A 68,087-nucleotide genomic window follows, 5' to 3' on the forward strand; every position below is an offset into this window, starting at 1 on the left:
TCCCCCTACCCTACATAGACACCCTCCCTCCTCCCCCACAGCCTAGCTGCTACCCTGGGCAAATGCCCCTAACTCTTAACTTACCCCTCCGTGCAGATTCTGTCCACCGGAGTTCACAGGCGCCATCTTCAGCTGCTTCAGTAATCTTCAGAATGAGGCCGGCGCTTCGGAAATTTCCGTGAGTTTTGGCACATGTGCAATTGTCGCAAATCAGAAAAATGCTCCATTATTTCCAGATAATGGATCCTATAACTATAACAAAATGCCCTTTTTGCTAATCGCTTTCTTTAAACCACAGAATCACATGCTTCAATGTGTCATCTTCCCACGGTATTGGATTCCATCCTTATTCTTGGAGGACAGATGTAACAAGGTTTTATAATTAAGACTGTAATGAAATCCAAGATTATTTTGGGAACCGCAATGACATTAATACAATGACATTAATACAAAATGGATTAAATAATTTATGATTCACTACAGATTGGGTGCGGCAGACAGTGCTCATGGTTAAATGCTAAGGAATTAAAAGACTTGGCCTCCCATTTCTATGGCAGCATTAATGTTTCCTGAAGCCATTGCAGCCCCTGAGACTCTCAAATTTACTAAAGGGCGAATTTTCACCTCGGAAGGTTTCACTATACTTGGTGCAAATTCGTCAGACGTTAATTCGCAGTGAATATGCGAATGCGTTGGCGGAGTTTTGCCAGCAGAAATTCATGACTGCAGACATTTCTAAGCACATTTTCACTTGCATTACTTTCTTCCTAGCAAACTTGTGCTGACGTCAGTTTAAATATGGTGGGTACATAATAGTGTTTGTGAAAATTTTGGAAGTGGCCACTTATTATTAAAAATGTCAAAGGAAGCAAAATAAAGACAAAAGAGATCTTCTATTGTCCTAGACATGAGCCCACCCTAAAACAAATGTGGCATATATATATATATATATATTTAACAGCTACAACTTTTAAACATAATCCCACATTAAAATATGAAAAAATGCCAGTGTTTTGTCTTTTTTTATGACTTTTCGGCATACAGGAAATGATGTCACTGACATAAGATTGAGGATGCAGCTTCATCTTATCAATTTTGCAGGTATAACCTGGTGAAATAGACTCTGGCGTAAAGGGTACTGCATTGGAAAGTTCGCACTTTGATGTGTAGACTGGAGTGGTCCACTGGGTTTTTTGCCAGCCCAACACTGGAATGAAAAACTTCATTTTTTACTTCCATACATATTTCTCCTTTTTTCCCATTTCATGAGACTGCAGTGTCACTGCTACATATTTTTGACTGGATTGTGATATTTTGAGACAATTTGCAATTGGTTTTCATTTTTTTATTTTTTGCGGTTCATGAGTTATTTAGCTCTCCAGTTTGTAATTTCAGCAATCTGGTTGCTAGGGTCAAATGACCATAGCAACCATGCATTGATTTAAATAAGAGACTGGGATATGAATAGCAGAAGCCTGAATAGAAAGATGAGTAATAAAAAAGTAGCAATGACGTCAGTTGTATGTAGAAATTTCAATAAACACAAAGTTTGAAAGAAAAGTAGCAATGACAATAAATATGCCTATTACGTATACAAAAAAAAATATTGGCTCTGAGACCACTAGATTCCATTCAGTTTAAAAATAAAACAGCAGAAGCAATCTTACATGTGTCATCTATTATTCATAGTGAGCAGTACTAAAGGTCAGCAGCTCTGGCGTTAAACAAGTATATGTACAATGTGCGATATAGTTATAAGGTGGGATATCCTTGCAGCTGAATAGTATTTTGGCCTAAACATCTAGCTACAGAGAGACTGCATTTATGAACATGCAATGAACTAGATTCAGTTAAAACTGCAAAAGGTAACATTACAGATTGCTTTAATATGACATCTTACCTCGACTTGACATTCCAAAGATTCAATACAGGTATGGGCCCTGTTATCCAGAATGCTCAGGACCTGGGGTTTACCGGATAAGGGGTCTTTCCATAATTTAGATCTCTATACCTTAAAGGAGACCTTAAATATACTAATGCCTTAGTATATTATAGAATGGCTAATGCTAAGCAACTTTTCGATTGGTCTTCATTAATTATTTTTAATAAAATAAAAAATAAGCAGACTGCAGCGGTGGACTCGGGTGACGTCACGCTGCACACAGTCTTCTTGTATCCTGCTGCCAGAGGCAGCCTTGATGCGCATTGGGTGTAATATTTATCTCTGCGCAAGTCCTTCGTGCTGCCACTACTTATCTGCTGGCGCTGTAGTGATGCGCTCCAGGGGTCAAGTTTTTTTTTTTTTCGTGCATGTACAATACGGAGAAGGAGGTGAAGGAAGCGTCCTTTACTCTTCCAAGATGGCGCCTGTCTGATTAAATAAGCGCTGTGAACGAGGACAAGGATTACTGATGATTAGAGTGGACTATGTGACTCGCTACCTTAGCGATTTCAGAGGCCTTGGGGTGTACATTACTGGGAGATAAGTATTTATTTTTGCCTTTCCTTCTCCTTTAAGTCAACTTATACGTTAGGTTGAAAAAAAGACACACGCCCATCAAGTTCAACCGTTTAAGTCGATATATAACCTGCCTAACTGCCAGTTGATCCAGAGGAAGGCAAAAAAACCTCATCTGAAGCCTCTCCAATTTGCCCCAGAGGGGCTTCCTTACTCCAAAATGGCAATCGGACTAGTCCCTGGATCAACTTGTACTATGAGCTATCTTCCATAACCCTCTATTCCCTCACTTGCTAAAAAGCCATCCTACCCCTTCTTAAATTGGTTGTTCACTTTTAAATTAACTTTTAGTATGATGTAGAGTGATATTCTTAGAAGAATTGCAATTCGTTTTCATTTTTTATGGTTTTTGAGTTATTTAGCTTTTTATTCAGCAGTTTACCAATTTGCAATTTCAGAAATCTCGTTGCTAGGACCCAAATGACCCTAGCAACCATGCATCGATATCAATAAGAGACAGGAATATGAATAGGAGGGGGCCTGAAGAGACAGGTGAGTAATAAAAAGTAGCAATAACAATACATTTGTAGCCTTACAGAGCCTTTGTTTTTTAGATGGAGTCAGTGACCCCCATTTGAATGCTGGAAAGCGTTAGAGGAAGAAGTCAAATTATTAAGAAACTATTAAAAATAATTAATGAAGACCAATCGAAAAGTTGCTTAGCATTAACCATTCTATAATATACTAAGGCATTAGTATATTTATACTTATTTTCTAATAAACGGATGTTTTAAACTTGCTGGTGCTCCGTGGTTTTAAGACTTTGCTGATGGACATACGCTTCGGGAGCGCTTTCCACGTAGCAGCACAGCAGCTGCACATCGATGGGTTTGTGAGTGCTCCCTATTGTTTCTTCTTTATAATATACTAAGGGGCAGATTTATCAAGGGTCGAATTTCGAAGTAGAAAAAGCTTCGAAATTCGACCATCGAATTGGAATACTTCAACTTCGAATATCGAATATCTATCTCCTTTATAAAGGAGTCACTGTATGTGTTGTAGAACTCTAATAAAAGGGAGACATAGGAAGCGTTTCATTCAATCCATGAGGCACTAGCGTGTCCAATTTGTAAATCCACATGGCCTCTCTCTGTAGCAAAAGTAAGTCTCGGTTTCCACCGCTCCTTGGTGCAGGTATATGGTCAATTAGCATATGTCGGAACTGTGGTAGTGTGTGTTTATGAAGTAACCAGTGTTTAGAAATGGGTTGGTCCACCTTTCCAGAAGCTAGGGCCAGCCTGATGGCACTCCTATGGTTATTCATCCGTTCACGGTATGATGTAGAGGCTTTTTCTACGTAATGAAGTCCACACGGACACCATGCCATATAGACCACATGGTCTGTCGTGCATGTCACTCGATGGGTAATGTTAAACCTGTGTCCAGTTCTTGGATGAATAAATTGGGAACCCTGTAGCATCCCATTACACGTGAGGCAACTCCCACATTTAAAGCAACCATTTTTTAAAGGTCTGTTCAAACATGTTGTTCCAGTTTTAGAGGTGTCTGTTAGATTTTTTTTCACCAGTAGGTCGCTTAAGCTGCGGCCCCTCCAATATGCCACCAGGGGTACCTTCTTCCCAAAAAACGGTAAACTGGCATCAGACTGTAGAATGATCTGTGTATAGAGTTTAGCTCTTTGTAACTGTTCATTGATCAATTTTATTGGATAGCCTCTGGAAACAAATTGTGACACAAGTGTAGAGAGTTGTAGTTCAGCAGTCAGTCTATCAGAGTTGTTCCGAATAACTCTCAGAAATTGTGAGAACAGGACCCCTCGGGACATGTGTGGCAGGTGGTGTGAGTGTGCATGTACTAGACTATTGCGATCCATGGGTTTCTTGCACAACGAGGTGCCCACCTTATCACCCTGTTTGAAAATAGTAATGTCTAGAAAATGTATCTGTTTAGAATTATAATCAAGACTCAATTTATAGGCGAATCCAAATTGTTTAGTGTTTCATGGAACGTTCTGAGTGCCTCTTCCATGCCCTGCCAAATGATTAGCAAATCGTCAATGTAGCGTTTGTAAAAAAATATATTTCTTTTGCCAATGGGTAAAAGGAAGGTGGCTTCAAACTGTTCCATAAACAGATTGGCAAATGAGGGGGCGACATTTGAACCCATGGCGGTCCCAGCTGTTTGCAAAAAGTAGACACCTTTGAAGGTAAAATAATTGTGTGACAAAATTGAATCAAGTAAAGAAATCAGAAATTCTATAGGAGGTGTGTCATGATGCGTTCTAATTAAAGCCTCTCTACATGCCAAAATGCCACTATCGTGAGGAATCACCGTATACAGACTTGACACATCCATCGTGACAAATAAGCATTCATCTGGTATTGTCAAGTCATTTAGAAGCTTCAGCAAATGGGACGTGTCCCTGATGTATGATTCCATGGCTTGTACTGCAGGTTGTAAATAATAATCTAAAAATTTGGCCACAGGTTGAAATAAGGATCCCATTGCTGAAATGAAATGATTTATATATATATATATATATATATATATATATATATATATATATATATATATATATATATATATCTATATCTCTATATCTATATCTATATCTATATCTATATCTATATCTATATCTATATCTATATATATATATATATATATATATATATATATATATGTAGTAAAACATTTTAATCAGGTTAAGCTGCAGTAATACTTTCTGTTAAAAACCAGTTCTCGAGTGGAAAAAAAACCTGTTGGTAACTTAGCAACGGCAAATAGAAAACCACTTGTACGTTTTGTATATGACATTTACACCGTTCACTGTCTACTTTATACTCCAAATTTCTATTTATGGAATGGCTTGAAAGCTACTTGGCCATGATATCTACAAATCAGATGTATTAAGGCATTTTGTAGTATCTGGTTTAACAGATTGCCCAATTTTGAACTAAGCAGTGTTTCTGCATTAAGACAAATGGGGCACTGCTATTTATTACTCCCCCCTGCATTAGTTCTCATCTGGATTGAGACCTGAAACAGAATTTATCAGTTGAGATCAAGCAACACAGTTTGAGGCTGAGGTTTTCTACATGAATAATCCACTAAAAAGTAAGAAATTCAATGTACAAGACTAGGCTTGTTCCCATTCTATTCATTTACACTTTACAGTGGCCTTAGCTATATCTGGTTTTCCAATGGCAACGTTGGGATGTGTTCCCACTGCTGATATTCCTGTAGTAGCCCCTGTTGTAAAGTTTCCTGGGTAAAGAGCTGTGTGTTAGTTTTTCTCTAAGGCCTTACTTGCAAAATTACAATATTAATTATAGGTGTCTTCAAACATTTCTGTTGATATTTAGAATAAAAATGTGCAAACAGAACAGTTGTTATACAATGCAAACACCACAAGAAGCCTCCATTTGAACCGTCATGTTTCTATAGCAGAAACCACAAAACAGCATATTAACTACATCAACGATAAGCCAAAAAATGTTTTCAGATGTAGTAATTGTACTTTTTAAAAAAAAACTCAATAAGTTGACAAAGAGGAAAGTTTTGATGGCCTTTTCTGAAAGAAGTGTAGTAAACAAGGTCAATATTTCATCAAAACCAACCTTTCTTAATAGATAGGGGACAATTCCAGAAATTTCACTTTGTTATGTAGATCATGGACATATTTATCTAGAATGGTAATGAAAAAGGGGCTTTCATCATCAACACAAAGGGTACATTTATAGTAAGGTTATGGAATCTTCTACTAAAGGAAAGGCAATGTGAGTCAGTGACCTTTTAGCAAACAAGGTCAAATGTATTTATGGTTGTCAAAAACAAGGGTACTGTAGATAACTAATGAATTGTTTTGGCCAGAAAGAAATACACTTTTTAGTTGTGAATCCAAATTTAATGTATTTTTTATTATTAGTTTTCATCTGAAGCAACAGTTAGAGGCCCTGATTTGGCTGAACTTGCTGTAATGTTATTTTCCCTTATTTTAAACTGCACCATACCTTAAGTCAACCAATAAATATAGCCAAACGTATTGTGCTACCAATATAGGGGCAAATTAACTAACCTCCGGAAATTCGCCAGCGATGGCTTTGCTCACATCTCCACACTTCGTCAGGCGTAAAATTCGCCAGGACAACGATAATTCGCTAAAATGCAAAGTTGCGTCCAGGGCGCTGAACAATGGCGAAGTTTTGCTACAGTTAATTCGGCAAGCAAAGCGAAGTTGCACTAGTGTTGGCTAATTTCAATGCACGTTTATGTTGCAGCAAATACATTACACTACACAAGCCCAGGGAACCTTAATAAAAGAAAATAGAGTTGTTATATTGCCCTACACATGTGCCCAGTATACAGTTTATGTGCCATATGTTAGGAAATGTAGGGGGGAAACCGGGTACCCTAAAAAGAACTTACGATTTTTTGCAGCCTATCACCCTGAAAAACACAAAAGTCACCAGCGTTTTTTTTGGACTTTTCAAAAAAAATTTTTGAGGAAGTCCTATCTACTCTGTTGCACTTCGCCTGGTCTGAGGTGGCGAAGGCAAGTCTGGCGTTAGAGTGCGAAGTAGCACTAGAGTCTATCTCCTTCACTAGCAAAGTTACACCAGCACCCGTTAATAAATCAGCGAAGTCCCGAAATGACGTCATGCTGGCAAATTTTCGCCAGCATTAGTCACTTTGCCCTTAGTAAATTTGCCCCATAGATTCATGCAGCTTAGTTACCATCAAAGTTCTGTTTTATTATTACAGAGGTACCATACCAGATGAAAGAGAGTGAGAAAATCAGAAAAAAAGGCTGATCTAAAACTGAACTAACCTGGGGGTGTATTCCATCTGGCTCTTGCTCACATGAACCATATCCTGAGTCAGCCACTGACTAGATTTAGGTGAGCCAACAGTGTAGCTATGAGGTGAGCCTGGGAACTCTGACTCCTCTATTGTATACACTAAAGAAAATAACTGATTTAGCACATTTGCCTTTTCAGTATCTGTTACAACCATACTGGTACCATTATTTAATGGAGCAACACTCTCAACCTGTATCTTTTTACTAGTCATAAACTTTAAAAACTTTTTGGTACTTGACTTAGCCTCTGCTGCAACATGCTCCTCATTTTCTATCTTTGCCTTCAGGATTGCTGTTTTTACAACATTTATTATAATGTTTATATTCATGAATTAATAGTGTTTTTAAATGCTTTTTTCTTCTTTCTAGTAACTTCTTTACAACATAAAGCCACATAGGGTGGTTCTTGGTGCTTCTACATTTACTTCTTACGGAATAAATTGAGAACAGTAATGATTTAATATCATTTTAAAGGCAACCATTTCTGTTCTGTGTTTTCTGCCCCAATCTATGCTCAGAAAGGGAGCCCTTAAGGAGCTAAAATTAGCTTTTCTGAAATTTTTGTTACCCCAGTGTATAATTGTTTTTTTTGTGCCAAATACTAAATGAGATCCTGTACCTGTATATATTGCAAACACAATCACCCTTTTGTAGATATAATGTTATTGCCGTCTAACCACTTTTCATAGTTCTGTCCCTTTCCGTAGCACATTTTAACTCTCCCTTCTGCTCTGGCTCCCATAACCAGCATCCACCCCCACTCCTCATGTTTTCAATTTCTCTCTTTCATTCCCTCTCTCATTTCTGAATTCTCCCACTCCTCCGCTTCTTGTCCAAAAATGAATCTGTTCTTTCACCCTCCTCCTCACCACCTGTTCACTTTCTCCCCTTCTCTAATGCTTCTCATTTCCCTGCCTATGTTTGAGTTGAGTTGTTTGACACGCAGACATTTACTGGGGAGCAGAATAAGGTGCTGCTGTTAGATTTTTAGGCTGATCTCTGCTTACTCAGGGCAGACATTTAGCCTTTTGGGTGGCTCACATACAACTGTTGTTGTCAAATGTTTTGTTTTTTCAAAAGATAAGAATAATGCATCTATAGTGGTGTAACTGATCCGGGAGGTGTAGTTACATTTAAATACAATGGAGAACAAAGTTATTGTTATTTTTGTATTTTCCACAAACACCCACATCATCCGAGTGTAGCAATACCATTACACATTTATACCTCACCTCTGAGCCTAATACAAGCTATTAATCAATTGCTCTATACAAAACTCAACACAATTAGACTTAATACAAATCACAAAGGAGCTCAGCAGCGGTCACAGAATGGAAGAGAATTCCTGTGAATTAAATTTCAGCATAAAGTGAAAGAATTCAGGCATTATAAGGTATAATGAATATAGCAAGTCTGTTCCTGAGCTGGTTATTAATACAGCCCTGAACATACCCATCATTAAACAGTGTCCCTGCTCCTTTGTCTGATTTCCAAGGCTCACACTCTTTTATTTCGCTGCCTTCTTTCCTTTAGCCCACATTGTCATAAATTTCTTTCTCAGCCATGCATTGTATCCTAAATAAATGAGAAACAAAACTAAGGAAAAATTGTATCCAGCTGTATTAGTCTTATTTTACATAGCATTCTGCAAGAATTCCAGCCCTGAACATACCCATCATTAAACAGTGTCCCTGCTCCTTTGTCTGATTTCCAAGGCTCACACTCTTTTATCTCACTGCCTTCTATCCTAGCCCACATTGTCATAAATTTCTGTTTCAGCCATGCATTTTATCCTAAATAAATGAGAAACAAAACTAAGGAAAAATGTATCCAGCTGTATTAGTCTAATTTTACATAGCATTCTGCAAGAATATTTTATATTCAATTCCTCTGGCCCACGGGTAAGAATGAAAGCACTATAAAGCTTTTAATTGGGACATACTGTGGGATTCCTAGTCAGTGCAAATGCAGGAGGTTCAGGTTCCTGCCCCTTCTCTTTGCAAGCCCCACCCCACCAGTTGCAGTGTTTGCTCCTCCCTTGTTATGCCACTTGACTTTAAAGGAATTGTTCAGTATAAAAATAAAAACTGGGTAAATAGAGAGGCTGTGCAAAATAAAAATGTTTCTTATATAGTTAGTTAGACAAAAATGTAATATATAAATGCAGGAGTAACTGGATGTCTACCATAACAGAACACTACTTCCTGCTTTTCAGCTCTCTTGGTTTCTACTGATTGGTTACCAGGCAGACTGTAGAATAGTTTTATAGTATTAATTCTCTCCCAATAGACAGCACTCCAGTTTTCGTAAAACCGTCTTTATTGTGTATGGGACAGCAGCATAAAATTACAACGTTTCGAGTGGCACTCCACTCTTTGACAAAGAGTGGAGTGCCACTCGAAACGTTGTAATTTTATGCTGCTGTCCCATACACAATAAAGACGGTTTTACGAAAACTGGAGTGCTGTCTATTGGGAGAGAATTAATACGACAATGGAGCCTTGATGAACAGGCCATTTGACGTGCACCCGATGATACATTGGTCTATTCAGTAAGTGCGGTCTAATTGGAATTGTCTGGAATAGTTTTATAGTAGTAGGGAGAGATGGTGCCTATAGTAGCAGTGGGATAATAGTCTCTGGAAAGGGACTGTGGCTGTGGGATAGCAGGTATAGTAGGGAGAGATTGTGCCTATAGTAGCAGTGGGGATAATAGACTCTGGGAAGGGACTGTGGCTGTGGGATATCAGGTATAGTAGGGAGAGATTGTGCCTATAGTAGCAGTGGGGATAATAGATTCTGGGAAGGGACTGTGGCTGTGGGATAGCAGGTAAAGTAGGGAGAGATTGTGCTTATAGTAGCAGTGGGGATAATAGTCTCTGGGAAGAGACTGTGGCTGTGGGATAGCAGGTATAGTAGGGAGAGATGGTGCCTATAGTAGCAGTGGGATAATAGTCTCTGGGAAGGGACTGTGGCTGTGGGATAGCAGGTATAGTAGGGTGCCTATAGTAGAAGTGGGATAATAGTCTCTGGGAGGAAGCGTCGGACTGGGGGGCCTGGGCCCACCGGGACTACTGTCCAGGGCCCCCTCTGACCCCCCGCCCTCCTACTGTGATGCGTTCGGTACGACTGCTTGAGGGCATGCTCGGCAATCCTGCTTGAAAGGCATCACTCTGCACTCTGTATGAATGGCGATGTGCACATGCGCAGATGGTGCTGTGCGGTGCCTAAAGAAGTATTGGGGAGAGGGTCGGGAGAGGGGTCTGGCCCGGCGGGGGCCCATTAAGGGTCAGGGGGCCCACCGGGCCAGTCCGACACTGCTGGGAAGGGACTGTGACTGTGGGATAGCAGGTATAGTAAAAAGTGATGGTTTAAAAGTTAATTTAAAAGTGAGCAACCCCATTTACCTGTGGACCTCCAGTTGCTATTGAAACAAACAACATATACCCGTAACTAATTTAGGTGGTCTGGCGAGGGTGGGAAATAATGTTTAAAACGCAAGAGGCCAAAAGCTGAGCATTTTTAGTATATCTCTCATTCCAGAGGAGTTTTTCTTATGGAGGCAGAGGACGATTGCAAGGCAAGTGAGTCTTTTTCAGTTTACAAGATCATTTCCTGCAGTTTTCACCATAAAAAGGAATCACATGGTATATTGCATAGGCCCTGGGGAAAAGGGTCTTCCTATGAACTGATCTCCCATATCAATGCTGTCAGATGCAGCCTGCCATAAACTATTGATGACATGTAAGTTACAGCATACAGAGCCTCTGTGCACAATCTCACCATATAGATTACATAAGCGAATTACCACTTTTAGGGCACATATCACTAGTTATTAAAGGCCAGCCAAACCACATTTATAGATTTGTTTTGATCTATGAATAAAACATCATATATGTTAGTGTTTCTAGTGTGTTAACAAAATAATACAAAATGTAACAGATCTGCACCACAAATTTTGTAGCCCATATGCACATGATCTTTGCTTTAACTAATTAAGTTATATCATGTGACACCTTAAATAAATGATGAGTAATTGTGAAAAGTCTGTTCCTAAAGAACATGTACCCAGACATTTTTAATTAGTGATCCTAACAGGTGGACCGTGGTTAATTGAACAGCATGCCCTTTTTATAAGCAGGGCTTATGTCAACTTTTTGCCACAATTAATGCTTAGGGTAAAATATATTGGCCTTTATTGATATGATGGGAGCAGCCAGAATTGCTGTAATCATTTAACCTCATCCATAAAATTTAAATGAAATTTTTCTCCATTGATCAAGTAATAAGAATAATCGTTTGTGAACAAAGTATTTCTTAAACATATTGGTTTTTAATCCATATAAATATATATTTATATGGCCGCACACTGACCAAACTGTTTTACCTCTGGTGCAAGGTAAATGGTTTACACAATGCAAAAAAGACCAGCAACACCGAGATAATTTAGTGAAAAATTGTTCAAGTGTATTAAAATTGCATGAACAGCCAAATTATCTTATTTGCATTATATATATATATATATATATATATATATATATATATATATATATATATATATATACATACATATAGCAAAACACACTGTACAAAAGGTGACATAGCCTTGAGAAAGGTCTTTTTTAGAAACTATATGTAAGATCTAAGTAACCATGCAACTGGGTGATGTTGGGAAGAGGAGTGCCACCCATTACACTTTACTATATATATAGATTTCTTGTGATAAATCCAGATAAGTGTATTAATAAATTCATGTACTGCCAACATGACGTTTCGGTCCCATACATATACATTTATGTATACTTGGTTATTCCTTACCTTTTCTTTTCTGGCTCTCTTTCTTTACCAAAAACAAATAATGAATGTAAAAAAAAAGGTTTTTTTTTTAATTGCTAAAAAAACATGTCTTAATGTTTCATTGTCTCTCAATGCACCAATATTTATAAGGCAAACATTACTGCCCATGCTGCTGCTGTAACTGTATTGTGTGTGTAGGTATAATCTTTTACACAGTATTGGTCATTTCTGGTACAAAGACGTAATTACTCCATAAGCAGGGAATGGGTTAAGCCAAGCTGTGCTAAGTCACTAGAGGAATAAAAAAAATGGGGGTGGGAGCTCTGACGTCTAACACTCTCCTCCCTTCCAAGTCATAGACTAAGCAACGGCTGTGCACTACAGAGTGAGGCTTGAGCTGAGAGAGCTGCCTGTCAGGTTCCGTCCATCTGCCTGAACACTCTCTGCTGAGAAAGGGCTTGTCTTTTTTTTTAACAAAGGGGCTGCCTATCCCAGTGTAAGTGCCTTCTCTGCTAAGGTGTCCCCTTGAAGCTGTCACCCTGAAGTTTCTGGCAGTTCTATTGGTGGCAGGAATGCTTGCATTCCTGGGTGCCATCATATGCATTATAGCAAGTGTCCATCCAGCAGCCAAGGGACCTGTCCTTAGTGCTGACAATGAATCTGCTCCTACAGTTCCAATGGAGAAGAGCTTGGGAGCTCTCCATGGTGTTAAAACCCTGTATGGCTCCAAAGATTCCTTGCTGGAGCTATCAGGTTCAAAGAGCCAGGCCCCTCTGAGCTTCAGCAGGCTCCTGTGCACCCCCCTGGAGATGGAGTGCCCGTCTGATGTACAGAGAGATGTACAGAGAGATGCCCCGCAGCCACCAGGAGAAGAGGTGCTCTCTTTGCAGAACACAGCAGAGCAGCTGAGACAGACTGTGTTACAGCAGAAAAAGCAGATCCTCACTGACCAAGAGGCCATAAGGGAGTTGACCAGTAAGCTCAGTGGCTGTGAGAATGGCTTGGGCAAGACTTATCGGGAGGGAGCAGATGCCTGGGGACCCAAGAAAGGAGCTATGGGAGATCTGCCCCTCGACTCCCCCCAGGCGGTGCTGGAGTTGGAAGGGGCAGTCAGGACACTGAAAGATCGCATTGAGAAAATTGAGGTAAGGAAAGGAGGAGGGAATCTGAGTTAATGTTAAAGATTAATGGCATGGGCCGTGAGAAAATGCTGTTTCTCCAGCATTTGTGTAAGAAATGTATTACAGCAATGCACTTTATAGACACAAATGCTTGGAGAAAACCCTGACAAAATTGCAATAAATGATACAGACAGACGTAATATATATTCACTGATCTACAGCCAAGGATAAACAGCTTTATCAGGTAGGGGAATGGGGATGGGGAATGAAGAGAGGAATTTAACCCTTCAGAAACCCGCTGCACAGACATTTTATTGCTAATTGCAAAGAGGTAGCCGTTACCACGATATATTCATTGGATAAAATGTCAGCAATCATAGGGTTATTGGGTATAAAATATTGAAAAGGGTTGTGTACATTGAAACAGCAAATTCAGCACTGCATGCTGTTTAACTCTTTCATTGCTGAGTGGTTAAAATGTTACAGTTTTTACGTTTCCAGAGCAATATATGCCAATCTATATTAGTAAAATAGGGTGTATATATAAGGGATAGGCAATGGCAGCTTATATTATACATAGCATTTAATGAAGACAATTATATTCTCAAATAAACTAATTTAATATATTCAAATATATATTTTGCAGTGGAAAATACAGTATAACTTTAAAGTTTAACTTTAAATTTTGCTAAAAATCTGGAATAAAAGTACTTTCCACACATCTCTATCACATTTCAAAAAATGATCTGTCTCTGTTGGGGCAGACAAATAGAAAACTAAATATTCATCAGCACGCAAATAATCTTGTGGCTCAAAAGTGGTCATTCTGGAAGGATAGCTACCAAATTATATACCCATTTTTCTGTGTGGGTAGTTTGGGTGAAAATCAAGTGTGCCCAAATGAAGTTTTAACTTGGAAGAGGTTCGTTGGTTAAGCCTCTTCTTAGGAACACTGGCTATGGTTTTTGGAATCATGAGCTTGATGCTTATATCTGACCTGGGGCAATGAGTTTTGTTTTCCTGTGCCTCAGCCCCCTAAAATAATGATTGTAAGTACCTGAACAATCATATGTAACAATATAAAAAAGAGCAATTCAAGGCTTGGATATTATGATTATTATAGGGTATTATATTATTGGGGTACAATACAATTGGGGTATTATAGGGTACAGTAGCAGAATAAACACAGGCAGAGCAAGTCTTCATGGTTTTGTCTTGCAACCTCATCATCATAGGGGTCTCTCTGTGGGAAAAAAACATAAAAAATTAAAAAAGAATATTTTATTGGGTAACAAGTGTTATATACTGATATTTTTTCTATTTGCTGTCTATGGCCCTCCAACAGCAGTGGAACTGCAACTTTCAACATTGTTGCATCCGTCTGATATAACAGCTACAGTACTATAGTATGGGTATCCCGGATGTTTATATTAGTACACCTAGCTATGACAATATGTCAGGGTCTTTGTATTTTTTAACATACTATGGCCCAGTCTTCTTGCATTATTAGGAGTCCACTCTTCTCTAACTCCAACTGTGTGGCCAAGGGCAAATGCACCATAAAATATTTACTGGAAGCAAATAAAGACTCTTGTACCATCTATGCTGAAATGCTGTACGAAGCACACACTACTATTCCGGTAGCTACCTGTTGCAACTATTGAGTTTTCTGCTTTCCATTTCAGGCTCTGTCTCTTGATCCTTACAGGGGTTTAAATGAGCTTTGAGTATGATGTAGAGAGTGATATTCTGAGACAATCTGCAGTCAATTTTAAACTTATATTATTTGTGGTTTTTTGAGTTATTTAGCTTTTCATTCAGCAGCTCTCCCATTTGCAATTCAACAGTCTGGTTGCTAGGGTTCAAATCACCCTAGCAAACCATACCCTGATTTAATAAGAGACTGGAATATGGATAGGAAAGCATGAGTAATGTAAAAATAGCAATAAAAATTAGTTTGTAGCCTTCCAGCGCATATGTATTTTAGATGGGGTCAGTGAGCCCCATTTGAAAGCTGGAAAGAGTCAGAAGTAGAAGGTAAATAATTCATAAACTATAAAAAAAGAAAAAATTAAGGCCAAGCGAAAGTTGCTTAGAATCGGCCATTCTATGACATACTAAAAGTTAACTTAAAGGTGAACCTTTAATTATTCTGTCTACTGAGTCCACAGCTGTAACTTGTTGATCCCAATGAAATGTTGCCTTATTTGTCAGTTCTAAATACAAATTAGGAAAATGTCAGATAGCAGCCAGATTCAGCAGCAATCTAATTGAGCAGGTACTGGAAAAGAGTAAACAGATTTCCCATAGACACTAAGCATTAACTGTTGCTTATCCCTAGGTCAGTTCTATATGTTGTGCTGCAAGGATACCCTCTGGTTTAATACAACACAATATTTGGATGCCTAAGATGCCACAAATATACTAATTGTGGTAATAGTGGAGAAGTAGTTGTACTTGAACTCTCGTGGGCCAACCTCCAAAAACTCTTGAATTATTAACCTGCAAAAAATGTTCTGGAAGTATATTTTTAGGTCAGCTTCTTCTAACATTATAAGGCTATAGACATTGACGTTTCCACCTAATATTTAATGTTTTGGAACTGATCTGTTTTGATATTTTGGATTTTTAACTCAAATTAATTTCTTAGTTTTATATTGAATGATGTGAATTGTGAGCAAATTATGGTCAGAAATGCCAACGAATTTTAAGGCTCTCCTAATCTATTTATTCAATTATGTATTGATTCTTTATTGTTTTTATGAAGTAGTAGACTGGCCAGTCACTGATTAGTTATATGTGTGTATAAATGAAAGGATATTAACTTTTAATTCCACTCTGTGTTTGTTAAAGTGAACAGAACGATGTTTTATTGAGCGAATCTGAATGACATACATTTATCCTATGTAATAATGACAGTGCCCTTACAGACAAGCATCGAAAGATGATATAGCTATTTATCTTCCAAAATTTGTACAGGTCTGTCCTATCTAAAACTCAGCCTACTCTGCTGGAGAGTCTTCCAAAGCCATAGAGGAGGGAACAGCATTGCACTGTACATTTTAAGTCCAGGTGCACTTCTAAGCTTTTTACAGACACAATGCTGCAGGCCCTTCATGCCTACTGTGCTCTATTCAAAATTCTGATGTTAGAATTATGTGGAGGGATACTTGATGCCCATGATCAAGTGCCGGTTGAGGCATGGTTCTCACCTTTCCTCATGGCAGGACTGGACATGTTTAAGTCTGACAGATGTGCAAGGCATCATAAGACACATTAGATACAAATGAAGACTTACTAAGGTTCGTTTACTAAATGAGGGAACACTCAAAGAGGAAAAACAGAAGCAAAGTGTCATGAGTTTTGTCCACAGTCCCCCTTGTTCCTGCACACCCTTTACCAGACATCAATTCCACAGATATGTAAAAGAGCACCTGTGGATGCCAGGGTGCAGGGGGGCTTTACTACATACCTTTGACTAATGCAAGTGTTAAAGGGATACTGTCATGGGAAAAATGTTTTTTTCAAAATGCATCAGTTAATGGTGTTGCTTCTACAGAATTCTGCACTGAAATCCGTTTCTCAATAGAGCAAACAGATTTTTTTACATTTAATTTTGAAATCTGACTGGGGCTAGACATATTGACAGTTTCCCAGCTGTCCCAATTCATGTGATTTGTGCTCTGATAAACTTCAGTCACTCTTTACTGTTGTACTGCAAGTTGGTGTGATATCATCCCCCTCCCTCCCTCCCACCCCCCCAGCAGCCTAACAACAGAACAATGGGAAAGTACCGGAACCAGATAGCAGCTCCCTAAAACAAGATAACAGCTGCCTGGTAGATATAAGAACAACACTCAATAGTAAAATCCAGGTCCCACTGTAACACATTACAGTTACATTGAGTAGGAGAAACAACAGCCTGGCAGAAAGCAGTTCCATCCTAAAGTGCTGGCTCTTTCTGAAAGCACATGACCAGGCAAAATGACCTGAGATGGCTGCCTACACACCAATATTACAACTAAAAAAAATACACTTGCTGGTTTAGGAATGAAATTTTATATTGTTGAGGGAATTATTTGCAGTGTAAACAGTGTAAGTTAGAATTAAAAACTACATCATAAAAATCATGACAGAATCCCTTTAAGCATAGGGATTTGATTTATAGGACAGCACTGTGGTTTGCACAAGGCACAAGAGAACAGGCCTTGGTCACTCTGCACAGGGGGCAGATGCAAGTAAAATTGCATTAGTAAATGACTAAATTGGTAAATTACTTTAAACTAGTCCGTGAGGAAAAAACAATAATGATTGATACTAGCTGCAATGTTATCAGGCAGGTAGGTAGAATTGTACTTGCTCATTTGCAAAGAATCAGTCATCCAAGAGGATCCATCATAATTCACACAGGTTGTATAACCTGCCAACCATAAAAACCACGAGGTTAAGGAATATTAGTACTCCCAAGGTAGACAGGAGACATATACAGCCAAAAGCCACTGGAAAGTAATGAGCACCTGCAGAGAGTGGTAAGAACACACTGTGCAATGACATAACAAGACATGTTGCAGTCTCTCTGATTGGATGCCTGGCAGGCCATCACATCTCATTGTCCCTGTTTAATGCTTTTTTGTACATACATATGAATGTTATTGCAAAGTAGGGTACATATCAAACCCTGCTATTGTATTTGTATTGTCGGCATGGGGGCAGTAATGCTTAATCTGCCATTGTTCAGCAGTTCTTGAGGTACAGCTCCCAGCACCCATTAACTAGATTCATACGTTGAACAGTTGGATTTTTTAATGGGACTCCATTATATTATGTTATAAAAGTATATATGTGTTTGTAGCTGAGACACAGTTACTCCTGCACTGTAGGACATCCATTTGTACATTATTCATGAATCAGTATAATTAGTTCTAAGTTCCACTTGAAGACCCCCTACCTGTATGTTATATATTTAGCTAGTAGTTAATAACGGGTGCTTGTATTTTATTGAAAATCATAACTGCACAAACACTCTTTCAGGAATGTATGTCTGCCAGAGGTTTCCCCTTAAAGGAGAACTGAATCTTAACTAAAGAAGTAGCTAGAAATGTTGTACATTATGTTTTCGGTTTCTGTACCAGCCCAAGGCAACCATTTAGCAGGGAAGATCTGTGTCTCCAAAGATGCCCCATTAACTCCCCATCTCCCCCCCCCATGCTCTGTGCTGCTGTCACTTACTGAGCTTAGGGACCCACTCACAATATACAGTACACATAGAATAGAAACATCACAATATAAGGCTGATTAGTAATTAATGCCAAATTTTAGGCACCCCAAGTGATTGTATTGACTCACCTGAAACCCTGGGCTGGTGCTCCTATCAGCAGAAAACTGCACCGGCCCGGGGTTATTCCAGCAAGCACCACAGAGTGATCCACTTCCAGCTTCTTCTTTCTTTAAACTTCCCGGGGGTAATGCATGCACAGTATTTTTAGTTAAAGTTCGGCTTTTCGTTCTACTGTGCATTCGCAGCCGCGCAAAGGAAAGAGAAAGACGGAAGAGGATGTAGGCCGGTGCGGTTTTTTTGCTGATAGGAGCAGATAGGATATAGGTTTCAGGTAAGTCAATACAATCACTTGGGGTTGCCTAACATTTGGCACCCACAAGTGTCCGAAGCCTTTCCTTCTCCTTTAAATGCATTGGAGTCAATGGGAAGGCAAAATGATAGCTTTGCAATAGCATACACTCTGCCCTGCCCTGCTAGAGAAGTTCCTTTCCACTATGCTACATCTGTTCTTCATAGAAAAAATAAGGCTCCCAAATTGCCAAATTCCTCCAAACACATCGTATGGACAGCTCCTAGGTAAATAGGGATGGCTCAGATCAGATTAGTTGACGTGAAAGGCAAGGAGCACACAATAATGAAGTTGGTGTATTTTCTGGCACAAAAAATTTTTTTCTCTCCCAAAACAGAAATGTATTGTGAGATTCTAGTGCTGATGGGCAAAGTGCATTACATTCACATTCTCTTGGTGAGATTTTATACCATGCCCTAAAAGGGTAGATTGATAGATAGATAGATAGATAGATAGATAGATAGATAGATAGATAGATAAAAATGTAACCTGATCATTTATCAGCTGACTCAACGTTATTGGAGATGAAGTCAACCACCGCTGTGTCATCAGCAAATTTCATGATGGAACTGAAGTTGGATGTGGCCACACAATCATGGGTGTAGGGAGTATAGAGTATAGAAGGACTAGTATGAATCCTTATGGAGCACCTGTATTTAGTATGATAGTATTAGAGACACAACTACTAACTATCACTACTTGAGATCTTTCCATAAAAACCCAGGCTCACAAATGACTATTAAGTCCTAGTTCTATCAACTTAGTGAACAATTTATATGGAACTATTGTGTTAAAGGCTGAACGATCAACAAATAGTAGCCTCACATCATTTTCAAGTTTCTTGTCCGCGCGGGGGGGGAGTTAGTATAATGTAGAACATAAGAAAAAGTAACGATATGGAAATTCTAGTTGGTCAGCATACAAGGGATGATGGATGTAATACCTTTCTTAATAAGACTTTCAGACACTTTCCTAACCACAAATATTAGTGCAACAGGCCTTTAATCATTCAAGCCTGAAGGCTTATTATTCTTGGTTATTGAAACAATAATAGATTTTTTTAAGACAATTAGGGACCACAGAGTGAGCCAAAGACTCATTAGAGATGGATGTAAAAACTTCAGTCAGCTAATTAGCACAGCATCGCAACTAACACAGGAGATACCATCCGGCCCTGGCTCTTTCCTAATGTTAACCCTTGGCTGTGCCCTAGACACATCATGTTCTGCATTAGTGAACAAGGGAAAGCTGTGCAATGAGGCTCTGACCACAAAATACAGATAGACAAATACAAGAGTCCTCTGCACTCAACCCATTATCAATATATTTAAGACATTGACACATTCAAATTGCATCTGATTCATTAAGAATTCTATTGTTTCATTATACATTTTACAAAGGGACTAAGTCGAAGCATATATAACAAGCAATAGAATTCTTAATGAATCAGAATGTAGGACTGGCCAGATGTGGGATGACTTTGACGTAGTTGGCCAGCTTAAATATATTGCAATATATGGACAAACAATCCCTGTTTTGTTTAAAGGGTAAGGCATTTTTCAGTAGCAGTATGCACAAAATGTCTCTGTCTTAAATATATTGATAATGGGTTGAGTGCAGAGGACTCTTGTATTTGTGTTCTGCAATAGTGATGGCTTTCATGCCTCTTTATTAACAGCCAATAAACCTCATTAATTCCCTGGCTAGTGTCACTACAATTTAGCTGATTTGTCTCAAAACAGGAACAAAAAACATTACGTTCATTGGCAAAGATGGAGTCAGCACTCACAACCTCTGTGGACTTACTTTTAAAGTTTGTAATTGTGAGTAAGCTCTGCCACATACGTGTGTCATTCTGATGGAAGTAAAACTCCACTTGCTCCTGGTACCAGCATTGCATCTTTTACATCACACCATCAGGGGTGTTTCGGGGGTACTTGCCAACCAGAGGCAGCCTTTCTGATGCCACCACTGTGCATACCATTTCAAGCCCCAGAGCGGGGGTAGAGGGGAGCTGCATCGCCAGTGTGGAGAGTGCCATTGCCCTCTCACATTCTATCTTCGCATTCACCTCATTCATATTCTCTGAGTTGAAACTCTATCCTTTCAATCAAATCACAGGAGGCAGGAACTGCATGTGATGTCACAGACATTAGGGAGGCCCCAGTTAATGCTGTAGGAAGTTGGGAGCAGCAGGGGTTAAGTGATGTCACATGGGTCAGGGGCACTCATATAAACCCGATGGTGGTGGCCCTGGTTGATGTGCGTGTCCTTATACCAGATGTGAAAATCCATTATAAACTGCAAAAATTTTTGCCAAGCCAATATTTTGTGGTCCATCTAGTCAATACATTCAATTACTGTCTTTAAAATATTTCAAAGGGAATAATTCCATAGACTCTTTTAAACTGATTTGGTCTCCTTATCTTGAAGCTTGTAATTCTAATTCAGGTAAACAAATAGGACGGTTTCTTCATTTGTAAGTTATGCGTTCAGACATTCCAGTCAACGAATGGACATTTTTCTTTCTTTTAATATGTTTACTTCCACTGGTTTAGTTAATTTTTGTTATTTTCAATTTATTGTTGTCAGTCTCTTAAAATTGTATTCCGTTTTCAATCTCACTATGCCATCATATTGAATACATGTCTTTCTTCATCTGCATAATATTTGCTGTCATAATGTTATTACTTGTTTAATATGAAAATCAAATAAAACATTTTCAAAATAAAATAAAATATTATGTTTTTCCTCACATACAGAATATGTTTGTGTCTCTTCCTGATTATTGAAACCCCCTTGCCTGTTGCAAGCATCCCTGCATCAATTTCTGTGGCAAATAGAAAAATAAATTCAAACCACAATTAATAAAATGAGAAAACCTATTACATACAGGTTTGTTGTACTGTTACACAATGTGAATAATAATGCAAAGAAGCATCATCACAAATAACTACTGACTTAGAAACTGAAAAAACAAATGCACAATGTAACATTGATTCTGTTTTCAACATGTTCTGTTTCAGCCCATCTTTCCCTTTTCTCTTTTTCCTTAAATAATTAACCAGTTCTGGAGCCACAAGCCACCTTATTTCCTCTGAGTGGCTTATTACTGGTCTGTAATGCTCCATTGATCTGCCAGCTATACTGAGCCTCCTGTCTCATTAGCATTTGCCTGTGCTTTTATAAATAGAACCTTTAACTTCTTGTGATAGACTGGAGCATAAACTGCCAAGTGATAACCATGTGGGGGTGGTCAGCAGGGAAAATGGAGATGTCGCACACACTCTAATTCTTAAAGGGGTTCATAGGATGTAGTGTACTGGCTGCATCTCTTGACACCCTATAAATATATATTAGGGATGCACCGAATCCACTATTTTGGATTCGGTCGAACCCCGAATCTTCCACGAAAGATTCGGCTGAATACCGAACCGAATCCGACCCCTAATTTGCATATGCAAATTAGCATAATGCATAAGCAAATTAGGGGTGGGAAGGTGAAAACATTTTTACTTCCTTGTTTTGTGACAAAAAGTCGCGCGGTTTTCCTCCCCATCCCTAATTTGCATATGCAAATTAGTATTCAGATTCCGGGCGAAAGGATTCAGGCGAATCCAAATCCTGCTGAAAAAGGCCGAATCCTGGCCGAATCCCGAACTGAATCCTGGATTCGGTGCATCCCTAATATAAATGCAGTCTTTCAGAACTAAAGAGAGGGATAAAGGGTTGACATAAAATTAATATCCATGGAGGAGTTCCTACCTGTGACCACAGCAGAGGCATATTATAGAGATTAAACATTGTTCACACCACTGCCTTGTTTAAGGTCCTTATCACATTCACATACTGTAAGGGAAATTTTATTAAATCAATGAACCTGGCTGAGTGTTGATGAAGTCTGGGAGGAAACTGGAATACCTGGGTGAAACCCACGCAATCACAAGGAGAACATAACTCCTACTGGAGTACTTACTCCTTGCAGATAGTCCCAAAACATTATCAATCACAGGGCCCCACACTGCAGTGATAACCAGTGAGTCACCCTACCTCCACTGAAAATAAAGTCTTGAGGTACTGAAAATGAACTACCTCTTTGGGTTATTTATTAGGCCAAATTGTGGTTTCAGAGTTTATAAATGTTTGTACAAAAGAGGCCTTAACTGGCACAACTTTATCCTGAAAAAAGTCTGCTTACTGCCAATATTACCCTACCAATGAGTACTTGGTTGATTGTTGCACATAAGTAAAATATTTTGATCTGTTATGTGATATATTTATGTTCGCTTACTGTGGGCTACAAATACAGATATTATTTGCCATTGCATTTGGTTCATTGTTTGAACAAATTGATATTTGTACCTATTTCTTGTTTTTTCCTCTAGTGTTCTTGCATGTGCTCCACCACCTAAACTGTCCCCTTGGGGGTTACAAAATGGGAATGAGACAATCATTATGCGATAGATTTCTGAGAAGAAGTAGCACTATCTCAAAGAAATGTGCAGAATACATATGTATGCCCTCCAGCTTCACAGTAATATATGAGCTAGATTCAATCACTTCTATAGTCATTCTCTGCACAATAATTCTAAGTTATGCGGTTTGAAGCTTTGTGAGGCTATTGTTTCTCCTTTTTATATCATGGATTATTGTTTACTAATGGCTTAAAAATGATTCCAATTTTGGAAAGCCCTTTACTTATTCTATAGGTGGTTGATTGACTTCAGGGCATTTTCTCATCAGATTAAGTTGAGATACCCATATCTCTACATTCCTTTAATTTCCGTATATATATATATATATATATATATATATATATATATATATATATATATATATATATATATATATATATAGATATATCCTGATTTCAGAGTATATATAATATGTATAATTGTTTATAAATGTGTTATATTGTTCCTGTGTATTTTACTGTTAATGTATAGCCCAGTATAACCTGTGTTCCATGGATATCAGGATACCGAGATATTTACATAGATTATAGGGGTCATTTAGTAAATGCTGGGAAGGGTGCAAAGTACAGGTACTTAAGGGACATGACCAGCACTAGCCACACCTCCTCTGATGAAGCGCCCAATAGCGCGAAACGCGTCAGGAGGGTGTGGCTAACAACAGGTAGGCAGACTGGGGGGGAGACACTGCTTTGTGGTGTGTGTGAATTGAACATTGATATGTTATTTTTGTGGTTTATATGCACCAATAAATGTTTTTAAGCGAGAAACTGTGCATGTCTTTGATATTTACTTTGGTTTAATTGGGCCTGTGCACAGGTCTCGCTGTATAGACAGCAGCTACCCCATAATTGATTTTGTTTTACTAAAAGTGCAAAAAGGTACTCATCCCTTACGATTATTCATATATCCTAGAGGGGAAAGACTTGAGTGGGGAATTTATACGAATTCAGCATTCTTGCACATTCTTGATTGGGGGGTGAAGATTTGGTTCTTGTCACTGCCCCGCATGAGCTTGTCACAGGAGGGGTGGGGTTTGGGGATGTAGGGCACCAGTTGATCGTGGTTTGGCTTGGGTGCTGGGCCTGGTACTGCTCCAAAGTACCTCCATGTCCAAGATATCCTTCCAGCCAAGACCATCTTGCTGAGGTGACTATGTGAGTTAGTTTATACATGACATAAAGAGAAAACAGTGTGGCAAAATAAAAACCACAAACGTGTGCAATAACTTAATTTTTGACTAGAGAGCTATACGCAAAATAATTACCAAGCCACCAGCTGTAATAAAATTTGTATAGAGCAAAAAGTTGCAAATAAAAATGTGCCTGTCGCAATGTAATATTCTTCATTAGGCTTTTATTGCTTTGCAAACCTCTAACACCTGCTCTGCAGTTTCATTAAATATTTTGTCGCAAAAAATTGTTTGCGATTGAGAAATGATATTAAATACACTGCGAACGTTCGCAAAAGCAATTTGTTTGCAAACTTTGCAAGGAAGTTGTTGCGGTCTTTAATCAGTCCAAAATGGCACGAAAATGGTTTGCAAATGTCTTTGTGAACGTTTTTTGCACTAGTGAATATTAAGTATCTTCAACATAATCTTTTCTGTTGAAAATACGTCTAATAAATCCCCCTTTAAAGGAACAGTAACACCAAAAAATTTAAGTATATTAAAGGAATGACAATATAATGTACTGTTGCCAATTGGTGTGTCTGCTATAAAAACACAACTACAGTTCATATAAACAAGCTGCTGTGTAACAATGGGGGCAGCAATTCAAGCACAGGATAAAAAGCAGACATTCTGTAGAATCCCATTTTCAGTTAACATGTCCAGGATGCACTAAAGGGAATTCTAAAATTAATTGAAAAGCATTTCTATTAGCACTTTCAAGCATGGTAATGGGAAACCTGTCCTTTTTAATGTAATACCGTAAGGATATTAATCTTGACAGATCGAACTCAAGGTCTCCTGCCTCTGAGTTTTTAAGCAAACTTTCTTGCTGCTGAATTCTTGCAAGCTACTTAACACATCTTATAGCTCAGAAGGGTCTCTTTTATTAATGATACAGTAGTCACTCTAACATAGGCAGAAATCCCTCAGGGAAATATTTCACAATCCTATAAAACTATATAAGTGAACCGTATGCTCATATTAGAATATCTGTTAATCTGAACATTTCCAGCACAAATTAAGAAGGTCAGAGAAACTCATAGGGGCAGATTTATCAAGGGTCGAATTTCGAAGTACAAAAAACTTCAAATTTGACCATCAAATTAAAAAACATAGAATTCGAATATCGAATTCAAAGTTTTTTCAACAAATTTGGCAATCCTGCCGTCGAATAAAAACCGTTCGATCGAGATTTAAACGATTTGTAGCGATCGATCGAATCAAATCATACAAATCGAAGTAACAGTGCTTCCGATCAAATTAGATTTGATCGATTTGAAAACTTCCAAAAGAAAAACTTTTTCAAAGTCCACCAATTGACTTCATATAGGTTCTAAGAGGTCTCCCATATGCTAAAACAGCAATTCGGCAGGTTTAAGATGGCGAAGCGTCGAAGTCGAAGCGTCAGATAAATTTCGATGTTCAAATTTTCGATCTTTTTTTAAATTCTAATCGAATTTGGATTATTCCCTAGTTGAAGTACACAAAAATTTGCTTGAAATTTTTATTTTTTTTTTATTCGAATTTACACTTCGACCCCTAGGGGCCGATTCATCAATAGTCGAATATCGAGGTTTAATTAACCCTCGATATTCGACTGGGAACTAAAATCGTTCGACTTCGAATATCGAAGTCGAACGATTTTGCGCAAATCCTGCGAACGATTCGAAGGATTTGAATCCAACGATCGAAGGAAAATCCTTCGAACAAAAAATCACAGGCAAGCCTATGGGGACCTTCCCCATAGGCTAACATTGACTTCGGTAGGTTTTATCTACCGAAGTAGGTGGTCGAAGTATTTTTTAAAGAGACAGTACTTCGATTATCGAATGGTCGAATAGTCGAACGATTTTTACTTCGAATCGTTCGAATCGTTCGAATTTGAACGAATTTAACCAATTCGATGGTCGAAGTACCCAAAAAATACTTCGAAATTCGAAGTTTTTTACATTCGAATTCTTCACTCGAATTTTGTAAATCTGCCCCCTAGTGTAGGACAAGTAATGCACAAGTGACAACCTACAAGAGAGAGAAACACTGTTTGAGCCTGGGGTGAGGACAATATGAAGCCTTCTACAATGATTTGCACACCTTTACCTAGACACTAACCACTTATTCAATCACTATGAATAGCACTTTTAAGGGAAGGACAATGTAGTTGTCCTCATTGACTGTTAATCACTTCTTGAACTCATGAAAGCTCATGGATACTTTTTGCAAGGGTATTTGAGACTGTGGTTCTTTTGACAAGTCCATACTAACTGCAGGCAATTGCTTTGTGTGCACATTTTGAAACAAACACAAGATTTAAGGTGGAATGTAATTAAAAGTCGACAGCATTATTTTAAATGGCACCTTTGCAAATGTTTAGCACTGCTCTCAATTTAAAATCAGTAGTTGGCGAATATTACATTGCGATATATTGTAAGCAACGGTTTAGCGTTAACACCTGCTCTGGAGTTTCGGTATATATTTTGTCTCAAAAAAGGTTCTGCAATTGTAAAATTTTGTTACATCGAGTGCAAACATTTTCTAAAACTATTTGTTTGCAAACTTTGCGATGAAGTTGTTGAGGTCTTCAATCAGTCAAAAAGGACGCAAACATGGTCGTTAACATTCACAATGTCTTTGTGCAGGTTTTTTGCTCTAGCGAAACATATTACATTCCCCCCTTAGCCTTTATATTGCTAATATTCTAACAATCCTTCTGAGGGTAGATTCCTGGAACAGAACCCACACAGAACTATAAATATGTCCCATAGCTTCTATTTTTCAGACCATTTTCTTTTTTAACAGTAATAGTTTAGAAAACCAATCTAGAAAATCTACAGAACATAGTGATCTTTTTCCATGTACTGTATATGGGGATAATGCAATAAAAAGTACACATTTTTGAATGTGCTGAATGGTTGCTATGGGTTAATTTAACTGGATCAGTCTGTGCCCTTTTTCTTACATTAACCCCAGAAACACATTCCTGCAACATCTAGGGGCAGATTCACTAAGGGTCGAATTTCGAAGTTAAAAATACTTCGAAATTCGACCCTCGAATTGAAATCCTTCGACTTCGAATATCGAAGTCGAAGGATTTAGCGCTAAACGTTCGTTCGATCGATCGAAGGATTTTTCGTTCGATCGAACGATTAAATCCTTCGAATCGAACGATTCGAAGGATTTTAATCCAACGATCGAAGGAAAATCCTTCGATCAAAAAAAGGTTAGCAAACCTATGGGGACCTTCCATCCCCATAGGCTAACATTGACTTCGGTAGGTTTTATCTGCCGAAGTAGGGGGTCGAAGTTTTTTTTAAAGGGAAAGTACTTCGACTATCGAATGGTCGAATAGTCGAACGATTTTTCGTTCGATTCGTTCGATTTCGTTCGTATTCGAACGAATTTAACCAATTCGATGGTCGAAGTACCCAAAAAATACTTTGAAATTCGAATTTTTTTCATTCGAATCCTTCACTCGAGCTTAGTGAATCGGTTCTTGTGGAATCTCAAGACCCCACAAATAGCTCCTAGAGGAAACTCATTCCTATTCATTTGCACCACTAATCCAGCTGCAATGATCGATCCATCCGATTGTATAAATATTTCATACATAGCCTACTAGTAACACTCTGAATTTCATTTATAGATATTCAATTCACAGGCAAACACACTGTTAGACCAAGAATAAAGAATAAATATACAGCTTGTCTTTTTGTAATGAAATTACTTTCTCATAGTAAGTGGAAAGCATGTATGCTAAAGTGTATCTCTGTAATAGTATATTTTAAAAATTGCAATTGCAGCCTAACTCAGCCCTTGACATCTTTCATTGGGATTGTGGTGTACTACACTGTTAGTTACTGTACCTATAACTGTTCTAGCGGATAAGGATAAATAGAAGACTGAAATACACCAACAACGTTTTAGGGAAACCAGAATACCCTTTCTAATTAAAAAATGTAATTGTGATATATTTTGCTTTTATTCTAGACAGAGATTCAACAGCGAGTGAATAATGCATCCTCTCCAACTTCGGCATCACCATCTCCTTTTCATGGACGGGATTCCCTGCAATTCAAGATGCTAGAGCTGGAAGCCCAACTTCTGGCCAAGCTTCAGGAGCTAGAGAAGGAACAAAGCACAGCCTCTGGGGAGCGAGACAAACAGGATATAGAGAAAGAACTAAGCATTTTACAGAATCGCATTGGAGAACTAGAACATGGTGAGGGTGGGTATGTTTTTTTTATATTACAAGAAAGCAGGGATGTGCCATATCCATAATTAAATGCTTTGTTTTTTCTTGTTGTATTTAAAAATCAGATTTTATACACTTTTAGGTACCAGGAATGCCTTTTTGCTGCCCCTGGTAATTTTTGTAGCTACTCAGTGCAAACAGGGAAAATGAACACTCCATCTTTTGTTCCTGCAGTGTAGATAATGAGATTTCCAGTGCACAGTTAATCTTCCAAAATAATGCACTTCTTAGCTGTATTAAGGTGGCCATAGATGTTAAATTTTTTACAAGATCTTTTCGTTATCGTAAGGCCAAGCTTATCTTGAAATGATCGTTTAAATGTACGATTTGTCTATCAACTAAAAAGACTATTTCAAGCTGCGGGTAGCTGCCTGCTTGGCCCTGCAAACAATTGGACAATAAATAGATTTCAATGTGAATGATGAAAATCTTCTGACCTGTCCGATCAATTTTCTGACCGATTTCGGAAGAAAAATTGTTAGATGCACAATCGTTCAGTGCCCACTAACCTCAAGGTATTTGACGGATTTTTCGGATCACACTAAAATCGGTTAAGAAAAGAAAAATCTTAACGTCTGTGATGAGCTTTAGGTGTAGAATCTCGTTATTTCCCCCGCAAGAACCAAACATGGAGTAGCTTCAATTTCCCTGTTTGCCCTGTTTAGCTAAATAAATCATAAATAGAATTTCTTTAATTATAAAAGGATAGGCAAAAAATATGTTCGACACAAGCCCTATCTATCGAACTCATGATGAACGGGGGGATACTACTCCTTTAATATATTAATATAAATCAAAAGAAAAAGGGTGTCACACTGGGTAATGAAGTTACTAGATGTAACAAACAGGATAGGAGATTTTAATGCAAAAGATTCCTAACAATGCAAGCAGCTAAGTTATTAAATACTATATATGGGCATGTGTTTATGCAAGTGTCACATAAACATGTTACAAATATAACTGAAATTATATTATGCATCAAAGTATGAAAATACAGGTAGAACTGCATGTTCTACTTCCTTTTTACCCACCTCCTTCCTGCCTTACTCAGCCTTCTTTTGGACTGCTTTCTATTACATGAGAATGGTCATAAAAACATTGAGAGAGCTTACATAACTTGATTATAATTTACCCAAAACTATAAAACATACTTTAAACATACATCATATGATCCTGGAATGCCTCATGACTTACATCTTACAATAGGGGGTTGTTATTTCCTATAAGACACAAGTTTAGTGAGTCATGTCTCACAAATTGCATAACTGTGCCCCAATTATAACCAATGACATCACTAAGCACCAGATATATTTTACAGAAAATAAGCGTCTCTTGTGTATTGTAGTACATACATTTATACACACATATACAGTATATGCATATAATGTTATATTGCCTGAAAATCTGCTTTAGAAAAATCGCTCTTTTATGGAAACATAGAATCATAATTCTGTAAAACGTTTATTGTATTATTTTCCTTCTTACACAGGAAACCCAGGGTACAACCCTGAAAATTTCAAGCTCAGCTTTTCAGTCCGCACCAACTACATGTATGGTCGGGTGAAGAAGACTCTTCCAGAGCTTTATGCATTCACCATATGCATGTGGTTGAAATCCAAGGCATCGGCAGGATCAGGGACACCCTTCTCTTACTCAGTACCGGGTCAGCCTAATGAAATAGTGTTGTTAGAATGGGGACACAACCCTATGGAGCTTCTTATCAATGACAAGGTGAACATTTGATTGCAATATGCAGCAACATAGTCTAGCAACAACCACAGCATTTGTTGTACATTATAGTGGTCATTTAGCAACAGAAAGGCAAGATGCAAAGTACAAAAATAGGAGCATTTCTTTTGCACTTTGCACCCTGCCTTCCTACCTTTACAAACTGCATCTGCCCCAAAAAAGATAGCGCTGCCTGCCTTTGGCAGCACTGTATACATGAGGGGATGATGGGAGGAAGCACATAGAAGAGCTCTTGCTCCCCTTAGTGCCCTTGCACTTGTGCCTGAGGCACAGCAAATCCCCATTATATGTATTTTAACTTACACAAATGACAGTTTGGTGTGCATGTCTATATGAAAGTTTAGAAAATAGTATAGAGCTGCTGTGTAAAATTATTCCAAAAAACACACAAAGAGAATTCCATTTGAGAAAGTTTCAACCTGTTCAACCTGAATCCCTCCAGCTGCTAAAGAAAAAAACCCTCATTCCCTGGCATTGGTAATATTTGACTAACATATAGGGATCCACCGAATCCACTATTTTGGATTTGGCCGAACCTTCACGAAAGATTTGGCCGAATACCGAACCATATCCGAATATGCAAATAGGGAAGGGGAAATTTTTTTTTACTTCCTTGTTTTTTTCCCTCCCTGCCCCTAATTTGCATATGCAAATTAGGATTTGGAATTGGTTTGGCAGGGCAGAAGGATTCGTCCAAATTCGAATCCTGCTGAAAAAGGCCAAATCCTGGTCGATTCCCAAACCAAATCCTGGATTCGGTGCATCCCTACTAACATACCTTTATGGCTAAAGAAGAATTTAAAGTAAGTCTTTTATTTTAAAAGCCCCTAAAATTACTCTAAGCAGCCCCCAGAATAACATACCTTTCCACCTGGATTCTGTCTACCTGAGACATCTGTTTAGAGTAATTTTAGAGAATTTTACTTATTCTTCAAAAAAAATGTATTTCATCTCTACCAATTGTCTTATGTGTAGTACTCTTTCTATTCACCTTTACTGAACATATAACTGCTATGTTGATACCTCAGTCTGACAAATTATGTCTCAAATGGACAGGTCACCCAGTTGCCTTTGAGCCTAAAAGATGGTATGTGGCATCATATCTGCGTAGCCTGGACCACAAGGGATGGCATGTGGACAGCTTTCCAGGATGGGAAGAAGAAAGGCTCCAATGAAAACCTCTCTGCTTGGCATCCCATCAAACCCAATGGGGTCATTATTTTAGGACAAGAACAGGTACATTTTGTTCTCTTCTTACTTTGTGATTTAAAAATGAATGCAAGGGGAACCTTTTATGTTTTGGTTGTTTAGTTTGCAGTGAGAGTTAAAGGAACAGTAACACCAAAAGAAATAAATCTTTTTAAGTAACGAAAATATAATGTACTTTTGTGCTGCACTGGTAAAACTGGTGCATTTGCTTCAGAAACTCTACTATAGTTTATATAAAAAATCTGCTGTGAAGCCCATGGGGCAGACTGAAAAAGAAGAAAAGGCACAAGATACACAGCAGATAACAGATAAGCTCTGTATACAGGATTCTTCTGAAGTTATCTGTTATCTACTGCCCCCATGGCTACACATCAGCTTGTTTATATAAACTATAGTTGTGTTTTTGAAGTAAACACACCAGTGCTACCAGTGCAGAGTAACCATACATTGTCATTCCTTTAAAACACTTACAGTACATTGTTTGTCGTTACTGCTCCTTTAAAGGAGAACTATGCCCCCCTTCACCATAAGCCCCCCCCCAAGGTTCCAGACATTGTCCCCCTCCCCTCTCCCTCCCCACGATGTGCTTGAGTGTAAAAAAAGAACCTGTTAAAAAATTCTCAACCATAAATGCAGAGAAGTGTAGTGGAGCTCCCCATCACCCTCTTGCATATCTTCACGTAGTCTTCGGGTCTCAATGCCGATTTGCACATGTGCAGTTGAACCAATTCCTGACTTGGCCCAACTGAGCATGCTCCAGCAGACTTCGTGGTGGCAAAGAGACCCAAAGACACAACGAAGAGCTGGAAAATGGAGACCGGGAGCTCTGCTGCGCTTATATGCATTTTAGGTCAGAATTTTTAAAAGGGTTTTTTTAACACTAAAGCAGATTGCGGGGAGGGAGAGGGGAAGGGGGGGCAATGCCTGGAAGCTTAGGGGGGCTTATGGTGGGGAATGGGTTAGTTCTCCTTTTAGGTGTGAAATTAACACAGTTAAATTACAAATTTAGCCATTTAAAATACACTCACGCATTTTTTGGCTCTGCTGATGTTGATAGTTGTTCCCCATTCCCATCAATAAGAGGCAGCAAGAAGTTGATTTTGGGAGAAGTACCCTGTGTGTCACTAGTCTTACCGTTATAATTAATATTTGTCTGTGTATACTATTGGGTGTGTTTGGTGCTTGACTATTAACTCTTACCTTTTTACCTGTTTATTTTTGTTTCAGAGAAAAGGTGCTTCTAGGCAATTTCTCTATACTGTATCCTTACGCCTGTAATCCTAATTTGTTACTTTTGTTGGCAACATAGAATCGACAGGATAGGGTTAAACTGTTTTCTTTGTAGTTTTGTAAGGAGGACGCTTACATTTTCTGATCTTTAGTAATGTACATTAGTTTAGCATAATGTTTAATGCTATTCCTTGAGCCTTTAAAAATCCTTCCATTTTCTTACACTTGCTAACACACTCCACCTTCCCAGTTCATTCTTTCTTTTCAGTATTTTCAATCCTGATCCTGATCTTATTTATCAAAGTGTGAGATTAGAGTTCATCACGTGAAAACTTCCCCACTTTCTATTCATTCCTATGGGATTTTGAGGAACGTATTTGTCAAATGGAGAACTCTAAGGGGAAAATTTATCAAGGGTTGAATTGCGAATTCGAATTCAAAAATTGCTGTTTAAGTTAATGGGAGACGTCCAGGGATCATTTTTGGAGTTGTTTGCAGCCTGCCTGATATTCAAGTTTTTTTTGGAGAAAAAAAATAGAATCGAGTTTTTGAAATTCGAATCAAATTCGATCACAATTTTATTCGAGTTTTGGGTCGATTCTATTCAATGTTATTGATAAATTTTGATTTCATGGGAGTTTATGGGAGTTTTAAAAAAAAAACTCACATGCAGGGCCGGGCCAAGGTATTTTGGCACTCTAGGCAAGGGCTCCAATCAGTGCCCCCCCACCTGGTCCTGCATTACCATTTCCCACCTTACCATTCATGTTGCCCCATGCACCTATCATATTGCCCCCATTTGTACCTGTGCCAATGGGGGAGTGCTTCTGCCTGCAGTACGAATCACGGGCAAGAGGGGGTTGGAACAGGCGGTTTATAAAATTGAAAAACTATTAAAGGTCAAGCATACCAGGGTTAAAGAAAAATATAATTAAAAATAAATTCTCCTTAAAAATGCGCCCCCCCCATGATTGCACCCTAGGCGGGCGTCTACTCTGCCTACCCCTAGTTCAGGCCCTGCTCACATGAATTAGAAATTCGACCTTGATAAATGTGCCTCTAACTTTCAGCCATTGATGAATACACTTCTAAAAATCCCATAGGAATGAAAAAAAGTGGGTTCCCAGAGATCCCCTATACACACACACATTGACATCTACAATGTATCTATTTCTATCACTTGTATATGAAATGTATTATTACAATCTTTTCATAGCACATCCATTTGTCCTGAAGTTTTTTCATTTGTTTTTACACTGTAGCTTAGTCTATGCAACGTTAAACCTTTTTTATTTTTACATTTTCCTCTGTGATATAGGACACATTAGGTGGTCGTTTTGATGCAACACAGGCATTCGTGGGTGAAGTGGCACAGTTCAACATGTGGGATCGAGTTCTGACCCAGACAGATATAGAGGGCATCGCCAACTGTACAGCACCTCTTGACGGCAATCTAGTCCACTGGGATGACAGGCAAGTGGATGTTTTCGGAGGAGCCACAAAGGGGAAATTTGAAAGCTGCGAGGAGCGTCTGGGCCACTGAATCACCTGAGCATTCAAGCTTTCCTCCTGCACCCCACCTTCTCTTTAGTGTCACCATTTCAGGATAGTGCAACTACCCACACTCTGGGTGTTAATTTGAGTTACCAGCAACACTTTCAAAATGAGTAATGTTTGTGGTTAGTGAATGGGTTTAGGATGAAATCTTTTACAGGTAATCTTAAAGCAGACATCTTAATTATGGCATCTTTTTCCTCTTACCTAACCACAGGATGTTGATTCTTATTAGATAATCATAAATGAGTTGCATTATATTAGGCTCAGAGTCCTGCAGTAACAGCAACTCTTCAGTAATAGCACAAGGCACAATGTCAGCACAAGAATTTCCTGCTGTTCACCTTACTGCCAACACATTAGGAGGCTTAATGTCTTATCAGAAACACTTTCTAGCTTTTATCGAAACAAACCCCTCTTCCTGCTGGCCCATAAGATATTGATGTAGGCTACAAATTGCTAACAGTCTGCCCAAATAATAATGGGAGTAGAAAATAATGCTGAAAGGGGAAAGGCTAGAACACTGGATCCTCATAAATTTTATGATAGAATAAATATTTTTGTGTTCTCTTGTGCCACAAATATTTTATACCAATAGAAGCAATTTTAGAGATAACATTATAAATTCAGGTACAGTACATACAGGGGATGGTTTTATTTTCTATTTACCCTTAAAGTCTGGCCAAAGCACAACTTTAGATTATTTATATTTCATACACGATATTATATTTGAAGAACAATTGCCTTACAAACTTACTATACCGTAAAGTATTTGACCAAGAGCATATATATATATATATATATATATATATATATATATATATATATATATATATTCTTTATTTTCTATTTTTTACTTTATTTTTATTTATTACATTTCTGTTTTTCATCTTGAAAAAATCAAAGAAAGCTTAGTAAGAAAAATAAAAAAAAAGACTCTATATATTCTATACTTTTAACCATTTTTTCCCATTTGAGGGTAAATAGTCTTCACTTAGTATAAGAATTTTATTTATATATTTTTATTTTTAAATTAGCGTGACTGACACTTTTTAATGTAATATAATTATAGGAAAAATTGTAGTTTATGGGTAAAGTCCTTCAACTGAATAGTCAATTTCTAAGATAGCTGCTTTAAGACAAACTTATTGGAGAATAAAGAACATTAATATATAAGATCCTAAGAACATTAATATTTAAGAGATCCTCCCTTTTCCATACATAAGCTTCATGGGGCTGCAATCATGTAATCTGTATGGTTCTACTTTGTGATATCACAATATTGACTCACTGTGACATAAGACATCACTGCCATTTTCTCTTTCAGAGTTCTTCCATATTTCTAAACGACTTCACTTCTTATATATATGTATTGTGTTAACTTTGAAGGTTTCTCTTAAAGGTTCATCAGGACCACAAGAATATATTCATTCTTGCTTTTTCATATTCTCTCATTCCTTCCTCCCATCCCCCTACCCACCTTCCTCCCATTTCCATGTCTTTACATTGTCCATATTCTCCCACCTTGCTTGATCTTTTGGAACATTTGTGAATTGAATTGTGTCTATTTTGTATATTATCAGTGCTGGAAATAAAGACGGAATTGTGTTTGTTTATATTTGTCAGAAAAAAACACTGCATGACTGCGGAGTTTTAATTTGTTTATCTCCCACCCCTTTTAGTATAAAGAATACTGTATATTTTGCACAAAACATTTTAAGATCCATACAGTTCTGATAAATTGAATGTAGAACTGAGAAGATAAGAAGCAGCTGTTATTAATAGAAATAATATATTTGCTGTAATTAATAGAGAAAAATATATTTAGGTTAACTGAAATTACTACAACCCAGCAACATAAATTTACTTGAGTTTCTCCCTTCAGTTCCCAGGTTCTCAAACCACTCATCATGACAGGCATGAACCTGCCTCCAATCTGGTTAATAGCTGTCTATAAACCAAAATAAGTGATATTATGGATGCAAGAAACAAACTATAGCTGTAGGGCAAGATGATAAGCCCAGACTTTCATAGTGGCAGAGGAAACGCTCTGGGACAGGATTATTCTCATGCAATCTTCTTATAATTTGAATTATATGCATAAAAACAATTTATTTTGTTGAAAAAAACGGGTTAGCTAATAAGAACAGTGGTGTGGTTATTTTTAACCTCAGTGTCAACATATTAGAAAGGGACAATTTCCATTGGAAAAACTATATTCTTGCCATATTTGTTTTGAAACAAACTAGTGAAAACTTTCCAATGAATTAATAATGAGGATTTGTCCATTGCATGAAGGTAAAGCTACACAAGTGATATACTGCACTGTGAATATATGTAGTGCACTTTTACTTAAAGGAGAAGGAAACCTAGTCGGCGCAAAAACCCTTCCCCCCTCACGTGTGTTGCCCACCCTCCCCCCTGGCCTACCTGTCCCGCTGGGCAAATGCCCCTAACTTGTTACTTACCCTTCTGCGCAGGTCCAGTCCACGGAGTTCACAGGCACCATCTTCTTCCACGCGATCTTCTTCCTGCTTTGACCAGCGTTTTGGCGCATGCGCAGTAGGAGCATTTCGCCGGTACGGATCTACTGTGCATGCGCCAAAAGTCACTAAGTTTTCCGATTTCACTTCGTGACTTCGCATGCGCAGTAGATTGTACCGGCGAAATGCTCCTACTGCGCATGCGCCGGTCAAAGCAGGAAGAAGATCGCTTGGAAGAAGATGGCGTCAGTGAACTCCGTAGACTGGACCTGCGCAGAAGGGTAAGTAACAAGTTAGGGGCATTTGCCCAGCGGGACAGGTAGGCCAGGGGGGAGGAGGGAGGGTGGGCAAGTTAAATAAAAGTGGGCCCAATACCGAGCCCTGGGGACCCCACTAAGAATCTTACTTCAAGTAGAGAATATACCATTAACAACCACCCTCTGTACCCGATCCTGTAACCAGTTTCCTATCCATGTGCCAACAACTTCATTAAGCTCAACAGACCTTAGTATAGAAAGCCGTCGTTTGTGGTGCATGGTATCAAATGCTTTGGCACTGTAGATCACATCTACTGCCCCCCCCCCCGTCTAGCATCTTACTTACCTCATCATAAAAATCAAATTTGACTGACATGACCTATCCTTCATAAAGAGATGCTGATTACTGCTCATAATGCCATTCACCAGGACAACATTTTAAATGTAGTCCCTTAACAATAATTTGTCCACCACAGATGTCAAATTTACTGGTCTATAATTGCCAGGCTGAGACCATAATCCCTTTTTAAATATTGGAATGACATCAGCTTTCCTCCAATCCATAGGCACCATACCAGATGAAAGCGAATCTGAGAAAATCAGAAATAGAGGCCCGTCTAAAACTGAACTAAGCTGTCTTAGTATCGAAGGGTGTATTCTATCTGGTCCTGGCGCCTTGTTCACATTAATTTTCTTAAAGCTTTATGAACCATATCCTGAGTCAGCCACTAACTAGACTGACCTGAGCCAACAGTGCAGCTATGAAGTGAGCCTGGGAACCCTGACTCATTTACACTAGAACTGATTTAGCACATTTGGCTTTTTGTGTATCTGTTACAACTATACTTGTACCATTATTTAAAGGAGCAACCCACATCTTTTTAGTATTAATATGCTTAAAAAACCTTTTGGAGTTAGACTTAGCCGCAATGTACTCCTCATTTCCTATCTTTGCCTTCCGGATTGCTATTTTACAACCTTTATTATAGTTTTTATATTCATTAAATGCAGCTTCTGTCTCAACAGACTTGTAGTTTTTAAATGCATTTCTCTTCTTTCCTATTAACTTCTTTACTTCTATATTAAGCAGCATAGGGTGCTTCTTGGTGCTTCTACATTTACTTTTTAAGGGCAATGACAACCTTTGCTGTTCTGTGTTTTTAGCAGAAAACATAATGACCCAGTCTATGCTCTGAAAAGCAGCCATCAAAGCACTAAAATTAGTTTTTCTGAATTTCAGTTTTTTTGCACCAGAAATTAAATGAGATCACATTATGGTCACTGTTATCCAGGGGTTTAATTACCTGCACATTTGCTATATGTTCTGGGTTATTAGAGATCACTAGATCCAGTATAGCAATTTTTCTGGTTGGCTCCTCAACAACTTGTGCCATAAAATTGTCATGCAATAAGTTTATAAACTTATTCACATTAACTGATCTGTCAGTACTGTTGCTCCATTCAATATCTGGGTAATTAAACCCCCCCCCCATTATCATTACTTTCCCCAAACTAGCAGCCTTTTCTATTTGCATTAAGAGCTTAGCCTCCTCCTCCTCACTTACATTGGGGGGTCTATAGTGACTCCTACAATTAATTTGAAGAGCTCCACCCATTAAACTTCAGCCCCGTCATTTTTTAACATCCTTTATATTAACTTTTAAATCCTGTCTAAAACAGGCATACCCCTCCAGCTTTTCTATTGCCTCTGACCCTCCAAAACATAGTATAGCCACTGATATTAACTGCCCATTCATGCGACTCATTCAGCCATGTTTAGGCCACACCAATCACATCATATTTCCCTCCAGCACCAGCATCTCCAGCTCTCCTATTTTACCAGTCAGACTCCTTGCATTTGCAAACATACATTTAATACTGGTACTATATTGAACATATGACATGTGTTCCTCTGAGTCCTTAACAGTACCCCTTATCATATCTCCTCCCCCATTTTCCCTTCCTTTGCACCACCTTACTATAAAAGGGAGAGCCATGTGCTCAGACAGCCATTACAGATTTCTGCTGTCTTACTGCTGGATGTTACTTCTTGGAGAAGAGAGTGAATTCAGCAGCCAAGATGTAGAGGCAGGAGGCCTCTGACGCTGGGGTAGGTGACCCCATGCCTGGGAGCTAGATCAGGAGGGTCTGAAGCTCCGAATTTTCAAAACCTGAATGTAGAAATTGCTCGCGCTATGGACAGAACTGGGAGCTACAGTTCAGCTACGGATTCATCAAAGCTGCATTTCTTGGATAAAATTCTCATTGCTGTGGATGCCTGTTTCCTCTCTGTGTGAGCCTGCCAAGTTCTGTGTGTGAGCCCTTGGGTGAGTCTGCCTGGGGAGAGTAAAGGAAAGGATCCAGCAGGGTTTCTATTGTGTCACAGGCTGTTTGTGTGCCTGCCACGAGGGAGCCAGTACCTTGTCCATCGGGAAAGGTACTTGGGAAAATAGCGCTACCTGGGACATTGGTGCTCTTGTTGGGAAAAGGGACAGAAACTCTTTGTCACCAAAGGAGTAGTGTGAGACTTTGCCAGGTAGGGAATTACCAGGATAGGACTGGCACAGGGTAACCAGGGTAGTGGGTCATGCTTTTAAATGCATATGTGTACGTTTACAGTTTATTTCCCCTTTAATCTGCACTTCTTGTATAAAGTTGATATTTTTATAAAGCAAGTGTGTGTATTGTTTTCCTTATGGGGCCACCCGCAAGTGTATTCCTGGATCCCATTAATTGGAGGCCCTGCTAGAGAAGAGTTTTCCCAGTACCCTTTCACCTAGCAAAGGGGACTCAGGACCTGATATTGGTAAGAAATGGAATGATGTATAACCTTTGGCACAGGGGGGTGGCCAAAAAGGGGTTACAGATGTATATGATATCAATATGAATGTGCCAATACAATAAGGACTTTGATGTGTGAGAAGATGGCTTATGGCCATTTTACACCTTCAATTGTAAAAACAGATTTGATGCACACTTTCTATTCTGTAACAGAGGTACACCTATGGTATCTGTACCAGAATTCATGGAGCCTAAGGTTTTGCAGATAAGAGTTTGTTTGTAAGTTGCAGCATCTTATTAAAACACATACTAAATACACAATACAAAAATATCTGCTTCCAACATCAATCCATGCTGGGTCAATTATAAGGCCTTGTCTTATTATTACAGATGAACAGCAAAATTAGTAAATAATGAAGTTTTATTTATTTTACACTGTGGAACATGTAATGCGTTTAAGAGCATTCTGGATAATGGTTTTATGGACAACAGGTCCCATACCTGTATGAAACTTTTCAAAAGATAATGCCACAAGCAGCTCTTGCTTTACATGATTTCGTAACTTTTTATTTCAAAATGCCTTTTCTATGACAAATACTGTACAAAACATAATTACTTGTTTCCCTTTCCAAATTTCGTTCTACTTCCTGGTTCCTATCAATTAGCCCAGTTAAGTTCCAATATAACTGTAGTTACTTTAAAGGAATTGTGCTACCCAGGGGAGGGGGAGGGATTTTTGTGCCTAGGGGGTTGAATTCTCCTTTAAAGAGCAATGACTGTATTAGCACTGAATTAGTAAGGGGCAGTTGGGGGAAGGCCAGTGTGCATGCCTCATACCTTGTTCATCATTCAGAAGCAAAAGGAACAGAGTATTTAAAGATGCACAATTGCAATAGGCGCTGATCAAACTGGGTAAGTGTCCCCACATCCACGTTATGTTACATTATATGCCTATAACTTCACAGCAGAACAGAAGGTCACTCAATAGCGCAGGATAAACTGGTGGATATAGTTTGAATAAAGTGCAAAAAGAAAAAGAAACAATTGTCAGTACTCCCATGTGTTAGATAAGGATCCCATGCTATTTACTCCTTAAAGGAACAGTTCAGTATGAAAATAAAAACTGTGTAAATAGATAGGCTGTGCAAAATAAAATATGTTTCTAATATAGTTAGTTAGCCAAAAATGCAATGTATAAAGGCTGGAGTGACTGGATGTCTAGCATAATAGCCAGAACACTACTTCCTGCTTTTCAGCTCTATAACTCTGAGCTAGTCAGCAACTTGAAGAAGGGTCACATGGTACATTTCTGTTCAGTGAGTTTGTAATTGATCCTCAACATTCAGCTCAGTTTTAAAAGCAACAGATAAGACCCATGTGGCCCCCCTCAAGTCACTGATTGGTTACTGCCTGGTAACCAGTCAGTGTAAATCAAGAGAGCTAAAAAGCAGGAAGAAGTGTTCTGGCTATTATGTTACACATCCAGTCACATCCAGGGGGGGCTGGCCACCAATGTTTTTTTTTACCTTGCAGGGCGAGACTGGCCACCAGTGACTTTTTTTTAACTTTCTACCAACTGTCCTGTTTTTCTTGGGACAGTCCCGTTTTTGACAGCTCAACCCGCAGGTTTGTTACTGAAATGTCCTGAATTTCTCTTTGATCTCCTGCACTGAACAGCCAGAAAAAGATATAAAGTTTCTAAATTAATTGACTTTTGGGAGACAGCCCAGAATAGATACATAGATACTTTTGTAACAATCTGAGACCTGAGAATCTGAGCAGGTCTCTTGGGAGAACTTAAGGTGGCCATAGACATACAGATCCTATCGTACGAATCGAGGATTCGTATGATTTTCGGATCGTGTGTGGCGTGTGCCGACATCTTTCGTCCGGCGGAGATCGGTCGTTTGGTCGATTGGTCAGGTTTATTTTTGACCCGACCAATCCCGCCGAAGCCCATGGCACATCGTAATCGGATCGCTCGGCCGTATGGCCGAACAATCAGATTACCCCCGATATAGACATGCTCGTTAATGGCATATCGGGGAAAGATCCACTCATTTGGCGATGTTGCCAAACGAGTGGATCTTTGCGTCTTTGGCCACCTTTAGACTCGCAGTTTAAAGGGCAATTCACCTTCATTAGCCAAGCGTAATAACACATAAAAACCACAGAAATGTGTTCAAACTTTCACAACTTGTCAAAGTTTATAAAATGGACATGGTAATTAGGGTGTGGCTACAAAATGGGCATGGTCAAAAAGTTTGAGGTATGCTTTTATGGGTGGCACCTGACCACCAATTTTTTTTTTTAACTTGTAGGGAGGACCCTGGCACCAATGGGTTTTTAGCAACCATGTTTGTGTGACTTTTTTACTGAGGTGTTGGGGTGTGTGGGGTCTAGGGCAAAGCCCTGTATACAGGGTTGCTACCTGGCTGGTATTTGACTAGTGCCTTCCTATAGTTTTATGTTGTTTTTCCTATTAATGACATTTGGTATGAAGCAACATTTTTAGTCTACACTGGTATCCTCGGAAACAGCAGTCCAACACTGGATTCATATAATCCATTTTCAATACCTATAAAAACACATCTATTGATAATACACATGATTCTAATTTGCCCTTGGGCCATTTCAACTTTCAAAGGGGGTGGTTCACCTTTAAAGTAACTTTTACTGTGTTTTAGAACGCCCAATTCTAAGCAACTTTTCAATTGGTTTTCATTATTTATTTTTTTATAGTTATTTTCCTTTTTCTTCCGACTCTTTGCAGCTTTCAAATGGGAGTCGATGACCCATTCTAAAAAACAAATGCTCTCTAAGGCTAAAAATGTATTGTTATTGTTTCTTTTTATTACTGATCCTTCTATTCAGGCCTCTCCTATTCATATTCCAGTCTCTTATTCAAATCAATTATCAATGCATGGTTGCTAGGGTAATTTGGACCCTAGTTACCAGATTGCTTAAAATGCAAATTGAAGAGCTGCTGGATAAAAAGTTAAATAACTCAAAAACCTTCAATAATAAGAAATGAAAACCAATTGCAAATGGTCTCAGAATATCCCTCTCTACATCATACTAAAAGTTATCTCAAAGGTGAACAATCCCTTTAAGAGGTAGTCCCCCTCCCATCTGTTAACGATGGTATTTTCCAAACTCCGAATCCCACCCAACTGTGTCGCTGTGGGTCACTCTCAGACGATTTCTAACAATGAGGGGAGTGGTCGTTCTGTAGACTTTATTTCACTTTGAATTCACACTCTCGTTACGATTTAGGGAGACCCAGAAGTGACGTAGGCTCAAACATCTGTATATAAATTATTTATTTAGCTATAAATAAAAAGAAAACAATCGGAATGTCGTCAGGCACTACAGTAGCCAGCTACCGCAGTCTCGTCTCCTTGGCAACCGATGTGTAATCAGTAAGTGCGTCAAGGGGAAGGTCAGCAAAATCCACCAAACGTTGGCGGGTTTTGAAACGAGGGGGTGGAGCGCAGAGCTCGGTGGCTTCTCTTCCGGGTTTGGTAGCGGTTGCCAGGGGAGGCCTGGCCCGCTGCATAGCAACGAAAGCGGAGGGACGCTGTTGTGACTCACAGAGACATGAAACCGGCCGGCGGCTCCGGTAACTCAGTGTGGGGTAGGTGTGAGACACGGGCACAGGGTTGAAGTACAAAAGGGAGGAAAACACGAGAGGAGAAGAAAGAACTGAGACAAAAAGTGGACAGGGTTTGTATAGCAAGTGCTGGAGGGGAAGAAAGGGCAGAGGAGGGAACAAGAAGTACTGAGAGTGGACTGGGCAGCCAGGAGACAGACCAGGAATAATGCTGTGATACAGTCTGTGCCAAGTGCATTCTTTAAAGGAATTTACATATAAACTCGAGGGAGATTGTTCCTATATTCTTGGAGCAATTTACACAATGAATTGCAACCAGTGCTGTGTTCCTTTTAATTCCTTGTGGGCCATGCCCCTAATAATCTTCCTTTGTGCGTTGTTATTCATTTCTCATACTGTATTCTTTCCTTAGTCTACGTCTGCTAAACACTGGTCCAGATTGCTTTATTCAAGGGTCGCTGCTGCCATGAGGTGAGTTGAGAAACTCTGCAGGTTACCATGGGTGACAAAAGGCCTCTCCTGGTAACTTAAAGGAGAATTCAACTGTTTTCCATAAAAAAAACCTACACCCCCTCCCTCCTCCCCTCAGCCTAGCTGCCCCCCGGGGGAAATGCCCCTAACTGTATACTTACCCCTCGGCGCAGATTCAGGCATCGGAGTTCACCTCCGCCATCTACCAGGTCTTTGGTAAGCTGAGCGGGAGTCCGGCAAATCGGCTCATGCACAGTTAGAGCAATTTGCTGGTTTGCGACAACTGTGCATGCGCCGAAATGGACGAAAATTGCTGAAGCGCCGGAAGAAGACACGAAGACCCGGGAAGATGGATGCGGGGAACAGCGTTGTCTGAATTCAGTGTCGGACTGGCCAACCAGGATACCAGGAAAAGTCCCGGTGGGCTAAACATTTGGATTATTTCATGACCATTCCATATTTCTATGTGAACAAAGAGGCTAAATAGATGGAATAATGAGTTATAGTATGTAAAGAAAAGAGAATACGAGAATAGAGGTTGAGTGAGGAGAGGAAGAAAATAATACTTGGAGTGGACCCCTGGTCTAAAGGTTTTTGGTGGGCCCCTGGTGTCCCAGACCAACACTGCCTGAATCTGCACAGAGGGGTAAGTATAAAGTTGGGGCATTTCCCCAGGGGGGCAGCTAGGCTGGGGGAGAGGAGGGGGGTCTACGTGGGGTGGGGGTAGGGTTTTTTGGAAAACAGTTGAATTCTCCTTTAAAGAGCCAAAATCCTGATTTTGTAAATCAGAATTTTGGCTCTGTTCATGCAGAGAGAGCAATTGCACTCCCCTAGACCCACTCCGGTTGTTAAGAAACGTAAGTGTGAGGGGGGGGGCGGGTGTGAGGGGGGGGCAGCATCTAAAAGACCACCGCAGGCTCTGAAAAGCCCAGGTACGTCCCTGGCTTTATTATTCAGCCAAGTCCTGATATGGTATTGTTAGTCCTAGTACCAACTGCTCCTGTGACATCACTTATAATGCCATGGGAAAAGCAACAGTGAAAATTGTTCTCACACCTTATGAAAAGCATGTGTACAATGACATTTTCACTCCATAATTTATACACGTACCCCTATATGTAATAAAAGGCACTAAGTTTGCCCAGGAGCAGTAACCCATAACAACCAATAAGATATTTGCTTTTAAATAGGTGAATGCTACCTGCTGATTGGTTGCTATGGGTTACTGCACCTGGGCAAGCTTAGTGCCATTTATTACATAACCCAAGTAGAGAGGAATAGAGCATCTGCATTTACCCATAGAAGTATTTAATCAATTATCCAGAATGCTTGGGACCTAGGGTATGCTGCATGTTTTTTTGTAATGTGAATCAGGATGCCTTAAGGGAAAAGCATTCTGTCCTTTCTGACATTAACTTTTTGGGGAAAAAAGTGAATAAACATTATCTGAACATTCAAAAAAAAAAAAAAAAAGCCTAGACAGCTACAAGTTAAATGAACAGTAACATGAAAAAATAAAAGTGTTTTAAAGTAATGAAAATATCAGGTACTTTAGCCCTCCGCTGATAAAACTGATCTGTTTGCTTCAGAAACACTACTATAGTTCATATAAACAAGCTACTGTGTAGTAATGGCTGAAATTAAAAAAAAGTCTATATGGCACAGGTTAAATAGTGGATTACAGATAACATCATTATGTTCTACAGAGCTTATCTGCTGTGTAACCTGAGCCTTTTCTCCTTTGAATGGCTGCCCCCATTGCTACACAGCAACTTATTTATATAAACAATAGTAGTGTTTCTGAAGCAAACACCGCAGTTTTACCAGTGCAGGGCAGCACTGCAATATTTTAATTTAATTATTACTTCAAAACACTTGTTTTTTATGTTACTGTTCCTTTAATCGGCTTTAATCTGTTTAAAGGCTCGTTTATATTTTGGAACAAAACCATTGCATAGATATCCACTCCATTATAAGAGCATGGACAACATAGAAGGTTTTAGATGGCTCACACTTGAACACAGGTGATAGTTATACTGCCTATAGAACACATGCACAGATATTTTGTGCAACTTTTACATAGAAAATGTGTGTAACGTATGTAGCATAGTGGGTAGCCTTTGCAGTGCTGAATCAAGCATCTTCACTAACCGGCGAAAATTCGCCAGCGCTGGCTTCTTGCACATCGCAACACTTCCCGGGGTGTAAATTCGCCTGGACAACGCTAATTCACGAAGATCCAAAGTTGTGCACAGGCTACCGAACGCTGGCGAAATTATGCTCAGCGGTCGAAAGTTACGCTAGCGTTGGCTACTTGGCTATTGGTCGCTATGGGTAACTGTACTGTGTGCAGTTTCAGGGCCAGAACTAGGGGTAGGCAGAAGAGGCATATGCTCTTTATTCATACATGATGGGGTGAGTGTCCGGTCAGGTTGTCTAAGTCGCCTAACTGGCGAATGAACGGAGGGGTTTTTTTATATTCATTTAAAGTGATATGCCTCACATTCTTAAAGGTTTCTGTATCCCTTATTTTCTGCTGTGGTTTATTCTCTTTGAAAACATTTCAGTCTAGCGGTTGCCCTGGTGATAGTAAGCAGGAGTGTTTTTCTGTAATGTTTAGTCTTCCATTGTTTGGAGGGAAAATAAATTAAGCGGCACAGAGGTTCATACTTCAAGCAGCAAACGTGCCTACCTACCGATGCTTTTCTGCATTACATTGTTCATATAATTCCATTCTGAAACATGTTTAAATGTTTCATGTCAAGATCAAAGCACCTCTTGTGCTTAAAGGGGAACTATCGCATAAATGAAAATTAAATATAAGCTTCCTCATGCTGAAGTAAGAAACTTTCTAAATACAATCAATTAAAAATTCTACATTGTTTCTTAAATAATCAAGTTCATATTCACTATTCCTCTCTCAGCATCTGTTTCTCTTCATTCTGTCCTCATGCAGCAGTTGGGTGTCCGATGAATGATCCAATATATCTTATAGGGGGGCTTCCTTTCCTAGCAGATATATTAGAGCTCACTCAACTGATTCCAGTACAAACAAAATGTAACAAAATATCTGCCTTTTGCACAAATTCTGCATGTAGAGAGACGCTTTCTGGTCATTTTAATAGAATGAGCTTTAATACATCTTCTAGGTAAAAGGAGCTCCCTATAAGATATGTTGGGTCATTCATCTGACACCCAACTCCTGAAAGAAGACAGAATGAGAAGAAACAGATGCTGAGAGAGGAATAGTGAAGAAAAACTTGATTATTTCAGAAACCGTACAGAATATTTAATCAATTATATTTAGAAAGTTTCTTATTTCAGTATGCTGAAGCTAATATTAAACTTTCATGATAGTTCCCCTTTAACTAATATACAGTTTGGAGCTACTAGAAACTGTCATTGTCATTGAGAAAGGCATAATGAGCCATAGTGTCTAGTTGTTTTATTGTGATGTCATGTTAAATCATCTATATCTCCTCAGGTATGTAATCTGGCCTGCCACCGCTTACCCTTCAGTATCTACCTTCAAAATATAGTTTACACTACTTTGTGCATGTGCAATATAACATACCTAAGTATACAGTAACCACTGGGAGCTGACAAGGAATCCCTATGGCAGATCCTGGCGAAAGCAAGAAAGATGAGGCAGACTACAAGAGGATGCACAGCTTTCCTTTAATTCGGGTAACCTTTTCCTTTTCCCTTTCAAATGTAGCTCTCATGTCAAAAAGGAATAAACTGGGTTAATACCTTCATGACCATGCTGGCCCATTAATCTGTTGCATTATTTTGAAAATCATTGTGTACTAAGTGCAGTATAAATTATTGTAGGGGTTGATTCCGCTAATAATTGCAGGTTAAGGTTGGCAGGCTTAAATTATATATTTACATGGTCATTTCAGTGAAGATTTGCAGCCTTTCTTATTGTAGTGTAGGTGTTATTTTCAATTAGTGTGTTATATTCTGCTGAAAACTTCATGCACTTTGAGATCTACAGATCTATACATAGCATCCCAGCATGTTGCTGTTGATGCAGTTTTGCTACATTTTATTTTACTTTAATGACCAATGGAAAAAGTGCCATGGTGAAAGTTTTATCTTAACGTTTGCAAAAACATTGTACAAAGTACAGTAGAACCCCAATTTTACATTTTTCAGGGGAACAGGAATAAATTATGAAAAATCAGGGAAATGTGTTAAAGTTACTTTTTCTTCAAGTACTGAAAGGATTTAAGCACAGGAATCAGTTTTACTTTGAGATACAATATTTATTGTGTTAATAACAAGGGTTAAACATTGCAGTGTTAATGTTACACTATGAGGGGCCTGTGCAAGACTCTCTGTCAGTCACATACACAACCTAAAGCAATAAGTGATTGGTGCAGGACTGTATAAGGGGCAGACTAATTGGAATTGACCATTTACAGGCAGAACCATGGCAACATATACATCTGTTAATATTTTAAACCTCAATTTCACAAATATTAACATTCATAGAGGGAAAAAATCTGTTTTTGGGAATATCAGGACAAAATGTGGATGTAAAATCCTGGAAAACATTACTTAAAATCAGGGGAATGCACCCATTGAAATGCATTATAAATTGGTGGGACCACAAATAAAAAATGTAAAATGTGGGGAAACTTAAAATCAGGGGACTTAAAATCGAGGTTTCACTGTACATGGTTACATAGTATCCAAGGATGAAAAATACAGATACATCAAATAAAACCTACTGGACTGCTACTTGATCCAGAAGAATGGGGAAAAAAACTTATCTGAAACCTCTCTAAACTGCATCTGAGGATGAATTTTTTTTTTATGATTCAAGAGGATAGTTAGACCAGTCCCTGGATCAGCTCTGTAATTGCAGTAACTTTGTTCTTGCTTTCAAAGACAGCATTCAATCCCTTTCTGACTCTGTTTTACAGTTTCACCGCTCTCATTGTAAAGATCCCTTATATCTCCTTAAAGAGAAAATATACACCCTTTTGACATGCACTCATTTAGTTGGGCTTATGTAGAAAAGGTACATATACAGTATCTGAATTGCCAGATATAAATATATTTTTTAAAGGAGACGTATAGGATAAATGAAAAAAACCCTAATTTTATGCTGACCTCTTGTCACTCCATTGTAAAGTGATAAAGTATTGGACTGGAAATCTATCTGCTTACCATAGTGGGTGTCTGATGCACAGATTCTCAGCAAAGCGGAGGGATTTCAAGTCCCAGAATACACTCAATAGAATTCAATACTAAAAAAAAAATGGGGAGGGGTTGTATTACAGTGAGATCCTGGGGGGGAGAACTGACAAACATACAGACCAAATATCATGGATTCCTTTTAAGCTGTGGAATCGGGAATGTATGTAAAAAATAAAATACTATTATTTCTAAAAGTTCCGTTAGTGTAGGCTTTTCTGCATAAGCCCCACTAATTATGCTCACGCAAAATGAGGGGGTCTTGCTATTGCTTTATAAAGGGGAAGAATGACCCTTTCCTCTTATCAATCTATACCCCTTTTAAAACACAATACCTTCCTAACTTTTTATTGCTGACTAGTCCTGCCTGTTACAGCTCAGGTTATCCACAAATACCTCATCAAATTTCAGACACTTGCTGTATCCATAGCAATCATATTGGTTTATGTATACTGATTCATGTTGTGGTATTTCAGGAAAAAAATTGCATACATGTACACATTGTACTTTAAAATAGTACACTTTAAAAAAAAAAAACAAAAAAAAAAACGGTTGTAAAATGAATGTAGGGGTAGGAGGTGCTCATGCGAATTGCTAACATGGAATTGCCGTTGGGGAAACATATGCTGCACAAAGTTTCTTGTCGAGAAAATTTCGGGCCATCCCACATATGTTTCCAACGAGAAAATGCAATTCAGTGAGGAAACCTCTATTGGAGTAACTGATTTATAACTGATTTAGGATGTTTTTTGTCCTCTAATTGAATTTCATCCATATGTTTTCACATGATGAACCATAAAATAATTTGTCATTGATTTGAATATGGCCCATAGTTTATTTTATATTGCACCTGTAGTACTCCAGCAGACCTACGGGGCAGTTCCTTCTATAAGCACTCTTCTGCTTACTGCTTCTTGGATGTCAGGATTTGCAGAATTGTCATGTTGGAACATTACTTAGAACTAATGACATCATATATGTTGATTTTTCAGCACACAGATATGCCAGAAGAAATGCGTGTAGAAACAATGGAGCTATGTGTTACAGCCTGTGAAAAATTTGCAAGTAATAATGAGGTACAGTGTCTATTGTTGAGATTGTCATAGATCAGTATGTCATTATGGATTAAGTAATATTTCAAAAATGAATTTGGCAAATGCAAAATATCAAATTAACACTACCATAGTTTGGCATTAAAATAAGCACTTGAAGGCCTATCGACTCAAGTTCATTAAATAGGCCTCGTGCTGAACACACTTTTTAACCTATTGTTTTAATGAAGAAGTATCTGTGTTTTGTTATTTCTTTTACGAAACACGGTAAAGCCTAAAACAAAACGTATTTCAAATTCCTATAGTGCTTTTGAGCAACTGTAAGTAGAAGAGAAGGTAGTCAACAGTTCACAAAAGCAGCCTGAAAATAGGGGGAAAAGGAAGGTTTTAATTTAATTTTTTTTTAATTTAATTTTTTTTTTTTAAATTCTTATCTCTTAACAAATTTTTGATTTCAGCAAGGTAAAAGGGAGGTAGTAAAAGTAAAAAAATACTCTGATTAATAATAGAAAACAAAATATGTTACTTTCTTAATTAAAAGAAAACGGTAGAATACATTTTCAAGCAAGTCATTTTATCTGGGTTTCTGTTGAGGAAAGGGTTATATAGGTGCATAGTGCCTATTTAATTGCATTAAATTGCATGAACAGTTTTTTTGCTGAATCCCAGCATTTTGCAGGATTTGGCTTGGCCTAACGAAATCGGAACTTTTAGAGGCCCGTTTATCAAAGGTCGAGTTTTCGAATTCATGTAAATTTATTTTAACTCTAATAAATTTGAATATACAAGTTGACTGGGAGGTTATTTAAGAAAAAATTTGAATGTCTAATATTCAATCGAATGGTTCGAGCCAAAAATTCAAATCGTATTTGAATCATACAAATAGAGTTTTTCTCTTAATAAAAAAACAAAAACTCGAATGTCAGGAAGGCTATTAACATCTCCAAATGGCTCAACGACCTCTGCCATTAATTTGTACATGAACTCTGCAAGTTTTGGTGGTGAATATTCAAACTGTTTCCATGGTTGAGGTGTGATAAATCTCACATTCAAATTTACATTCAATCTGGGGATTAAAATTTGGAAAAAAAAAATAAATCGCTACCAAAATTCACTATTCAACACTTAATAAATCTGCCCCTAAATATCATGTGACTTTAAAAAGCTGGACAATTGAATGTTAATGGAATTTTGCACTAATATGAATGTAAAAATTGGGATAAAAATTAAAAAATCCACATGCTGTATCATTATTTGTCAAGTGTTTGGAGGAATTACAAAATGTGTAGCTTTGGTGTCTCCCTACTTAACAAACATAAAATGAAGGTATGTCTGAGACTTAATAAATAAAGCGGGTATTTATGGCCATGGTCCAAAGGAGTGGATACCTAACCTATGTATGCCTCTATTGTTCCATTCGTTTGGACAGATAGTCCGGACAATTGGGGCAGCAGAAAGTAAAGGAGTTCCTCGTCGCTCTCCTCTAGATATGATGTATGCACAGATTCGATTTTTAAACATACAGTACACGATCCTCGAATGGCCTGATAACCGGATATAGGTCAAATGAGCGGGCTACTGAACAATTACCAAAAATCACAGGAAAAATACTTTTTTACAATATTATAGGTATGTGTATGGCCAGTTTTAATGAAATTTGTTGCTAGTTAGTTTATGGGAGATACTTAATATGATGCAACACTAATCTGATGATCTCTTTAACTCTTAGGGAAATCCTAACCCCTTGCTAACTGCCAGTCTCTGGTCTGCTTATTTATGGGGATGAAAAGTCTCAGGAGAAAATATAAGTATTATTATTTATTTATAAACATGCATAATGTTCATCCCTGAGCGCTTCTGCATCTTTAAGAAAATTAAGCTTTAAAACCTTATTTTTCTCTGCCTCTAGCCCCTGCACATACGCACTCCATTGAGTAGGGCATATCATTGACAGAAAAACAATATGATAATTGGAAGCACTGCAGAAGTTGTCACACCACTGATCTGGGCTGCAGAACATTTCTCCATCCCTTCAAAGCTCAGTGCGCTGACATGAGAGCAGGGGGATGGCAACCTATGCAGGAGACTGACTGCAAAATCTTCCTGTGTTGGAAATTAACCAAGTGATCATTGCTTTTAAAAGCCTATTTTTCCCAAAACTATTCATGTAAAAGAAAATTAAAGTCAACTGTAAATGCAAAATGCAGCATCTTTTTTTATTTCTACTTATGAGACTTTAGGAATCTTTCTTAACGTCTAAATGAGAGATCTATAAGGGAATCCAATGTGTCAGAAAGTAAGGAGTGCAATATGATGCTGTTTATTATTGTATTAATCCAGAGTCTGACATTAATTATGTGCGTATTGGTATCAGAGAGTACCAATGAGTAGTGTCAGAGCCAAACATGTCTGACAAACTTGTGAAACTGTTTGCCCCTGAATGCTTTGTGACACCACTTGCCCTTTAAAGTGGACCTGTCACCCAGACATAAAAAATTAAACATGAAACCAAAATTATTTTTATTAAAACACCCATAACCATAAACTTGTCTAAAAGTCTCCGCTGTCGATCATATTACCTGCTCCTCCTCTATAACCTCAGATATAGAGGATGGTGCAGGCAATTACTTTCACTTTCCATTCAGCACTTCTAGATTTCACTGCCCTCCTCACATTCCTCCTTCCCACCTTTCCATCTAATTGTGTAGCCAGTGCATGGACATGGGTATCAGGTCCCCCATTCTGGCACATAAGATTTTCGGATGATGCAGCACTTGCCTTATTAACAGCGCCTTCAAAATGATACCTGCCAGTCTGCTGTGATTGTGAATTCCAAGACTAAAAAAACACAAGATTTCAATAATTTTAGAGTAGTATAAGTGAAATGTATTTTGCTTGACTAACATCATAAAAAAGGTTTTGGAATTATTTCTTAAAGGATAACTTATCCCTAAAAATGAATATGGTTAAAAATGCCATATTTTATATACTTATTGCACCAGCCCAAAGTTTCAGCTTCTCAATAACAGCAATGATCCAGGACTTCAAACTTGTCACAGGGGGACACCATCTTGGAAAGTGTCTGTGACACTCACATGCTAAGTGGGCTCTGAGCAGCTGTTGAGAAGTTAAGCTTAGGGGTCGTCACAAATTATCAAGACGAAAATAAGGTTGGCCTGTAATATAAGCTGATGCTACAAGGCTGCTTTTTAAATTCTGATGCTAGTTGCACTGGTTTCTGTGCTGCCATATAGTAATTATCTGTATTAATTACTAATCAGCCTAATATTGTGACATATATATTCTATGTGATTTTGTACTGTATATTATGAGTCGGTCCCTAAGATTAGTAAGTGACAGCAGCACAGAGCATGTGCAGTGAATCAGCAGAAAAGAAGATGGGGAGCTACTGGGGCATATTTGGAGACACAGATCTTCCCTGCTAAAGGGCTGCTGTTGCCATGGGCTGGTACAGAAGCACAAAAAATAATGTACAATATTTCTACCCTACTTCTTTAGTTAAGCTTTAGTTCTCCGGTCCCCAAAAAAAAAAAGATTACCAAGGCCAATTTCAAGGCCCCTTGATTATCAGTCTTAACACTTTAACACCTGTACGGGGGGGGGGCTATGGAGGATGGGGTTTTCATTCGTTTGGGGGTTTAGTTCTCCACAAAATGGCCCCTGTCTTCTTGCTGTCATTGTGAATTCCAGGAATAAAGGAAACAATTTAAATACTTTATTTATTACAGTATAAGTTGAGCTTATTGTGCTTGACAAACCCAATAGAAAATAATTTTGCATTATTTCTTAGGGTGATAGGTCTCCTTTAAGACATATCTGTTATTTCTGGCACCAAACAAGAATATGAAACCAGTTTCGGTTTAGCAATTCCCGATCCTGTAAATTATGAGAGAAGGGGTAATTTAAGTGAACAAATCTTAACTTTCAAATTCGTGCTTTATAATTGCAAAACATTAGGCAAATATGGATTCTTTTTAAATTAAAAGAGGCAGAATGTAATTTCAAAACAAGGCCTAGTTACTGTATCGTGTTCATTTTAGTGAATATGTTTGTAGGTATATACAACCCTTTTAATAGAGCACTAAACAGACATATGCTGCAGATATCTGTTGTTGAAAGATAAACTCATAATGCTGGTAATGTAGCAATCCCACAGCTACATATTTTGCAAAGTTTATCATTTCTAAATAGTTGTGGATCCTTTTTGGTACTGTTATAAGATACTTCACTACTTAATGGGCTTCTGAATGGTTCTGCATAGCTACCATAGATGAAGAAAGATAGCCAGTGCACAGTATGCCTTTAAAAATAATTATTACAAAAAAATGTGGCACAATTTGGCAAAATATGTAAGCTCACTTGCCACGTCAAGGCCCCTCATTGTACGTGAGTCCTACATTATATTAGCATTCTAAGCATGTAGTGCATTTAAAATCAAGTCCCCAGCAAACAATGTGACCAGGTAGTAAGACCAACAGTGCACTTACCCTTAACTCAGAAGCTCTAGTGAGAAAACAGGGAGCTTTTAAGCCCCAGCCAATTAACATACACATGTAAATAATTCCCTGTTTTAAAGGCTGAATGGCAGCTATAGGCAGGGGTGTAACTACAGAGGAAGCAGACCCTGTGGCTGCAGGGGGCCCAGGAGGTACAGGGAACCCATGAAGCCGCAATAAAGAACAATTTCAATATATGTTGGTAGAACAGGACAACCTCTGGATATGTTGGGGGCCTTAAAAATATTTGCTGTGGGGCCCAATAACATCTAGTTACGCCACTGGCTATAGGCAATATTTGGCTACAATTTGTACACAAAACACAGAAAGAAATAGTCAGTGCTAACCCACGCTGAGGTGTTGACCAGCTGCTAGTAGCCCCATAGGCACTGGACTTTCTAAACACCTAATGCTTTATTGTCCATTTTTCCCATGGTGGCTTCTTATATGCATGTAAGCATAATGGTTTCTTATCATGAAATTGACTATACATGTTTTAATCTGTTTGATAATCTGCCTTGGGCATTCTTTCCACCTCACAGAGTGCAGCAAAGATGATTAAAGAGACAATGGACAAGAAGTTTGGCTCCTCCTGGCATGTGGTTATCGGAGAGGGGTTTGGATTTGAGATAACTCATGAAGTCAAGAACCTCCTTTACATGTTCTTTGGAGGCAGCCTGGCAATCTGTGTGTGGAAATGTTCATGATGGACCCTGATATAGGACAACAAATTTCAATTCCTCAGTTTTTCTCCTTCTACTCAGGATGTGCTGCTGCAAGGCCTTGCTCAGGAAAGAGTCATTGGCTGGGCTCATCATGACAATATCTCAATGTCATTTTGGGCTTATTGAGGTGACCAAGCTAAAATACTTTTTGGGAAAGAGTGTCTGCAACAGGTTGCATGTCACTCTGGCAGTTTACTGTAAAAGTTAAAGCTGTTGGTCATTAAATAATATACAAGCCCTTGCAATATATTGTTCGCTAAGATTTGCAAACAATCAGACATGCCAAACTGGTCAAAATCCAGCCGTTTATTCCCTTTTCTTATTCTCGACCCTCAGAAGCTTTTTTAAATCCAGTATAAATGTATGCACAGGGTTTTACCGTCCTTTTGGCACTGCAACTCTGGTCTCCCAAATAGCATTTTATTTCATCGACACTACTTCACTAGCTCTGTTTATATTTACCCTGTCACTTCCTTGGTACTGAGTTCCCCAGTTACATTACAATAGCTTTGTGGCTTAAACCCCTTTTACTCTCCTCTGTGCCATCTATTTTCTATAGTATATTTAAATATTCAAGCCATTTTTTTTTCTCTATTCTCTACTATATATACTGATTTGCTCCTTCATTCCCGTTGTTCTCTTTCTTTTACTCTCATATTCCAACACAGATACAGTTTTCTACTGCTCATTTTCTGCTCATCGTTTTGACGTAGTCCTACAGCATAGTTTATCCACGAGCCATAAATGATAGATCAGGAGTTTTAGGAAACCACAGAGAAGCCTGCCAACAACCAGCCCTCAATTTTTCTTGTTCAGTCGCAGAAACGTGAAGCCATGTTTCTAGGAAGGATTTTTATACTCTGTTGGGACATTAAGGAAGCTGTTTTTTATTTTAATTCTGGTTATAAAATGGTTTGCTCTAATTGTCATTAATAAAATTCCTTGGGTTTTTAAAAAAAGTAATATTTATACTCCTGTGGATTGGTCAGAAAATATGTGCTGAAATGTATGTGTTAAAAGGTATTGTAAGCAAGGGAGGGTTTAGGAAGCCTCTGGAAATACCCAGATCACTGTTGTATACATCTTTTAAAGATACCCTGTTGGAAAAGTAGAATTGCTCTCATGTTTATTAAGAACCCCAACACAATGTAAGGCTGGTTTATTATACATATCTGCAGTAATCTCAGTCATACCGAGTGCATGTGGTATAAATCAAATCAGACATGAAGATACAGTGGCATTTTCATGTTGAAGTGGAGCTAAGGTCATCCTGCTTCAGTGGAAGCCACATACAAGTGCCACTGTCCTTATCAATTCACTCACTCAAATATTAGTCCGGTTGTGTGAGCAAGCCCTATTATCATTTCATAAAATGCACATGTCTCTCAACTCTCTAAGTTCACTCAAATTAAGGGCTTGCCATTTCCAGGATATAATTTGCTTAACAAATAAATGTTTGAGAACTAGATATTTAGATTTAATTGCAGTTCTAGGGGCAGATTCACTAAGGGTTGAATTTCGAAGTTAAAAATACTTCGAAATTCGACCCTCGAATTGAAATCCTTCGACTTCGAATATCGAAGTCGAAGGATTTAGCGCTAAACGTTCGATCGAACGATCGAAGGATTTTTCGTTCGATCGAACGATTAAATCCTTCGAATCGAACGATTCGAAGGATTTTAATCAAACGATCGAATGAATATCCTTCGATCAAAAAAAGTTTAGCAAGCCTATGGGGACCTTCCCCATAGGCTAAAATTGACTTCGGTAGGTTTTATCTGCCGAAGTAGGGGGTCGAAGTTTTTTTTAAAGGGAAAGTACTTCGACTATCGAATGGTCGAATAGTCGAACGATTTTTACTTCGAATCGTTCGATTTCGTTCGAATTCGAACGAATTTAACCAATTCGATGGTCGAAGTACCCAAAAAATACTTCGAAATTCGAATTTTTTTCATTCGAATCCTTCACTCGAAGTTAGTGAATCTGCCCCCCTAGTGTTTAGATTTATGGAAATGGTTTTGTGCTGCTTTTAAAACAGGAGCCAACTGTACCAACAAAAAGAAAAGACTTTATAAATGCACCATGATTTTTAGAATGTTTCCCCCCTCGGATACATATTTTTGTGAAGAAGACTTAAACCATTTATACTGTACTTTTTCACTAGCTAAGAAAGATGTTCTATGTTCTATCTAGTTTTGCATCACTAAGAGGAAAAGAAATTCATATGGTCCGCAAAGAAAAAAGATTCTCTATATAACTATAAAAATGAAACAAGAAAATGAACCTTGCAGAAGAGATTTGTTCTATTGAAGGCAGTAAGGTTGTAGCAGATAGAAGAGAAGTGAAATTACTTTCTTGTAGAAGTGAGCTTGGCAACAGGTATCCTTCATGATGCATTGTCGTAACCTTGAGGCTTTAAGATAGACCAGGGCTGTCCTAGGTTTTATGTGTCCGTTTACTGGGTATATATGTTAACAAGCAGTGATATTGTATTTTTAAGTTCCAGACGGTAAAGATCTTTGAGGGCTGGTGTTTAACAGCCCTGTTGATACAAAGTAACAGTAGTCAGCCAGCTAAGCAAAGTAGTCCGAGAGATCAGCAGGGGGGCTAGAAACAATTAATAATCATGGAAAGTCTGCATATTTTTTAAATGATGTATATTGCAAAGTTTCTTGAAATTATCTTTACTTTTCAAAAAGCTTAAATTTGTTTTTGTGGAGTTCCCCTTTTAAGGCAGCTGTTAGAATTCATACAATTGTTGCTAATATTCCAACCAAATGTAACTTAATGTAGCAAATTGTAACAGTTTAGAACCTGAACTTAAATTACTGAGCTGCCAGTCTGAAACACCAGAGACACGAACATTAAAGAATTAAAGCTTAACTAAAGAAGTAGCTAGAAATTTTTTACATTACAGCCCAAGGCGAGCATAGCCCTTTAATAGTAAATATCTGTGTCTCCAAACATGCCCCAGTAGCTCCCCATCTTCTTTTCTGCTGATTCACTGCACATGCTCTGTGCTGCTGTCACTAACTGAGCTTAGGGACCCACTTACAATATACAGTACACATAGAATATAAATATTACAATATAAGGCTGAGTAGTAATGCAGATAACCAGTGCAATCAGAATTTCATAATCAGCATCAGCTTATAAATGTGCAATGACCCCTAAGGTTAGCTTTTCAACAGCTGCTCAGAGCCCACTGAACACTTGTCTGGTGACAGGTTTGAAGTCCCGGATCGTTGCTGCTATTATATGCCATATTCAATGTTAGGGTTTAGTTCTACTTTAAACTTCAGTTTTGGATAAATAAAAATGGAAAGCAATTGAAAAAAAAGTCTTTATTTCTGCTGAACAATCTGAAAACAACAGAACTAAAAAAAGTTTTGGCAGGTGAACAACCCCTTAAAATTTAAAAAGAGAGTATTACCAACAGGATTAAAAAACAATTGCTTACATCTGTCCTCAGTTATACAAGACTCTGACTTGGTCAAAGTGACCTAGATCTTCGTTTCCCTACTGTCTCTTATCTTGACTGAAATATTTGAAAATGGCACTGGTTCCAGGAAGGGTGTCAACATGACCTGGACACTGAACCAAACAAAGGAATCCCCTTACAAACAGATGCTTTTTAAGATGGAAGTGTAACACGCTGAATATGTGCTATATCAGTTGTTTAAATAACATTTTTCAGCTGCCTTCATTGCGTCTGTACCAATTTGCTACTTCCATTATAAATAGCAAACTACAAAACTGATTATACATGGCAAAGTTAGATGAGCTTCACCAATGTAATCATTATTTATTATAGAAACTGTCAAGAATGCTGACCCCAACTACAACTCCTGATGGAAGGGTTAGTTCATGCTGTCCACAAATGTAGAATAAGGGCAAGAAGTGCAGGATACCCTTTAAATTCATTAAGATCATAAATAAAAGTATCATTGCCCAGAGGGACCAGGTCTGACTATGCATCTGCACCTGGGTTCCTTTGAAATCCTATTGCCTTTGAATCCTATTGCCTGATAAATGGGTAATGTCATCCATGGGGGCAGCCATTCAAAGCTGAGAAAGGGCACAGGATACACAGCAGATAACAAATAAGTTCTGTAGTATACAATGGGATTCTTCAGAACTTATCTGTTATCTACTTTCTATCCTGTGCTTGAATGGCTGCCCATTTTTCACTGCAGTGCAACACTACATTATATCGCCATTCCATTTAAACACTTTAATTTTTTGGTGTTACTGTTTTTTTAAATGCTCTATTGGGAATTAACCACTCTTTGTAATCTATCTTTTAACCAGTTCTCTATCCAGGTAAAAGATGCTGAACCTATAGGCTGGTTCAATAGGTTTAGTATACACATTATGGCATTTCTAGGGTTTAGTTCTCCTTTAACTGACTAAATAAGAATTAAACTACTCTTAGCTGGATACAAAAGGCAATCTGTGCCAATGGGAGTGTTAATAAATTCTGACTTACTATAGTGTCCAAACTTTTGCACATGCCACACTTACTCTTTTCTTTGTTTTTATGATGTAAAGATCATGACATAAAATATAATTGTGCTTTAACAGACTGCAGCTGTTTGCTACTTTTCATTTACAAAAATGTACAGTCATTTATCTAGGGGAGCTCGAACCTTTGTTTTCAGCTGTATATGTATGTATAAAAGAGAAGATATTAGAATACATTTGCAAAGTATTCATTGGTTCCTGAATGATTCTTTTTAATACTCATATTAGCTCATGATGTCCTTTTGTTGGTGCCAAAAATGACCTGAGAGGAAAACTTGGCAGTAGTTACAATTATTGATTACCCTTTTTCTATTGAGAAATAGCTTTTGGAAACCCCAATGAAAAACCTGATAACTTTACTCATAATTTCTTTCTCTTAAAGTGGCCACGGGGCTTACTGTCTCGGCACTGGATGGGTTTTAAAATAAAAACAGGACCCTTTACATTTAATAGATTTACCACTTATGGATCCTTGTGATTTGGCCTCTGCTATCACATTGTCAAATTTTCCGTCGCCTGCAATTCTCTGTACAAAGGAGAAGGAAAGGCTTGGTGCACTTGGGGATGCTAAATGTTAGGCACCCCAAGTGAATGTATTGACTTACTTGACACCCCGGGCCAGTGTTCCTATCAGCAGAAAACTGCACCGGCCCGGGGTTATACCAGTGAGCACCGCAGAACGATCCTCATCCGACGTCTTCTTTTTTCAAATTTCCCTGGGCAAACGCATGTGCAGTTGAACGAAATAGCCAACTTTTTAGTTAAAGTTCTGCGTTTCGTTCTACCGAGCATACGCAGCCGCGAGAAGGAAAGAGGATGGAGGAAGAAGATCACTCCGTGGTGCTCACTGGAATAACCCTGGGTAGGTGCAGTTTTCTGCTGATAGGAGCACAGGCCCCAGGTAAGTCAGGTAAGTCAATACAATCACATTGGGTGCCTAACATTTGGCAACCCCAAGAGCACCAAGTCTTTCCTTCTCCTTTAAGTTGATGGTTCTGTCACTTCTCTGTCACTTTTGTATTACATTTTGCTTTTGACATATCTTTTTTCTGCTATCATCCCAAGGCCAAAGTCCATGTCAGAAAAGTTCCAGCTGTTAGGGCTCTGCAAGATTTCAGTGGCAGCAATAGTTCATCTCAGAGTTATTCAGGTCATGGAAACCAGATGAAGAAGGATATTCCTGTCAGACCCAGATATTCAAATGAAAAAACAAGAGGATACCAATGTTCAAAGATGGATTCTCTGCTCTAACACTCCCTCTACAATACACCCTTGCTGGTACTTAAGGAGGAGGATAAGCTATTTAGAGTTTACTCCAAGAAACGATTCATACTGAAAGACAGTAACAGTAGATGTGAGGAATGCTGAGATGCTTTGTAATTTGTATGTTTTGGACAATAATGGAAAGCTTTTTATTCAATGCATTACTGTAATGGGAAGCTTATTAACAGAAAAATAGTGCAGGGATGTATTCATGTCTGCCATGTAAGATGTGTCATTGGTAGTGATATGTGCAGGTATATATGTATATAGTTACAAAGTGCTGCTTGACTTTATAAGTGCAGGATTTATCTTCTTTATTGTTATAGCTATTGCAGGACATAGCTATGTAATATACATCATATCATGTGATCCAGAGCATGGAGAACCCTTACTACTGTCTCGGGCCCAGTCCAATCACCTCATCATACCTTTTAATTAAAGCAAATTAGAATTTTCATGGAAACATGTTCAAAGTTATAACCAAATGAATGAGACTTGTTCTCAACATACTTTTTGCCTACTGTTTTATTGGGAAATATATGCTTTTTTGTTATGCCTTGCCCTAAACAGAGGAAAGATTTACAGTAAAGTCACATTTTACTTCCTGTTTGTAAATTGTCACTCTGCTGAGAAGCCCTTTGTATAAACAACCCCCTCCTTTCCCCAAGCTACTGTCTGTTTTCAGATAAGCAGAGGTTCATTATACAGAGGGCTTCTCAGTGCACTGCTGATTTGTTTTGACTGTTCTTGTAACAACCAAAAGTAGACTAGGACAGTTTTAATAAAGGTATGGGAACTTTTATTCAGAATGCTCGAGACCTGGAGCTTTCAGGATAAGGGATCTTTCTAATTTGGATCTCCATATATTGTCTTCTTAAAAATCATGTAAACATTAAATAAACCCAATAGGATTGTTTTGTCTGTAATAAGGATTCATCTTATCTTAGTTGTGTTCAAGTGCAAGGTACTGTTTCTTTATTACAGAAAAAACAGAAACCGATTTTTAAAATTTGAATTATTTGATAAAAATCTATGGAAGACTGCGTTTCCATAATTCAGAGCTTTCTGGATAACAGGTTTCCAGATAACAGATCCCATGCCTGTATCAGATTTTGCCTGTTCAGTGCTACAAATGATAAAGACTATACATACTTACTAATTAAAAATATAGAACAAGGTATGTTCAGCATAAGCCATTTGTATTAAATTAAGGTTCACAAGAGGGTATATTGCCCCTTTAGAGTGAGCCAGCTAGCACTAACTGCAAGCACAGTGATCTTAATAGCTTCTGGAAGTCATATGCACTCAATTCACCAGAACATCCACAATAATTAGTTTGTTTGTGCCTCCTGCTGGAAACAATTGGTGTGCAATAAAGAAAAAACTGTAGAATATAACATTACCATCAGCATTAGAAACAAATAAATGTCCTTAAGGTAAAGTTAAAAGCAGATTATTGTAAAGCTCCTGTAACTATTTGGAGCAGACATGCTAATGATGTGACTCTAGGATTAGAAATACAAGTGAAAGGTTACATCTACTGAATAAATATGACTTTCCCAGTCCTTCATACTGCTCTTTAGCATTTACACTGTAAATGTCTTTGTAGATATAGAGATAGCACTGGGACATTGCAGTGAAATAGTAGATGCATACTACTTTTTTACTAAGTGAAAAATCTATGCATTTGTATTTCCTACAGGATCATCGCTGGTGTGAAGTTTGTCTTGCCGACAGAAGAAACGGCTGTGGACACATATCCCACCTGGCTCCTTTTATTCCCATCCTGCTGAAAGAACTCTCTACACAGCGCATCTTTAACTCAGGTACTTCCAACATTTGGCTTTCCTATTTGTCCCTAGTATCTCACACAGAGGGATAAATTCAGTTCAGTAAGAAAAAGTTAGATTATGGTTTATCAAGTGAAAACTCATGGACAAGATTCAATCCAAAGAGAAAAAACGTTTCACCAAATTCAGTTACATTTTTTTCTCCATAGACTTTTTCACATGATAAACAGTGAGATACGTTTTTCTGAATTGAATTGCATCTCAAATTGCATCTCGTCCATGAGTTTTCATGTGATAAACCTTTTTCTCATTGAATTGAATCTTGCCCAAAATATCGGCTTGACTGACAACGTTGGCTTTGTTTACGTAATGCAATTACAAGGAACCGACCCCCAAATTTTGGGCAGTGGTCTTTACCTGGAGATAATTAGTCCTCTAATTTACATTCAAAGGCACTTCTGTTATTTTACGGTTTTATTACAGAGGAGTAGGAGTTTCCAAATTAATGACATATCAACCAACGCATGAAGAAAAATAATAACTTTAATTTATGCCATTCATTAAGGGTTTAATAAATTTATTTCATTGCAGTTTACTAGATTCCCATTAAAGTAAATGAAAACCATTAAAATAAATGAAAAAAAAAAATCGGTTCTAATCACTTAAGTAATTACTTTTTTTTTTTAATTCTAAGATATTAAAAAAAATGTGTACTTTTATACTGCTGGTTGGATCTCGGATAAATCTCTTTAAAAACACCTTTAATGCTTAATTCTTTAATGTTAAAGTACAACAATAAGACACCGGTATGACCAAATGTAAATTTTTAAATAATAGTTGTTTTTACTCCTTTCAGTTCAAAAACCTGGTGGCACCCAGCTCAAGCTGCTTATATGTCATATGATATGTCACTCCGTGGTGCTCGCTGGAAGAATCCCCGGACTGGTGCAGTTTTCTCCTGATAGGCGCACCGGCCCGGGGTGTCAGGTAAGTATATACAATCACTTAGCACCACCAGGTAAATAAGAGCCTTTCCTTCTCCTTTATGGGGTAACATTTTAAATGCAGTAGGTTACTTGGTTTTGAGAGCAGTGTGTATCACTGCCCACATCTAAAAACAAATGATCTGTAAGGCTACAAACTTATTGTCATTGCAACTTTTCATTACTCATCTTTCAGGTCCATGCCTGTTCATATTCCAGTCTTTTATTCAAAACGGTGTATGGTTACTAGGATAATTAGGGCCCTAGCAACCAGACTGCTGAAATTGCAAACTGAAGAGCTGAATAAAAAGCCTAATAACTAAACCACCACAAATAATAAAAAATGAAAACCAATTGCAAATTGTCTCAGAATATCACTCTCTACTAAAATTTAACTCAAAGATGGACCATTTATGGTATGGTGATCCAAATCCCGAAAAACCCCAAGTCTCAAGCATTCCAGAAAATAATATATCCGATTCCTGGCCTGGATACTAATACATGTATTTCAAGATCATGTTAACGAGAAAAAGTACATTTACCACAAGGGGTTGGTGGGTCCAGGTGCACATTTAACATCTTAGATGCTCAATGGTGACGTAATCCATTCAGCATTTCTTTTATGAAATATTTCTACCAGTAGGCTTTATTTATAAATTCAATTAACTAGAAATCTACAGGGAATTTACACAACTAAATAACAAGAAGGCGTCCAAGAATATTGATGTTACAAATAATACCAGAACACACACCAGAAACAATACTTGAGGACAAGTGAAATCTACCCCTTGAAAGTTGTTAATTATATATTATTTTTTACATCCAAAGAAAGAATTTTAGCCAAAACAACTGGATTTTAGTGTTCTATTAGAGTTACAAAATAATGGACTTTTTTGTAGGGTTACTCATATTAGATGTGTAGGGTTACTCATAGGCAGATTTTCATTAAGGCTTGGGGAGGCTAAGCCTCCCCAAATCTGTTTGCCTAAAAAATTTAAAGAAAAAATCAAAATTCAAAGAAAGAAAATGAAAATCCTCTGACTGACCAATGTGTCTATTTGAGTTTGTCTGGGGGAGGGGCAGGGGGTGCTGCTGGGGATCAGGACCAAGAGACAAAGTAGCTGCTAATCCTCCACCTGCTGTGGGGATTATTCCATACTTACAAAAAATAAATACCATCAATGGTCAATGGCAGTTCCGTTGATCTAATCAGGTATGTGTTAGCTGAAACTAAAGCAAAGGTGTGATACAGTCGTTATGGTTCCATAGCGACCAGATCTCACTTTCATAACCTGTAATAGTTCAATGGAACCATTGTGATTGAATATTGGTGACTGTTTCCTTAAAGGGGTTGTTCATTTTCCAAAAACTTTTTTCAGTTTATTTTCAGATTGTTCACCATAAACAAAGTCTTTTTTCAATTGCTGTCCATCTTGTACTTTTTACTGTTTTCCCAAAATTGAAGTTTAAAGTTTATTGTTGGTGTCTGTGGGGTTTCAGTCTGGCAACTCAGCGATCCAGGAGCATCTGAACTGTTACAATTAGTTGATACAATTAGTTAAAACATTTCTTAGCAGTATATGAGGAATATTAGCAACTATTGTATCAATTCAATTCACCTTCCTCTGAATCAGCTAACAGATCAGTTCAGCTACTTTCACTAACACACAAATGTTGTGTTGATGGTTGAATGCAAGTTTTTTTCTCAACCTTATCTGCTATTATACTGTGTTACTTTGAAACTGCAGTAAAAATGCAGCTACTGTTGTTTGCAAGGGGACCAAAATATATCTGCATTATACTTTCTATGTATTCTCCTATAAATGACAATTAGCATATGTAAATGTATACCAATAAACATGCTTTAATGTTAAACAACCCAATCATTAGCCCTGATTTCCAGTAATGTGGATGAACTGAACTTTTCTATAATTTTGATAATAGCAGTGTTATGAATATTATTTTCAAAATAGTCTGGACTTCACCCATGTCAAGTGAAAAATGACTTTGTACTTAACCAGGCAGCCTGTGGGCCCATCAGCTCTTAAGTCAGCCCATGTATGGTACAGATTTCAGATTGTAGCGCATTGTTAGACAAAAATCCTCCCTGTGTGCACAGACAGGTGAACTACAACTTTTGCCAATGCTTATAATATGTACTGAATCAGCTGTTTCTCCTGCAGTGGAAAATCACTAGTGAAGAAAAAAAATTAACCTCCACCTATGGGGTTACTCATATTAGATGTGTAGGGTTTGCTGCTGCAGGAGGAAGCAGACACAAAGCCACCTCCTCTTCCCCGTGCTTCAATTATAGCAGGGGGGGTCATTTTCTAGACTAAAGAGCCCAGGTTCTAAGTTCCCTGGTAAATTGAAATCTGAGACAAGTGTCTCAGAAACGGCACTAAGCTAGGTCTTGGCTGAAGTGGCACTGGTGTTTGATGTGGGGACTGGGGAACTGGTAACGGAGGTGCAGAATATGGAGAATAACCATACAGAGCAGTCTGGGAACCTGTGGTTTGATAAGGTCCAAAACCATTTTTTTGCCTGATTTGTTCACCCATGTGCTAGGACAAATCTGGTTGATTTGACCTGGGCCAATGATTAGATCATTAGCCCATCAGATAAGGATCGAATCAGGATTTTAGAACCTGCGCATTATATATTTGGCCAAAGATCTATCGGGCAGGGAAACAGAAGGCACTGATTTATGGGCCAAATGAGGTCACTCTGGATGGACTGAGTTTCCAGCTTATATTGTTCTTTATATGGCTATCTTAAAGGAACAGTTCAGTGTGAAAATAAAAACTGTGTAAATAGGCTGTGCAAAATAAAAAATGTTTCTAATATAGTTGGGCAAAAATGTAATGTATAAAGGCTGAAGTGACTGGGTGTGTAACATAATAGACAGAACACTACTTCCTGCGTTTCAGCTCTCTTGGTTTCCATTGATTGGTTACCCTGGTTAACAGGCAGTAACCAATCAGAGACTTGAGGGGGGGGCACATATCTGTTGCTTTTGAATCTGAACTGAATGCTGAGGATTAATTGCAAACTCAATGAACAGTTATGTCCCATGTGGCCCCCCTTCAAGTCGCTGACTTAAGGTGGCCATAGACTCAAAGATCCGCTCGTTTGGCGACATCGCCAAACGAGCGGATCTTTCCCCGATATGCCACTAACGGCATGGCTATATCGGGGGTAATTCGAACGTTCGGCCGTACGGCTGAACAATCGAATTACGATGCGCCAAGGGACTCCGACGGGTCGGTCGGTTAAAAATCCAACCTTCCCGATCGATATCGTGGCCAGATATCGATCGGGAAGACCCGTCGGAAACCCCCATACATGGGCAGATAAGATGTCAAATCGGTCCAAACGACAGATATCGGCAGCTTTATCTGCCCGTGTATGGCCACCTTAACTCAGAGTTAGAAAGCTGAAAAGCAGGAAGTAGTGTTCTGGCTATTACGTTACACATCCAGTCACTCCAGCCTATATACATTACATTGTTGGCTGACTAATTATATTAGGAACATTTTTATGTTACTAAGTTTTTATTTTTACACTGAACAATTCCTTAAAGAGTTATTCTTTGGAACATGATTGCAATTATTTGTATGGTTATGTACCCCCAGTAGTTCCGCCACTGATCGCATTGTGTTCCTCTATAATATACAGCTTGCATCTTGTTGACCTATGTTAGGTTTTAGTAGATTGTTCATCACACTCTGACTTTGTACATAGTTTTAGTCTCCTTTCATGGCAAAACACCATTGTTTTTCACCCACTTAAGCTCCCTCTTTTCCTCATCAGAACATTTTTATGCAGATACAGTAATGCAGTTTCCATGGAGACATAAAATCTAGAGGTCTTGGGGGGCTTTCACTGAATTGAAGATTGGG

General features: G+C 38.4%; 2 protein-coding genes across 7 annotated transcripts; both read left to right on the forward strand.

The window, feature by feature from the left end:
* Window positions 1-12,501: 12,501 nt before the first annotated feature.
* nptxr.S (neuronal pentraxin receptor S homeolog) lies at window positions 12,502-36,134 on the forward strand. 2 transcript variants are annotated; one of them, XM_018261220.2, is made up of 5 exons: window positions 12,502-13,278; window positions 28,512-28,749; window positions 30,266-30,507; window positions 31,582-31,761; window positions 34,283-36,134. In XM_018261220.2, the coding sequence occupies exons 1-5, from the start codon at window positions 12,706-12,708 to the stop codon at window positions 34,505-34,507; spliced, it is 1,458 nt and encodes a 485-aa protein (XP_018116709.1). In that variant the 5' UTR covers window positions 12,502-12,705; the 3' UTR covers window positions 34,508-36,134. The 2 variants fall into 2 exon arrangements, with proteins under 2 accessions (XP_018116709.1, XP_018116710.1); XM_018261221.2 differs by having other exon boundaries at window positions 28,512-28,743.
* Window positions 36,135-43,260: 7,126 nt separating this feature from the next.
* On the forward strand, window positions 43,261-58,029 carry dnal4.S (dynein axonemal light chain 4 S homeolog). Of its 5 annotated transcripts, none has more exons than XM_018259652.2 (5): window positions 43,486-43,676; window positions 44,065-44,123; window positions 47,608-47,810; window positions 50,324-50,407; window positions 55,443-56,584. In XM_018259652.2, the coding sequence occupies exons 3-5, from the start codon at window positions 47,739-47,741 to the stop codon at window positions 55,605-55,607; spliced, it is 321 nt and encodes a 106-aa protein (XP_018115141.1). In that variant the 5' UTR covers window positions 43,486-43,676; window positions 44,065-44,123; window positions 47,608-47,738; the 3' UTR covers window positions 55,608-56,584.
* The last annotated feature ends 10,058 nt before the right edge of the window (window positions 58,030-68,087 follow it).

The sequence above is a fragment of the Xenopus laevis genome, chromosome 4S (genome assembly GCF_017654675.1).
Source record: "Xenopus laevis strain J_2021 chromosome 4S, Xenopus_laevis_v10.1, whole genome shotgun sequence".
Classification (NCBI taxonomy): Eukaryota; Metazoa; Chordata; class Amphibia; order Anura; family Pipidae; genus Xenopus; species Xenopus laevis.

Bases quoted from the DNA above. Each gene is read 5' to 3' on its own strand.
- dnal4.S (XM_018259655.2), top strand. From the start codon at position 47,739: ATGGCAGATCCTGGCGAAAGCAAGAAAGATGAGGCAGACTACAAGAGG. The intron at 47,811-50,323 runs GTAACCTTTTCC...TTGATTTTTCAG, and splicing joins ACAGCTTTCCTTTAATTCGG to CACACAGATATGCCAGAAGA. The intron at 50,408-55,442 runs GTACAGTGTCTA...TCCACCTCACAG, and splicing joins AATTTGCAAGTAATAATGAG to AGTGCAGCAAAGATGATTAA.
- nptxr.S (XM_018261220.2), top strand. From the start codon at position 12,706: ATGCTTGCATTCCTGGGTGCCATCATATGCATTATAGCAAGTGTCCAT. The intron at 13,279-28,511 runs GTAAGGAAAGGA...CTTTTATTCTAG, and splicing joins ATCGCATTGAGAAAATTGAG to ACAGAGATTCAACAGCGAGT. The intron at 30,508-31,581 runs GTGAACATTTGA...TCAAATGGACAG, and splicing joins AGCTTCTTATCAATGACAAG to GTCACCCAGTTGCCTTTGAG.